The 72,089-nt window shown below is 39.5% G+C and overlaps 1 protein-coding gene across 1 annotated transcript; it reads right to left on the bottom strand.

Annotated features, from left to right (window-relative positions):
* Positions 1-22,793: 22,793 nt before the first annotated feature.
* LOC111227365 (leucine-rich repeat transmembrane neuronal protein 4-like) lies at positions 22,794-64,100 on the bottom strand. The gene is made up of 3 exons (XM_022752820.1): positions 64,097-64,100; positions 62,053-63,587; positions 22,794-23,003 (listed from the first exon to the last, which is right to left on the bottom strand). The coding sequence occupies exons 1-3, from the start codon at positions 64,098-64,100 to the stop codon at positions 22,794-22,796; spliced, it is 1,749 nt and encodes a 582-aa protein (XP_022608541.1).
* Between the last annotated feature and the right edge of the window lie 7,989 nt (positions 64,101-72,089).

Raw genomic sequence — 72,089 nt, 5'->3', positions numbered from 1 at the left:
AACTGTATTACTTTTAGCTATATTAACTGTTTATCCATTACTGTTAGATAATTATACAAACTTCGTATTCTCTCAATATTTAAGCTATACTTTTAGCTAACTATTTAGACCATCCCTCTAGCTTGCCAACAAAATTTGATTCACTCAGGCACAACACACATTTCTCAGGCGTTATAGGTGCTCAAGTGCTGTAAACAGAAAAAACCTGAATCAATATTTGGTGTGCCCACTCTTTGCCTTTACAGCAACATCAGTTCTCCTCAGTACACTTGCTCACAGTTTTTCAATGCTACATGGGTTGTAGCAGGTTGCTCCAAGCACCTCAGAGAACTATACATTACTTGAGCTACTCCACAACCTTCCCATGTGCCTCCTGGCAACTGTAGCGGTGCCACCTGAGGCAAGTGCCCAGGGAGTCACTGATTTAAACAATGAGAAGGGCCTTAATCTAGTCTGTCAATATCTACTATACTGTATGTGTGAAGGTAATGTTAAAGCAAAGATCTTATCTCAACAATGAGGCTACTGGGAGTAATTTGAGCTCACACAATCTACAGATTTGTCCTAGATTAGGTTTAAAAAGCACCCCGCACACACACACACTTTTCACTGCATTTACTTACAAGGAATAAAGAATCTGCATACAATGACCAATACTTTATAAATTTTAAAAAGCCAAAACACAAAGACCCATATGAATCAAATACGATTTGAGAGCAATTTATTTAGAGGCCCTTATCAGTTAAATTATGCTGTTTTTCTGTTTAGAGAATCCAGGTGCAATCACTGAAGGAGGTGGAACTGAATCTGTTTCTTAATTTATTTATGTAAACTTGGCCTCCCTCCAGTTGCAGCAGATGATTTCATTTGTCTGAGCAGAGTGCCTGATATAATAGGATTACAATCTGGCTGTTGGAAAATTGTCTGTGGACCTCTGTGCTTCTGAAGGCTTGAGCAGGTCTATTAGCCCATGATGGCATCTTTATGTTTTTTATTCTACGACTTCATCTGACATTTAAATACACATCATTTCATGTACGTCAACCACTTAGCATGAGTGAGGATTTACTGCTAAGGTCAGGTATGATCCTGATCAGTAAAGTAACTAATCAGAGGTTATTGATTTGGAATATCCACTCAAAAATGAGTTTGGTCATTTGAAGTTGAGGCATTTGGAAGCTAAACTTTGTTCCAGCTCAGTTGCTGGTAAATGCTCTGGTATATATTCACCAACTAGTTTCTAACTTTGACTGTGTGCTGTTTGGGTTCTGAGCAGTTCAGATTGTTTCTATAGTTTTTTTTTTTTTTTTTTTTTTTTTTTTTTTTTTTTTAGAGCTTTTTGGTTAAAAACAGCTGATTGCTCTGTCTGGAAATTAGACTAATGAGGCTGGTGAGACCCAAAGAGAATATTAAAATTATGGGCCAGAAAACCAAAACCGAGAGCTGAAAAACTCTAAAATGCTGCGTAGACCTCAGGAACTCCAGAGGCAGGTTCTCTGTATGTTCATTATAACATGCAACCTCCTTCACATTACACATGGTCACTTGATCCAGTGCTGATTTACAATTTTTGAATAGTGTAGCTTTAAAAAAGTAGAGACAGCTCGCAAAATACTTCATCACATTTTTGAAACTGTATTGCACTAGAGTGTCATTATAACTGCACATGAAAACATGGTGAATGCTAAACTTTATACCCAGAGTTTAAATGGAGACATGATAACTTCACCCACGTTTCCTCTTGGAAGACATTCATCTGGACTCTCCACCCTGTTACAAAACTGTAAGTGGATGAGAAGATCGGCTGTAATTTTTTTCCAGTAACTTACCTACTCATAATATATGATAATGAATTCTTCCTAACCTGTTTTTCATGTGCTCCACCCACAAAAATACCAAAAATGCACTAACCACGCACAGCACACTGTGCGCCCTGCACCTCGCTTCACCATATTAGCACCATCTGTCTCTTTCCCTGTTACTATCCACCATTACCAGTGAAGCCAACATGGAAATGAGATTGAGTAGAAAAAGTCTCATCAGAGGCACAAACTCAAGTCTCCAAGGCATATTCAGATGAAGGGCTCCCTGGAGACATTTGGCAGCTTCAGGAATGTCCTCGAGTGGGATTAAGTCAAACTTCTTTTTTTCAAACCACGGACACATCCACACATGCTGAATATAAGACTAACGCTATCCATCATTTCATATATTACCTTCAGATGCATTTAACTGTCTCGGATACTTTATTGCAGTATTTTGGTGTCAACATGAGAAGAGAAATGTTAACAAATGAAAGGCTTTCTTGTCTGTCAGTCTCATTATGATAGCACTGATTATTATATAACCCTCATTCTGCTGTATTGGCCTATTCGTTTAATATCATCACATCCTGACTGGGGGTGCTCTTGTATTATCTTGTAGTATGAGTGATAGGTAATAATTTCATTCTGAATGCCCTGTTTGTCTGTCTATGTCACTAAAATCTTGTTTGGGTTCTTATTCATGTTGATTTGTTTTTTTTTTAAATTTTAAAGACGTAAGCAATTTTAAATGTAATGTTTCAGCTATTTTTGCCTCCAGTACACACTACATAGCACAATGCCACATAATCCTTGAGTAAATATACAAGTCAAAGAATATCTAGAGGGTTGTGGCATATACCTTTATGTTAAAATTAAGCACTGCTGTCATCTTACAAGCAACACACTGCACAGGGTTGCGCATGAGTGAGTGCATAGAGTACCAAAGGAGACAGGAATCTGCATTTTAGTCCCTAGGCTACCTATTCTGAAACACAAGCTCAGATACTCAAACAGGGTGAGACCCGGAGAGCAACACGGGTGAAAATATCTTGCAGGCGTAAGAAATGATATGATAGATGCGGTGCAAAACAGAAATGTGGTGCAAACACAGGAAAACAGCTTAGAAGCGCTCGTCTCTAAATAGACTAAGGGGATCATTTTCTATTTTCTGTTTCATTGCCGTCTGAACCTACAAGACACCATGAAAGTTTGTGCTGTTTCATCCCGGCAGACACAAATCCTGGATGACATGGCAAATTCATCCAGCGGTGATTAGCACCAGTGACGCAAAGAGACGGCAATTTGTTCTTTGACTTTAGGCCTGACCACCTACACACAAGCTTAGCATGGCTCTTCCCTCTCTTGTCTGATGTTTCTAAGAGCCCACTGAGGACTCCCCAAGCACTACTTCATCTAGGAGGATGTCAAACATAATGTTGACAGTTAATGTGGTCATTTGGTGCATGGCTGGCAGTGATGGCTTTTCAATTAATACAGCCCAAATGGCAAAAACGCTCAATTAGCTTTAATGTATTCTGCTCTGTGATGAATGCTGTGTAAGTGAATGAGGGAAAAGTAATTTATCTGCTGCATTTTACCTATAGTGACTTAAATGTGCGACGTTCAGCAGTGCTGGAAGACCAACTTTTATTGTTTTTATTTATTTATATTTTCATTTTATGTCAACCTAAACCTCGGACAGTATAGAGACAATATAGAGTGTTGTCTGAGAGACTTGTTGTTCTCCCTCTGGGCGGTGTAATGGACAGAGAGCTGGACAGAAAGACACGTTGGCAAAGCCGGGTAGATAGAAAAGTGAAACTCAAGCTGCTGCATTAAAACTTCTTATACCCTCACAGACAAGAGGAACAGATGTAAACATACTGGTTAATATCAAACACCGACAGCCTTCAGAAGCCATGTGAGACTGCGGGCCCCCAGAGTGTTGACTACAATTGGATGGCACATGCTGCTCGTGCTGTGTTGAGCTCTCGGTTGCTGTTATTCTTCCCCATTCTTTCATCATATCAGCCCTCAATGTGTGTGGTGAGAGCAACAGAGGTTTTTAGTTTGAGGGTGTCAATGACCACAGTTGTGGTTTTGCTTCTTACACTGATTGACATGTTTTTCCTTTCTGAATATACGATCCTCAGGCCCGGCCAAAACATAGCAAAAACCAGCATGTGTGGTGTCTATAAGACTCAAGATGGGTAATCCTCAAACTGCCTCTGAGACCAGTCTTCAAGTCTGCCAATCTGAGTCGGATTAGACATTTGCTAACAGGATTGCCTTGGAAACATAATATTAATTTTAGTCCTCAAAAACAGGACAGCCACACTTCATGTACTGCTGCTTCGGGGCAATGTACTGCAGATGTCGAGTTGAGTTTCCCCCGCTGTAAAGTGTCTACCAAATACAGTTCTTCTCAGAAGGAGAGTAACTCAATAAAACCAGAGAGCCTTTCCTTGAGCATTAGTTCCAGATGTTTGGCCTCAGATGTTTGGATTCACACCGACAGTTTGGGTGTGTGTGTGTGTGTGTGCATGCATTGGTGTGCCAGTCCATGAGATTTATCTGCCAGTGCAGTTGAGAGAAAGCCAGCAGCAGCTGTGAGATTATGGTTTGTTCTTATTTTGAGGTGAGCAGATGTGGTGCTATTAAAGCCCTACCAGATGCACAAGCTGCTCTTTTGTATCATTCTTATCATCCATCGTATCAGGTCTAGGACTCTGGCAGCTGGGATGACGGCTTTGTTGAGATGGATCTTAAAAGGGACTTATTACGCTCATTTCCAGCTCTATATTTTTATACTGGGACTCCACTAGAGAAGCTTTGCATGATTCACAGTTCAAAAACAGATCCATATTTATCTGACACTGCCTGTTATGAGCCTCTGACTGAAACAGGCTCTCTGGGCTCTTTAGGCCCCCCTCCTCTACTTTCTTGTGATTGACTAACCCAGTGCTCCTCATAGCAAACTGTGAAACTACAAAGTAACGTAACGTGATTGATTGGAAATAGCGATTTCTCAAATCCATCTGTACATGTTCAAGACCAACTCCAGTCTGGAATATGACAATAAATTTTACGGCCATTACCTGCATATGGTGTGACATAACAATGGATTTATTCTTTCAATCACAATCTGTAGATAAAGATTTTTCAATATATGTCCCTGTTAGTAGTTGTACGTAAGGGAAATGCGCTAATATGCCGACTGAAGTGGGAAACGTCTGCTGTCAGGGAATAACAAAGCTACCTTTGCTCGTAAAATATTCTGCTGTTGCCAAACGATTGCACATTGTTACATTAAATACTTATGATACTGCTCAAGTAGACTGTTTTGGCAGAATGAGCCTAAGTGGATAACCATATAAAGAAATCTGTCACGAGATGATGTCAGCTCATCGCAAAAGTAGAAAAAACATTGGACACCTAGTGTTCAGAGCAGTCTGACACCTGAGCTTTGTCTGACAGGGATTACTGTACCGTATTACCACATTATTTGAAAGTTTGGTCACATTTAATATGGACATCCAAAATTGTCGCATTATATATATACTGTATATATGGCAGAAAATGAGGAAAAGCATAATAGGTGACCTTGAAAAAGTACACCATCCTCAAAAACGTGTTTTAGGCACTCAGGCAACAGAAAAAAGCTAATATCAGTTCAAGTGTATGCTCTATTTTGAATATTTTCACTGTCAAACAACGCTTTCCTTTGGAACTACATTTTTGTCAATCGTTGAACTAACATATTCCTTCACACAAGTGCATCTACGCTTAGCCAAATAACTGATCTGAGCAGCGATACAGTGATCGCAGTAGATACGGTACGGGCTCATCTGAATAGGAAAAATGAGTCTTCTATATTTCTGTGAAAATATGCAAACATGCAAAATAGTGCTAATTAATACAATATCTTCAGGTTGACTTTGCTGAGTTTACAGAAATCATATGTTTGGAGAAGATCTGGGAAAAATGTTGTTTGTAAATGTCTTTAGCTAAAATGCTAAACTACATTTACAAGTCCAATGTGTCTTTAGAGCTTCTTTTTTTTCTACTGAGAACAGCTGCCTGTTATGTATGAGAGCTGTGACACTGAACAAAAACATTAAAGCTGCAGGTTGAAAAACCAAAACAAATTAGCTTGATTGTTAACATGACATGTTGATTAGATCATCTAAGTGAACATTTTAATTTGTTTATTTCTATCAACATTTTTTAACTGTGGACCTGTGCAGATTATTAGATTTCTTTCATCAGTAATATTTAATTAAACGGTTCAAAGTGTAGTTGTGAATCATTACTCTTCTGACTATAGGGACTGGCTGTTCACTATCAGTTGTTATAAGTGCCATTAATTTGTCAATAAGTTTCCAAGCAGAAGCTGTGGAAAAGGCTGATTGGTGCTTCATCTCAGACAGATTTCCTCTTTGCCACTCGGGCACTGAACAGCGCGCAGAGATCTGGGCTCAATGTTCTGGTCATTAGTTCAAGACCATTGACTTGATAATCTCACCTGGGAAGGACAGGTAATGGTTCCTATCGGTGCAATTATGGCTACTCACACAAACAGCTATTCGTACTTGTCATGTACATACCTGCTCAATTTCTCTGACCTCGGGAGCTAAATGGTGATGCTTGACATCTGGCACAGACATGGGGGCATAGTCGCAAAATGCTGTCAGATTTCTTCCCTTATTTTAAGAAAGTTTAAGAAAACCTTCCACACACCTTGAATCATTCAATTTGAAGTCACTTATTTAAATTTTCATATAAACAGTACTTGGAGGTGCATGTTTACCTCCTGTTTTTACTGTTTAGCCTAACTGGGATTGCTACCAGCTGGTATTTGTTTTTAGTGTTAGCATTTTCTCCACCTGCAATTACTGTCTTTTCCATTTTTACTAAATGTGGTATCTAATGAGTTGAGTCATTGTGTGATATTTTTTTGTGATGAACAGCATCAGTTAAAGCCTCATTTTAAAAATCTTGCCTTTTCTCATCAGTGTTCACCAATGACAACCAACAGTGGATATGGTAATTTTAAATCCTTGATCATATAATTAGTGTTTGAAGATGTGATTGAAGTTAATCTGATAAACTATTTACATGACTGCAGATGTCTATTTACTATGATATGGCTAATTGCTATGTTTTATTGTTATACATCCACACCATAAAGCAGATAATAGTTCATTACTGCTGTCAAGTGTTTCCTCAACAAATTTGGTCCTTTCATGCTGTGTATATTTATTTCATACTTAGTGTAGGATTATAATTTGATGGGCAGGCAAAAAATGTATTTAATCACATGGTCACATTTAAAAATATATTATCATTTAATCTAAATGACATTCTATGATTTTTTTTTAAAATAACCTCTGTAAATCTTTGAGGTGCATTGATTTGAGAAAACCCAAAAGAAAACTGAAAGCTACTTTTTACTTTCTTTTTTTTTGTTTTACAGTGTGATGTAAAACAAACATTCGTTGACAGTGTCCTGTAAAACAAAGAAATGTGCTGTAAGCTCAATACACAAACTATTGTGTGTATTGCTCTCATATTTTGTTTAGGATAACATAAAGGAGACACAAATATAGAGTATGCATGAATGTAAATTCCACAGACTCTGTGTTAACTAGGTATAATTTATTCAAATTTGAATGTAATTTTAGGGTCATTCATCAGCTCAATTGTGTATTTGCAGGTATTAACAGAACATGTGCTGTAAGTGAGTGTAAGTCGGTGCACTTGGACACACACATGATAGGATGATTTCCTGTCACCTTGCAAGATACCACCTCTGTCCCCACCACATTTTCATTCCTTTCTTTTTTCTTTTTTTTTCTTCCCAAAAAATACAATTACAGAGATATCCAGGGGAGTGTTGTGACATTTCACAGGTAAGTGTTGGTCTTTTTCTGAACCCACCAAAAGGTCACATCCAGTGATAAAGGAAATCAGCACAGTGTAAGGCATTACTCTTTGCAGAAATATATCAAAACAAAAGGAGGAGGGGGGGAGAAAATCTGTCTTGTCACTTGAGGCTGAAAAAAAAAAAAACTGAAACACTTCCATTTCCACTTGAGACAGTTTAAGTGCTGGGCATGTTAAATCAAACACTCCTGAAGCACTACCTTCCCCACCAGTTAAGTAGATTAAGGTAGATTAAATGCATTAATGTTTTAAAAGTGCTTTAATTTCATATTTTTCCAGGGGGCAAGTAATCCAAAGATTAGACGACAGAAACATTTTGCTGAGTTTAAGGAATAACACGGCTGATTACACTTTTTTTTAGTCTAATTTAACCCGTAATGTTTTAGCACTAACCTCCCCATCCTCCTCGACAAGGTGGCGTATGCTTCTCCAACATGAATGAACCTCTAGTGCTCTGAAATTGACTCCTGCTCACTTCAGTGCCCTACATTTCTCGCCTTTCAAATGGAATGTTTCGGATTTGATTGATTTCCAACTTGATCTATCTTTGCACCTGTACTCAACCACCTCCATCAACTTGGCAGAAATGCAACTAGAGAGCTATTGATTTTTGTACCCCTGAAATCACTTAGAGGAGGATATACACTTTGCTCTCACTGTAACAAAAATAATTTTATCTCTCCAAAATGGTTTCCTATATTCCCAATTTCAGAAACCCATTTAATTCAGGGGAACATTACTGTGGGAGGAAATTGAACATGGACTGGCTGCACCCAAGTCAATGAAACCCTAAGATAAAGAGCCAACATTTACAGTGTGTGGAGGCACTGGACGGCCCACTGTGATCAGTGACACTTTTAATGTATAGCTGGTATTATAGGTTCCAGTGGACATTTACAAAATAACTAAAAATAAAGAAAAAATAACTCGGTTCACGTAGTTTTAATAAATACTATTTTAAGTGGTGTTAATAACAGGAGCCTAAAAGGACAATAAGATATACTGGTCTTTTAGTATCCTTTAAAATTACATCACAGGTTGTATACAGAGCGGTTTTCACAAACCAAATAAATCACCAAAGATTTTAGGGATACAAAAACAACCCAGTGACCACAGCTTTTACAGTTTATTTAAAGAAAAAAAAAAACCCCTGCTCCCACATGACAGTGTCATCCACAGTTCTACTCTTTGTGTCAAAGTCACCTTTCATGTCACTGCTTCATGGAAAGCTGCCCAATGATGAGCTGCCAGGTATTAAGAATTTTTAATCTCACTTAATCTCCCCCGAGTTTCATCCAACCTTCCACTTTCAAGGAGTTAAAACTTTATGATTTGTGATTCACATTTACGATTCTCATCTTTCCTTCCTTCCCATTTCCTTCCCTGTCCCCGAGGTGACATTAAGTGAGCATTTTCCTAATACACAAACTTACTGCAACACAGAAGCAGATCACCCAGTCTAAACACAAACATATTTGTCATTATTCAATTTTTCAATTTTCTCGTGCACTATGAAAGAATAATCAAAATGGATTATCTGTAAATTAGATTGAACATAATCCCATCTTCAAGAAAAATAATCCCATCTTTCTTCATCATTTGGTCTTTTTGTGCCCCATGACCGAGTACGTCACCCTAAGACTTGAAGACAGAACTGTAGTTGCAGTAGCCAAACTCCACACATAAACAGCACAATCCTGATTTAATTTTACAGAGCTGCATTTAGTCTACACTAGACTGATCCTGTTATCCCCTGCACTAAACAGTGCTGGATATTCAGAGGCCATGTACAACACACATAAAATATAAACATACACACAACAGCCCACAAACCTCAAGGGTCCTAAAAGAACTGGAAAGGGTGGTCTGTGGAGCCTGTAAATCAAATCATTTGTTAATTTTCATCCCAAACGATATTACTTCAGGGGTATATAATTAAATAAATGGATTGTAAAAGAAATGAAATTGTTCAACAAAAACAGACTTGCTGGCTTCAGCAGAGAGAGAGAGAGAGAGAGCAGCCTGTTTTTCTTCACAGCAATGCTGATCCACCATTTCTTCCTCTTGTCTCATTCGCTTTTTTTTTTTTTTTTTCTTTATCTGTCTCTCCTTTATCTTTACCTTTTAGCCTCATAACACACACCGGGAGAGAGGCCTGGGGCAGATTTATGTATACTGCCCATGGGTCAACTCAGTCTCGGATGCAATTGAGAAAGTGGATATGACGCTGGCAGGGAAGCGCAGCTTGACGCCGTTCTTTCCCTGACTGAGAAACGTCATAGAAACACAGGTTATGAAACATGGTGGAGAAGGGTTTGCATAGTAACTCAATATCAACCGCAAGTATTCGAAATGTTGTGTGCCGCAACTTTTTTTTTGGTGCGATGTTTGTAAGGCGGATAAGGGAACCATAGAAAGCACAAATAGATTTTTTTTCCCAGATTTCTGCCGAATTAAGTGAAGCATCTCCAATGTCATAGTCAGTAAACAAAAATAACCAAAATAGATTTTTATATTCCTTGTTTTGTTTGTGCTGTATAATGCAGAGGAAAATTGGTGCAATGTTCCTCTGCTCTGAAGTACGAAGAGCTATTTGAATTCCTGCTGTGCATAATTATGATGGATGTGCATAGGTCTGGGTGGCACGGAGGCGGTGAATCTTTGTGGGAGTGTGGGAGTGTGTGTGTGTGTGTGTGTGTGTGTGTGTGTGTGTGGGGCATAGCAGTTGTCCACAGGGCCTGGCAGCTGATGAGCTGTTACTCAGGGCAGACAGACAAATACAGAGATTGTGTGGGTGATCTCTGGAGCTGACAGGTGTGAGAGGTTTTGTGTGGCTTGTTGTGGGAACATTTTTTATGTAGAAAATCCAATGTAACAGCACTCAAAGAGGAGCAACAATTTTGATTTTTCATCTTCTTACAAAGAAGACTAAATTTTTCTTCATTCATGCCTCTTACCAGTGTGGATGTGCACTTAACAGATGTGAATTTATTATGTTTTATTTGTTTGTTTATTTATTTATCTATTTATTTTTAAGATGAAATGGCTGCATTTTCTGAGTGAACATCCTGTATTATTAAAATTTGTTCGTAAAAGCATCCCTTCTCACTTAATATCCTCATGCATAAAGTACTTCAAATAAATAAAATATTTGATTTCCTATTCATATTTTTAAAATGTCTGAAGTTTAGTGCAAAAGCTCAATTGAACAGCCAACTTTTTAGCTAAACGCTGGCAGAGAAACTCAACCAGTTGGAGAGGAGATCAGTGTTTTAACAGACACTTGAGCAAACATCAAAGCATTTCGCAGTTATTGGTATGGACACACAGTGGTAATCCTTGAGATTTAGCGACATCTTGGATGCTGATTTCTCTGGTGTTTATGCATTGCACATCCAGGCTTGGGTTTCTGTAGATGGCGACTACTGCTGCCCATGACTCAGGTCTTCACCAGGAAATGAAAATGTGGAGGGATTCAGGTCGTGAATACAGGTTAAATGACCAGTTCAAATAATATACAGTGGTGAAGAACTGTTTAGATCCTAAACCCAAGTCAAAGGAGTAGTAGCTATACAACAATTTAAAATTGCACCAAGTGAAACTCATTCAAAATCTTACTTTAATAAATGTATAACAGTATTATCAGTATTACCCATTTTGCAACAGATTAGCCACTGTCAGGGTTAAATGATTATATATCATGTTATTATTATTCTTGATGCATAAGCATGTAAGAAGAATTTTAATGTCACAGCTGTTCAAAGTGGAGATAATTTGATTTTAGCTAATTCTGCTGGGCAGTTTAATCATCATCATATTTATTTAAGTGACACTATGTTTTGTATGTAAAATACCAACCTGCAAAGTAACTAGTGCCTATATAGCTTTAGAAAAAAAAATAGATTGAGCAGAAACTACAATTTTTCCCTCTAAAATGTAGTGGAGTAGAAGTATGATGTTTCAAAATTATACTGTTGTTGAGTAAATGTACCTTGATACTTTCCACCACTGATAAAATATCAAGAGTTTAATGTCATGTTTGGCCTTAATCAATGAAATATCAACTGTATATGTTAAAAAAACTTACATTTTGTATCCAAATGTCACTGATAATTACATGTGCTAATATTCACTAACATGGGAAAGCAAGTGCAAAGTCAAGTCCAACTGTAAACTTAAATGTTCCTCTGATTTAATGCCTCGTTAGTGTAAATCAGTCCCAGCTGTGGTGATGCCAAAACCAAAGCTCATGCTGCCTTCGAATGGGGTCCACATGAACGTCTGCTCTCATTGTTGTCATGACCTCAGATCTTTGAATTTTCTGAAAACTCCTTGTTTATGAGTGATGTGTTTCATTAAGTTGATATATTTTAATTTTAGTCATATATTGTTTTTCTTTGTAATCTTACAAATAAACCCTTTGCATTTCCTGCACTACGTTACCCGCCTACTAGCTTGCTAAATTGTTAGCCTCTGTGACTCTTTGAGCGTTAACGTTGCCATTGCCTAAAGCAGCGATGACTTTACCACTTGTCACAAGTTTCACTTGGAGGCAGCGTCAGCCACACTCTGTGGATGCTTGTTAAAAAAAGAAAAAACACTCAGATGTGAAACTGCTTTGCGAAACACCCCAGAGATAATAATAATAATAATGACAACGATAATGTTATTATCAAAAAAATAAACTACTGTTAAATCCTCAGAAAGACATTTTGCTTGTCCAATTTGCCCACATATTGTATCCTCCCCTGTTAGTATGAAACAGTTAAATATGTTGTATGATGATTTAACTGCAAAAACAATATACTAAGACACTTAGTATGTATTGTATACTGTGCACATTTTGTATGTAGTATGGAACTGGGACACAATGACAGAATCCATATTTCTGCATTTCACATACAGCAGCACAGAAACCTGCGAAAGAGGGATGAATCAAACACAGATGTTTGTGTCCTTTTCTTTTTCAAAAAAGAAGACCAACATATGGCTGCACCACAGTTCTTCTTCCCACATATATATGCATATATATATATATATATATATATATATATATATGTATATATATTTAAAGCTCTTTTAAGAAATGACTATTTGTTTTTCATTCTTCTTCTTTTTAATTTATTCAGAGAGGGTCCTTGGCTGAATAGAGATGATCAATTAATTTGCCTAATGTTAATTTAATCAATATTTTCTACAGCCTTTCATTAACATTGCCATTGAACAGTGACAGTACGCAGCAATATCAAAACACTCCACTGTGAATGTGAAAATGTCACATTAGTACAAGTGGATAAGTTATTAGCAAAATGTCACCAAAAAAAAAAAGCCTTTATGTTTGCTATACTGTTATATACTATATCATTGGATGATTATAACTGCTACATAAGTGTGTAAATAGCATTTTACTTTTGTTGTTGCTGGTGGATGTGGAGCTAATTTGTACTAGTCTATAATCTACAACAGTCCATCATATTTTGAAGACTCATCCCATTAGTTATGCGAAATCTGTAACTAATAAATAACAAGTAACCAAAGCTGTCAAATTACATGGTGCAATATTTCCCTCTGACTTCTAGTGGAGTAGAAGTATAATAATATTTTAGGCCATCACTTCACAGCACCATTAAAGATGTAGAGTGATATACTGTCAAGCGGTGAAATAATCAGTCAGTTGTCATCGTTAATGGTGCTCACATGTGTGAAAGTGAACTGATGTAAGTTTTGGTAGACATCTGGAGGGTATCAATTTACATCCTGAGCACAAAAACAGAAAAAGAAAATATCCGAAGCTACAGTAAGTACATCTGACACCAAAGATGTCGGATATGAAGAATAAAAAATCACCTTTCACTTGCAACTTACATGTCCTTTTATCATTCATTTCCCTTTTAACTGACAGGAAACTCTTAAAGTCCTATATGTAAGAGTGCGTGCATGAATTCAAGTTCTTCTGTTCGTCTGTCAGAGATTGTGCATGTTCTCACTTGGCTGCTCTTAATGTGATTTATCATTTTGGGGCACTGATGCACCAGTCATCACACCAGTCTCCTGCTCCCCTGTAATATGGGGGATATTTGTGGCTGCTGTGAGGCAAACAATTCAATAAATCAGTTCATTGCAGAACACATGAAGCTCCTGGGCTTTACACACGAACATCATGCTCCAGCATTTAAAGGCTCCAAAAGACAGATGAGAAAAACAACTATTAAACAGTCTCTTTAAGGATGGCTAATTTCTACTCCGCAGTACATCACGACATTTGTATTCCTGGGTTGGTGCTGAAAAAATATGAAACCAATAGCTGTAATGGCTAGACTTAACAGCAATTAAAACAATCATTTCCAGCCACATTTGCGGGTTTACAATCCTTTTTATATATTCAAATGATTCTAAATTAATTGTGCGACTCTCGTCAACATAATAGATAAACAGGAGATTAGCTGTAGATTAATTTAGCGAGTAAATGTAATAAGAACAGGAGAATGAGGTGCAAAACAGCCTCACATCCTGAAATGAAAAAATGATTTAGATTGGGAATCTGGCTACACATACAGCGCTTAACATATTAATTGCAGGCTGATGACACATTTATAAAAAAAACTACTGCTGTGTATAACACTTTTGTATTACAAAAGCAGTAATGTAAATACGATGCATGTTGGTTGCTTAATACATTCCTAATTGCTTTATTTCCAAATGCTTTTATTCTGACCTTTGTTATGCAGCCTAGATAATGTTAACATGTGGCAGTAAAATTATACTACAACAAAGGCAATATCCAATAGTTGTAAAATCCATTATTCATCTTTGAATGAATGAGTAATGAAACGTGTCATCGACCTGTTATGAATACACAAAGAACTTAAAAATGGATCTGGTTTCAAAGGGACAGAAGCATTACAGAGACCAGCTTAAAATGATACTGATCTCAGGTACATGAGTACGTGCTGTGCATCCAACCCAAATCTCTCTAATGGATTTCCCTTCTGCCAGATGTTTGTATGTAACCTAAAGAGATAATTCCTTTGTGAAATCCCTGCCAGTTACAGTGAACCTTTTTTCTGCTGAAGGTCCTCTAACCCTCATTCGTCAGTACGAACTCTAATAGCAACATATCTTCCTGTTACTTAATCAGGTTTAGTATTCTAATTCATTTATGATTACATATATAAGCCCACTGATTAAATGTGATCAAATGAGATACTTCTGCAGCCTTTCTTGAAGTTCTTGATTAGATCTGCCATGATAGATTCCCAGTCATGCAGAAAAATAGGGGGAAAATGCTGGATTTCCACAATGAACTGCCTTCTGCCAAGGAGATGTAAATCAGCGTAGCAAGCTAAAATTGATGGAGCATCCTCTGGTTTTATTCTTGGCTCCCGAGATCACCCCGAATGCTCCAGCCAGAGTATACGGACTCTAAAAGATGGATTACAGGCAAAAATGAGAGGTGTGAAACAAAGAAATTCAGCATCAAAGCTATCAATCACATTGATCCGATACTGGTTTTTGTGGCTTAGATTGTTACATAAACTGTAATTATGGACACAGCTGAATACGGGGCCTGTATCTGTTTTGATCCCCATTGACAGTGCTTATGTTGAGTTAATTGAGCTCATATCCCAGGATACATGATGAGAGGCTGTAACATTAGCCGTTTCCTGCATGCAGCTCATTGGGATGCAAGGGCAGTGCTGGCAGAGTAAACTGCGCCTTGGCAGAGATGCTGAGCAGTGGTGGTGCTGCTGCTGCAGGGACATGACAGCTACAGTCTTCCCAGCCATAAATCCCCCCACACTCTGCAGGGCACACAGCCACACCTGTGTATTAAGTTGAAAGACAGCTAAATTCAGTCTGCCCCGTCGTGCCATGTCAATGGGTGAACTCGGTCAGGTGTAAGACATTTGTGCTGTTTCATCAACAGCCCATTATTTATTCTGGATGTTTTTTTTTTCCAATGCTTTGGGTGGGGGGGGTCACTCAGTCTCCACAGAGTGTGAACCCAATTACGCCACCTCCTTCACTTGTCCCACTCAAAATCAAAGCAGTTTGCTCAGAGCAACATCCTAAGCTATGTCAGCCACAGATGCAAGCATGTAATACCCTGAATAAGGTTTGTTGAATGTTAAGCTTTTCTCTTTTTTTCCCCCCTCAAAATAACATAATCAATCACTGACTAATTTATGAAATGTACTTAATTGTTCATGTCGCCTGTTGATATCAGCCACTTGCTGCTGCGTGTGAGGACAGGAGGTAAACAGCTTCATTCAGCAGCTTGATCCTCTCATTCGGCTTCCCATCTCAGTGTGATATGCCTTTGATTGTCTACTTGCAATTTACCCAGCAACTGCCAGCTCTCTGTCTTCTCCACATCTCATACAGACCTTTTCTTAGATCTCAATGGATTGCCTAGCAACCTTTTTCCTCAGTACAAATACCAATCTGTGCACTGAGCAGTGCATGGTGACCAGTATAATTATGACACAATGGGGACTAATCAGAAAGAAACAACATAGATTTATAAATACCTAAATAGATAGACAATTAAACACTTTACATTTCCACTTTTCTTGCCATGTTATTCCTAGCCCCATGATACCTGGCATCAATTATGGGATCTTTTCTGGAGATAAATGGTGTAGGAACACACCCTGTCCCACCTTAAACAGGATAATGAAATCACACCTCTGCCTTTTTCTACCGAGGGACAGAAGGACAACATGGAGAAGTAGCTTCGGATAGCAGGAAGAAACTAGATTAGCGTTATCTAATATGTTTCAGGAGTTCAGGGACAAGTTGCACAAACAAGTTAAACTAAACACTTGGCTCTGTTTCTGCTTTCAGATATACAAGGTGGTCTTCCAAGTCCTTTAACAAAACACATCACATCTTTTCACTAAGGAGGAGCTCCTCAGTTTGTTAGCTTCTCAGTCGCTTCACCGTACGTAGCTACAGAATCAATATATTGGCCAAACATGCTACTGTACATTATCTGAAATCATCCTCTTATCTCTGCATAGTAGAAAGCACAGGTATAATCACGTTATCCAGTTTAAGCTGTAAATTGTTGTGTTCCCGCATCATTTACCCCACCACAAACAAAACAGAATACACCTTTAGCATATAACGCTAACTCTTATAGACTCCGGTTTAGTGACAGAGATAACTGTACACATGCTGTCAGAAAATATCTTTCAATCTGTCTTTTTTCCTAATTTCCTAGAACTTTTGTTACACTGGTAAGACAGCCTGTTCTTATTTTTAACTAATATCTGTGAGCTGGTGCAGAGACCACTGCTAAGGAAACAGAGAGAGAGAAATCCTTGAAACAGGCCGACCCAAATACACCGCAGCTAAATGTGACACTAGATTAACTACATTTATGGGATGTGGATGGATGGAGAATTTTCACATTATATAGCACCTACTGCAACATAATCCTGGAGTGAGCGTGTGCCTGGTTAAATGAGTGGCATTCAGCCTTTAATACAGAGCACACAGGCACAATACCGGCTTAACTATGCCTCTGTTTACCATAATTGATTTGTAATTTCAACACTGAATGTGGCATTGAGGGAGATGGATTCTGCCACTATTTAAATAGCAACAATTGACTATGCATGATCTTGGCTTTCAGGTCTCAGCTAGAGACAGTGGTTGAAACAGCTGTGGCTACAGCCTGAGATTTTTAAACTTAATGTGATTGCTTACTGGCTTTTTTTTTTTTTTTTTGGAGAGGAAGTTCACCAGTGCTACCAAGCATCATCCTGTATTAACCCTGTTTCTGGTGCATCAACATGTCTTTCCCCAACTGTGTTTTGTTGAAGGAATCAAGGAAAAGCCTACTGTATGTTGCATGCTGGATTTAGGTATTAAATCTTCATCCAGTAATACCAACATCCCCACTATTATAATTCAAGTGATGAAGATTTATATGTTATGAGGAATTTAGTCTGAATAACCAGATGACAATGGGTAAGGGACTGTAGTAAAATTATCAGGGGGAGAGAGGAGGTCAGACATGCCTTTATGATGGCACTTCCACTTGTGCCATCATAAGGGCTCCCTCTGCCATAAAGGACAGCAATTCTGTCTCAGTATTAGGGTTTAGGTGAAACATAAGGTTCGGCCCTCACACCACACCAATGTTTTTGTGCAGTCCTAACACAATGATACTGCAGAGAAGATTAGTGGGTTATTCAGGGATAGGTGTCCCTTCCCATCAAAGTAATGACCAACTCTAAGATATAATTTATAAAATGGAGGCTGGTGTAGTTGAATACAAAAATGTGATTCACTGAATGTTTCACTTCAAAAGAATCACTGATTAAAGTAACTCAGAATGAGACAAACAGAGTTATGAATCACTGGGAGTATTAAAAAGTGGAAACACCTTTGACCCTGAAATGTATCAGGAAAGTAGTCGATTGCCTTGTGATTTCAGAGACAGTTTAAAAATAAACTAGCAGCACCAGTGTCATAGTGGGCCTGTGAGATGGGAAAGGTAATCTCAAAGTGTGGGCATAGCAGCAGTGTAACTCCACAGGGAAATCAAGAGCTTTCACAGCTGCCCTGCCCGCCAGCAGTTGCAACACAACTCTAAAATGACAGGGCAACGTGCAAGCAGACGAAGACAGACAAAAACTTGAGTCCGACCTTAAATCGAAATACTTCAACTACACCATAAACTCGTGGGTAAGACAAAGCCGCATGTTTCCAGATAAATACACTGCTGCCTGAGGTGCAGCCAAACATGAAAGCAGAAACCTTTTGCCCTGCAAGTTTGAGATGAAGCATACATCTATTGGAGTCTTAAAAGGTAAATATTCCCACTCATTTTGTGTTATGCAAACCTCTCTGCATACATGAGGGAAATATAGGTTAGATTGAGCCATGAGCAAAAACATCTGGCCCGGTTTTATGGGATTTTAGTTAATTTGAGTAAACAAGTATACTGAGTTACTTGTATCACACAGGGCTTTGTAAAGAACTGCAAAAAGTACATAAAAAGAAGAAGCTATCATGACTTTTTACACCTCCTCTACCCTTTACTTCACTGGGCATTTATGATGAGTCTTGTGAATGTAGAGAGCTCCCTTGATGAATCCCACAGAAATAAGATCACTAGATGAAATCAATGGAACAGAATGAGGGATGAGAGGATTTTAAGCCCACGTAATATAAAGTGTTACATTGTCTGGCTTACTTTGACAGCTCAGAGGACAGAGAAAATAGCTTGTGTCTGCTTTCCAAGAAAGTGCCAACAGATTGTCAGAAGGACCAATATGTTGTCCAAATAGATAAAATGTCAAGGGAATAATAAACCAAAAAAATATCTCCTGCCATTACCTTGACACTTTTCATTTCTGAGAATTAAGCCTGTGATAGAACCAGATATAATGTCATTCAGCTACTGTAAGGAGCATGTACCGCCTGTTGTTTCTGCACTGAGCATGCTTGGACATGGTCCTTTAAAAAATGATTTTCTCAAATGACCTCTGACATAAAAGTGTATGCACCGAATTGTGAACAGGGGCTTTTGCTTTTCAGACTATTTGAGTTGCTACTTAATTAAAGGCAGCTGGGATCATTTCAAGGCTTCAGATGACAGCATGTCTTGATTTGAAACATTTATCCACACCCCAAAATCATTTTGTGACCTGTAAAATCACAGATCCCTGCTGGTTTGAAAACTTCTTGTACTTCTCTTGTGTTTCTATGAGTCACACAGTTGATTTAAGACGTGCTTTGGGTGATAATTATTTTCCTAGTTTGTGGATAACATTCAGACAGAACTGCTCCAGAAGTGGTTATTGATTGAAGTATCATAAGTCATCAGTGTAAATGCATGTGAACCGATAAGTCAGAATGCTATTCTGTTGCATCTGCTGCTCCTCCCTGTCCTGATTCTTTCACCCAATGCTTTTCTGAACACTTGAGGTGAGTGCTGTATATGCAATCTATCAGCGTCGTTAAACTGCTTCCTGTGTGTGGCGACAGTGCAGTAAATCCTCCAGCAGCGTGAATCTGTCATGTGTCAGAGCACGTTGTCATAAGCAGATATATCTTCTGCTCTGCCTATTTTTTTTCCTTTTACAGAGGAACACCAGGCAGAGCATTTACAAAATGTCTGTTATTGAGCATTCATTGAAAATCTGACAAACATGTATGCCATTGCACACAATCAATGCGTGATTCATTTGTGATTATCATGGCAGACGACTGATTTTACACAATCAGCTTATGCATGATGGACACAGTTTTGATAATGACTGTGAAATATGACAGAATACTGTACAGCTCTCATCATATTATGCCCCGACTCCCAAGGAAATACAAGCAAGATGACATCTCTATAAAAGGATAAAAAGCAAATATATAATAAATATATCATTTTTAAAAAAAAAGACAATTTAATCTCTTATGTCACATGATCATAAACATTTTGTTGTTTAAATCAATATATTGTAAAAATCCATTCAGCAACATTTAATTGACCGCTTGCTAAGCCCTGCATCCCTTAGTTACTGTTGCTATGCCTGTCAAGCTCTCTGGCTCTATACAGTTTACCGTGGTAACGGGGTAGATTTACTCCTTGAAGTTCTTGTTTGAATCGATGGGTCCTTGATTTCAGACATTAGTACACAAAATAAGCTTCTCATTTCTAGCCAGTGAATATTGATTTTCCCATTTTCCTAAATGACAACTGTTGCTGGCATATTTAATCAACTGTAGCTAGCTAGCTAGCTAAGCTAGCAAAATTATCCCCATGAACTGATTGAAAAACACTGTCTCAGGCTGACTTTTTAATGTGTCCACCTGACTTTTTTACATGATGTTGTGCTAAAAACTGAAGCTGAAGCTACATGTTCCAGGAAAAACCTTCACAATCAGTGCAGACTTAGAAATAAAGAAGCTGTTTTTATTGGAGTGTAGCTTGTTAGTCCTTGTTTTAAAGGTGTATTAAATATTTTTTACACTGTCCTCTCTGGATGGAGCAAGACAGATTTTAGATTTATTCTCCTTTGTATTTTTGAACAATATGTTTCACTTTTAATCTTACAAGAGAAAAGCTTTTTCAGATGAGTGCTTGTTGAACATAGTGCTCTCTCTGGTAGAAAGTTTGATAGGGTTTCTGGAGTGTAAACATCTCCAAATCCAACAGCAGAACAGGGTCAGGATAGAGCTGCTAATGTTACCCTACACTGATGTACATGTATTAGTATTAGTGACCTACTTCCATGCAGTGGGGAAATACATCACAGTGGATTTGCTAGTTATGAAGCGTGGTTTTTGTCCAATGTAACCTCACAAAATGTAGTTAACTAATAAAATGTTCCATGGACTCAGTTACTGCTGTAGATAGTAAGCTAGTTACCCATACATTTGTATCTTACATTAGAGCACACAAACACAAAGTTTAATTGATCGTTTACACTTTTTGCTCTTGTTTTATGGTTTTAAAAAGACTAAATAAAAAGAAATGGCCCTCCTAACTCTTTAAATATCCAGTATCACAGTTAAAGCTGCATGCACATGTTTCAATGTGTGGAGACATCTGAAGCTTGACAGGCCTGCTCTGGCCTATTTATGGTTGCCAAATTATGATTGGACAATTGCTGTTCAGGGGACTGATTTAGCTAGCGGTCAATTCCCGGCTGACAAATATTCAATTTTCTCAATCACCCTTTCACCATTTTCATTCTCACTATTTGCGTGTGAAGAACACGGAGCTGCTGTCAATTAATATCCAGGACCTGTACTGTTTTGGACACAAGTTTGCTTCCCTGGAACAAAAAGCCATGAGCCAAGTATACTGTATTACGTCAGATAACGGACACACACAGTCACAGAAGGAGAGAAAAAAGCAAGTGAAAGTTACCATCAGGGTCTTGATCACCAGGGCAAAAACCAGACACATATCATTATTATACAGTCTTGCCTTCAGCGCTGTGCTCTTGAGTCTCTTCAGCCACCTACGCAGCCGTCTAAATACAGCAGACAGTTGTTTGAGTTGATACCACTGATCTTGATGAATGATACTGTTACTGGTCATTTACCACAGTTTATTTACCATATATTATAATATAACATCTTGTAAAAAGCACACACATGTAGATATATGAGTGTACAATCAGATAATTGGTTGAAGAACACATTTTAAAAACATAAACCATTAACTACAAGGATGATGTAAATGGCTGATGAAACGTAAATATCTGAAGGTTCCAGTGCAAGATCTGTACTTGGTGTTTGTTTTTCATCTTTTCATTTCTCAGCTTGATTAAATTAATTATAATGTGATCCACATCACAAATCATTAAAGAAATCAAAAGTCACCATGTAAAATTATACATACTGCCGGCAAGATGTGTAGGCTGTACATTTTATTTGACAATTACTGTCCGTTATTTTCTGACTCGTGTCTCTCGTCTTGGGTAATTTCATTTGAGTGGCTCGAGATGAGAAATGCTACAGGGACTTGAGTTAGGGAGAGACCTCTGACTGACAGCGTGAGCAGAAAAAGCAGCAGAAAACGTTTTAGCTCGGCTGATCTTCCATTTGTTCTGCTACTCATTTGCTTATCATGCTGTTTTCCCTGCTCTGTTTATAGCATTTTGCATTTGATTACTTTACCTGACACGGCCGAGGGGTGCACAGATTAGGAAAAGTTGAGGAAATATGTTTAATAAGATTAATAAATCATTAAATTATTATCCATAATACTCCTCAAAAGGCAGAGCAGAACGTGGAAAGTCATGCCGCTGTTCAGCCGTCTTCCTAATTGAGGACATTGAGGGTCAGGTAGGTCAGGAGCTCACTAATCAATACTGCTGCACCCCTTTATTTCCACTGAGAAATATTTTCATTTTCATTACCCTGGTTCCAGGGTGCTCTGCAGTAGATTAATTGTCTCCTTTGCTTCTTTAGCAGTCCCAGCTCCCTCCCACACAGCCTTGTGTTTCACTTGAATGGTCCACAGATTCTGTGCAGCAGACATACAGTATTATGGACACAGAGCCTCACAGTGTGCACAGCTCACTGGTGGAGGGAGTGGGTCTGGGGGCAAGGCAGCACAGGCTTGGAGGGAAGGGCCGCCATTTGGTACCCAGCTGGCCTCAGACCTCCCAGTGCCTGAGTTTGGGGCTCCATGCCCACGTTGAGGTGCAGTGACAGGTGGGCATGACAGTAATCCAGGACCGACTGCTCACACCTGTACAACGTCAGAGCACTCAGCTGCCGTGGTATCTAGACAGAAACAGAAAGCATAAAAGGGAAGAAGAGAGAAAAAGAGAACCAGATGTAAGCCTCCTGAGTCTGCCAAAGAAGCCCCCGTTTCAACATTTCATCTGCTCTCAGAATATTTGGAATTGGCTTAATTTACTTCATGCAGTTGTGGCAGAGCACTGTCATTAATGCAGCCTTGGCCGGTGATACAGTGCATGCCCTAAGACCTGAAATCTGTGGTGCTCAAACACCCACTTTCAGTTGGAGTGATTTATATGCAAGATGAAAGCCTTAAGCAAGAGTGCACACATATTTTCTGCCCTCTTTTAAATGGAGTCAAGGCTCCATTTAGAAGAGAGTGCTTATTACATTACAAGCACTTTGCTGATTCGAAGACCCCTCTTAGTTTTACGTGCTAGTGTGGTCTGAATTATGTCAATTAAATGGGATAAACCCGCATCACAGCCCCTGTGATATTGATATTAATATCCTAATGTCCATTCATGCTTTCACACAAAATATAGATGCACTCATGTATCTAGAAAAGCTGGAAGCAACATAACACAGTGTACAGAAACATTCATATACATCAGATCGTAATACAGAACGCATGCAACGCTCGCATGCACGAAAGTCAACCTCTCTAAGCTTTGATACTTACTTCCATGTACAGATACAGTGCTTTTGTATTCATCTATTGTAAAATATGTTGTGTCAGATTATTTTATTGGATTACAAAAGGATTTACTTAAAGCTGATTTGATGCAGAAATGGCCTTTGGATGGGTTTTCTCTTCTTTCTATCTGCTTAGGTCAAGTTTCACATTGCTGTCATCATTCAGACCCTTAAATTTAAAATCACAGCTCTCAAAAGGTTATGTTTTCCTTTCCGGATGCAACCCGGCTGTGTTTGCTCTCAGCTTTAACAGGAAGATTAGTTGAAAACACTCTATATTGTGACTATTGTCTAATTCAACAGCTGAACTTTGCACACACACACTTCAGAGGACCTAATAAAAAATTCATGAAAACAATGCTCCGAATGCAAAATGAGATAAATACGAGGGTGGTGGGTGGTGTCTGGATCTGGGAGTTCTCTGTATAAAGTATCAAGGGGAAAGGCTTCACTGTGGACTTGTTTTCTCCAATTATTGCAATAGAAAAAGTCAAACATGCAAGTCGTGAAGTCAATATAAATTTGGTTGGTTGACTGGTTGAACCAAAAGCCCTCTTTTCCTCTGTGTACAGCAGCAGTTGGCAGAACACTTACAACCTTTGTCTGTCCAACATTTCTTGCCTCCTCTAACTTCTACATTGCCAGTCTATCCCAGCAGAAATCCAAAGGCGCCATAAAATAACCCGAGCTGCAGTTACTGAGAAATAAAAGGCTTTTTTTGCCAACTGCTGCTAAGCTCTGGGGACCTCTGCAGATCTGTATACATAAATAAATGCACCTTTCAAGAGGTATAGTGCTATTATTATATAGGTCCTCTCACTATGAACAGTATGAATAGTTCAGATGGCATAAAAAGACTTAAAATAGAAAACTTCTTTTGACCTCTTAAACGGTTATGAGGAACCATATAGACTTTCGGACTAAAATAGCCTTTTTGGTTTTTGAAGGATTTTTCTTTTTCAAAATAGTCAAAATGGAAAGTGAAATAGTTAAAAATTGCAATGCAAAGCTTTGAGAGTGACTGCTTGTTTGTTGTGTTTGTTGTGCTTCAAAAATGCGCTGTATCCTGTCTGCCATCGCTGTGCAGATTGATTTAACCTTCTCAAAGAACCTGACAGAAGTCAGTCAGCGTCAAACACATCAACGTCAAGGTTTTTTGTCTTTGTTTGCACTTTACTGTTTGGTATTGGCCCATTCTCGACTCAAAGAAGTAAAAGATACTCTATGCATGCGATACACATTAACCTTAACATTCACCAGTGACATGGCGGAGGTTTTAAATTGTGCCAATGTTAAACTCCTTTCTCTGCTCGCCCAGGAGGTGCAGTGTGATGCAACATGTGTGGTAATGCCTTGGCTCGGACAGAGTGCTGTAACTGTTACATCTCCAACCAAGAAGTGGATACACTGAAAACTCATTTCCAAAATAGCATACGTGCCATTTTTTTGGTTCATTTGGCACAGATCTGTATGCTACCGTCAAAAAAATAAAATAAAATAAAATAAATAAAAACACACATATAAAGATACACACAAATATACACATGCTATTGCCCCTAGCGAATTTGGAGGGGAAGTCAGTTAAAAAAAACACGACCACACTGTATCACAACCTTTTTCTGTTTTTTATTTCCTCCTCCTCAAACGCTTTAGTCAGTTGCAGGCTTTTCCTGCATTTTTCTAAACTGTCACCTCCAGTAGCTTACATTAAATGCACTCTCAGCCTGCAGTTCACTAAGTTACACTCACATTTTTTATTCACATCGAGCCGCTTACCATGAAATAAACTATAATTTCTATTTCACGGGGTCTTTAATTTTTGCAAGGCCCTCACTGGTATTTTTTTTTTCACTGACAGCCGAGAGTGGTGTATCTGCAGCTCTTAAATGTTGTAAAGTAGAACTGAAACAGAAACACTTGAGCCCAGATGACTTGCTCCAGATCAGCCCTCTAAAGCCACACTTCACAAATACTATACAATTCATTGTTTCGGGTGTTCCACAGACACCACGGAGTTAAACAGAGACAAAAACATTTGTAACTCTTCAGCACTTGTCATTGAGAATGGATTTCAGTGAAACAGTGAGCGAAATTGGATGTGAAACAGCAGCTGGTGAAAGCTGAGTTTTCACACTTAAGGTATGAATTGGTAAACTGTAAATGGACTGCACTTATATAGCACTTTTCTAGTCTTATCGACCACTCAATGCACTTTAAACTACAAGCCACATTCAAACAGCACTTTTTCTATACATACAGTGCTTTTCTGTCACACACACACACTCACACACTGATGATACATTGGGGCCAATTTGGGGTTCAATATCTTGCCCAAGGACACTTTGACATGTGGACACAGCCTGTGAGTGTGTGAGGCTTCACAGCGGTGCTTTGAGCTAAATGCTAACACTAGCATGGCAACCTGCTCACAATGACAATGCTCAGCAGGTATAATGATCGCCATTTTCACCATATCAGTTTAGCATGTTAGCATGCTTACTTTTGTTAATTGGCACTACATACAAAGTACTGCTGAGGCTTCCACCACTGCTTGAGCCACAGCGAGCATGGCTGAAAAGTGAGGATGCCTACAGGTACGGCCGACCAATATCAATGAATGTGACGGCTTTAAGATGCTATAATTACATCCAAAATTCAGCTGTTCATATTCACAGTCTAGTGTGGTGTAGTTATTATAAAAACAGCTGTCCTGTAAAGGTCACATTTTAAACTCCCACAACATCTTAATGTCTTTCAATTAGCCAACTGATTATTATGTCTACTCCTCCAGTGTTTTTGTGCAAGATGTCAAACATTCATTGCCAGTCCCTCCAGAAAAAAGCATTCACGAATGAATAAACTACAAAATGTCAAAACAAAGTAAATTAACTTGATGAAAAATGAACTTATGTTTTTGCAGTCACCTCACAGGTTAATAAAGCATTGTACAATTTAAAGATGTTCCACTCACACTGATGCGGATACAGTCTTTTCTCTGTTTGTCGTGCACAATAAACAAAAAAAATGGAAAAAAAAATCTGCATTTGTGAAGCAGTAAACCCAAACAGGATCAGTTTCATGTCTTAGCATATAGAAGAAAAGAATAAAAGCCTTTTTGGCCAACCAAGCAGAGAGAGCATTCAGGTTTAATCAGGAATATTGGGGAAATGCTGGCTGTTATGGTTGGAGCTCTTAGAGAGGTGAGTCATTGGCTACCATAGCTTGGACAGCCGCCAACAGAGCTGCTTAAGGCTGAACGCTGCTCACAGTCGGATTTCGCCTGAGGCATGATCACCATCTTTCCTCAACTCTAATGGCTCAGGAAGTCCTTTCCAATCTTGCTGTGCACTACACACCCGGATAAATGTAAAATGAATTCAAATCTCTTGATTACAATAGCTATCTTAGAATAGCCTTGTTTCCTCTTGACAAGTGTAAGTCGTTATTCAGTGAGTCACTGGCCACTGCCCAAAGTAATAAAGCAAGCATCTGGCATCAACCCGATCTTGTCTTCACTTTATATATTAACTGTTTAAACTGTAGCTCAACCTATTTACCCTGAGGTGATTTTAAAGAGAATAGAATACCTTGAGTGTCCTGTACATAGGCTTTTACCTGTGGAAACTACACCACTATTTGAGGAGCTCTATTGTATGATAATATTGTGGGATACATTTATACCTCAGGTTAATACATCCCATTTCAATTTTTATGATATGTTTCACTTTTTCTGCATCTTCCTCTGAGCTAAACTGACACAGTGTTCATCACTGAAAACATATGGAGTATAAAGTGTTAAGAAATGATCCTCTCAGTTGGTCTGGAAGTAGCTTGGGCTTCAAGTGGCTACAGCTGCACTCTTTTTTTTAAATTATTTCTTGAGTTATTTTATTTCATTTCAGTTTAGTTGTTTGTGTGCTAATAACACAAAAAGTGAAGTGGCTATCACTGTGACAAAAAAAAGAGAAAAAAGAAAATAAAAAATATAAATGACTAAGACATAAAACACAGGGAGAAACTGATGCAGAGACAGAGATCACAGTGATCATGCGGTTTTTCATACACTAGTCTGCCCCCAGCAAAACATCAGCACTGAAATCCTCACCTCAGGTTATATGACAAATTATTCACTATCAGTTCTAGTGACCATTTCAGCTCAGGACTGCAGTTCATAGCGTAAACTTTTCTGTGTAGCAAACACCAATTTATTTTGTGATGTTAATATTTCACAAAATTTTCATTTCCTGGCAACAGCTTAACTATTTACAAAAAAATTTCACATTTTGTCAATACACTTTCTTTCTTAACGAAAGTTAGATTAGAAGATTGATACAAAATATGAAGCTAAATACTGAATTATCCATGTGGTGCTGGCAAGCTAGCTTCATATATATCTTATCACAAAGGCTAGAAACTGAGGGAAAACGATATGAATTCATTGTTTGTTACTGTCCGCTTTAGTTCTTGTATGAATTAAACAAAGAAAATATAACATGTGAATGAAAGAGTTTTAGAGGTGGCAGTTTGCAGATTTTGTTACCTTGTTAGACTGAGCCAGGCTAACAGTACAGATAAGAGAATGAAATCAAACTATTCCTTTAAAAGAACAATGTTTAGAAGTGGAGGCCTCACGCTACGTAATGCCCTAATATCAGAAGTATGTGTTCAATGTTACATAAAACTACCTCTCTGGCAAATGCAGCGTTTTATAACAAAAGGCACAGTTCTTCAATAAAGCACTTCACTGACCCACTCTAAAGCACTTTACTGCAGATGTAGAAGAGGACAATGATATAAACTCTTGTGACACAGCACACATCAATTAATTCTAATTCCCAAGCTATTAGCTTTGGATTGCTAATAAAAACATGCACATAGGTGGTCCCCCTTTTGCACTGCTCTGAATGTAGGTCAAGCTGCAGCTAAATGATTCCCAATTAGGTGATAGGCAGCTGCACCATGCCAGCATGCCTCTGACTGGCACGGGAGGCATGAGCTCTCATTGGCATATTAACAACATCCTCCACCCGAGCTGTGCTGCTGCTCTCTGTCAGCTGGATAATTCACTCAGTGGTCAACGCTGCGGCGGGAGAGCACAGACAAGCCTCTATTATCATCGCTGTCTATTAGGCTACACACCCATGGATGCTGAATGGCATGCTAATGGCCACAAGACCCCCTTCCCTGATTGTTGCTTAGCATGGATAAATTGAAAAATGATTTCAGGGTGAGTGACACAGACATGAAGCTGATAACAAGTGGTCAGTAAAGTTAATTAAGCAGCACATACTGTACTGAGGGTGCCTGTACACATTAAGACTGTGTATTGTACATGTTCATTATTATTAATGTTATACATGTGCATGAAAAGCCAGGATGGATTTTTCCTGCACAATAAAAAATAATATTTAATATATCAGACAACAAACATTGTAGACAGCAGACCATTAGCGTCCTCCCAGTGAGGATTAAGAAGTAATCAGGGGAGAAAAAACTGACATTCATCTGAAAGGCATAGGAAAGTTTTACATTGTAATATTGCATGTGCTAGAATTCCAGAAAGATCATCTTTTGCTGACTTTAATATTCACCATGTAATTACATTTCTATTTGAAAAGCGTTTCGCATTTGTCAAAATAACCGTAATCCTTCAGATGTGGGGATTTATCTCATCCTAATGCTGCTCATCCCATTTTCTGCTCATCAATGTTGGCAATGCATGCTGAGATTTACTGTTATTTCCTGGATGGACAATTTATGAGTCACTACATATTCCAATCTGATGTATGTTGATTTAAGTAACCTGAATATAGAAACCAAGAAATATAGATGCATAGATTAATCCATATTGAATGGGAGGCATACAGTAAGAAGATGTGTGTGCTACAGTGTTTGGTTCGGTCTCGCTCACTGACTGTTTTTCTCTCTCTTTGCACTCCCACACACATTCCTGAACGCGCACGCACACACACACACACACACACACACACACACACACACACACACACACACACACACACACACACACACACACACACACACACACACACACACACAGCATTTGCTGCTGCTGCTTGTCAAAACAACCATTAAATGCCTCAATCCTGTAAAAACAAAAATATGTTGCTTCTGAGGTCACAGTTGTTTACTTGGAAGCATGATGGTATCATACAGTAGTTCATTTTTATTTAAAACTCCATAGGTAATTCATGTAACAAACATTGCACTTCTTTTACTCTATAACTTGCACTGCACTGGGGACTAAATATAGCTCTCCTCGATGCAATCACTAATCTCTATAACAAGAAAAATAAATCTACAGCAAAGGTTTTTTTTCTCCTTCAGACGGGGACATAAAGAAACCAGATGCTGAACTAAAGTGGCCACAGTGCACAACATGTAAAATGAAATTTGAACTGGGATTTTTGTATGTATGACTGCTGCAAGCCAGCGTTGGTATTATTTAATTTGAACTCTTGTTTTTTGAGTAGACCAACTGATTTACTGGGTGTATAAATGTAATAGCATCTTATTATGGCCTTGGACTGTCTAAGAAAATATTTTGAACATTTTTCTTCCAAAGCAAGAATCCAGAGCAACCAAGACTTGACCGCAGACATTACCATAATATTCTACTGCTGTCCACGGGTAACACTCAGAAAATGTCACAGCTAGTCAGGCTGAACAAACTCCTGACTGTCGACTCAACAGACAGCAATGAGCTGCCTCTGGTCAGTTAAAATAAACTTAAAGCTGCTATAATAAATATTTTTTATATTAACTATGAACCCACAGATAATTATCAACAGATTCTGCACTTTTACCCTCAGCTCTCTGTAGCTTTTCAGTATCTTTCAGTGAACTGTTTTCGTTTCATTCCATGTAAAGTTACTGTTTTGGTACACTCTCACAGCTCTCATCGCATAATTTGCCATCACAGTAGGCAGCTGTGAAAAAAAAAAAGCTGAGGTCAGACATTTGCCTTAGGAGTTGTTAGAACTGGGAGTATTACACTTACATTTGCCAGGAGGGCAGGGACACAACTCCAAATAATTGCTAATGTTGCTCTGTATTTGCTTGATGTGTAAATTAGCAAGCATTTGCTAACAAGTCAAGGTTGTATCAGTCTTGTGTTCAAAACTTGTTTCTTCTAAACTCAAGTGGCCAAAAAAATCACTTATTATATATCAGTTTATGTATATAAATACTTATTCCGTTAACTTGTTAAGTGCTATTTAGGGTCACAGAGGGATGGACCCTATCCTAGCATGCCTTGGATGTAAGGCAGGTCCAATAGAGTAGAATCATATTTTAGAGAAATAACAAAGATATTTAAAAAGGAAAACAGAGCACAAATCATAGACAGTTTATATATTTTATATTATATTTCTCTGACTCACCAAAAGAAAAGGGGCTTGTCAAGATCAACATAGTCACTTACACTAAAAGAAAGACTTAAAGGAATTCAGTGCACCAAGGCCAAAGCTATTTCATTCTCTAATGGATGTCTGGAGTTTATCAGCCTTGCTTTGTCCAGATGAGATACTGGACTAATGTTGCAAATCACAGATAATTTAGTAAGTTCAAGAAAGATATGAAACACTGGACTGACAGGCGTGTATTTAATGGATATGGGAATAGTACAATCACCTTGGTTCAAATTGAATGCTCATTGACTGTGCGGATGATTGCTTCAGAAAAGGGGCCAATATTTTGTGTGGGAGGAAGATTTTACAGATAGATTCTACACACAGTCTCTGGAGTTGGGGTCTGTCTTCCCTTATTTGAAACATCTTAAATCTGTGTGAATATGCTAAAAAGCACGTACTCCAGGAAATCAGAGATAAGGCAATTTTCTCACAGCTTATATGGGCAGTCCAATTAAGTGATTGTATTTGTTAGCAAGTTGGCAGAGTTCAGCCGTAACTGATAATTATGTGAAAAGGATAAGTGAAAGTTAGGGGCAGCAGTTAATTTGGGGATTACAGTTAAATTTAAGAATAGGGAGAAGTTAAGGGTTGAGGTTTAGGATTAAAAATAGTTGGGATAAACCTAAACTCAGTTTTGGGGGCTGAGTTGATCTGACTCAAGAGACACTGCTATAATCCTCCCGTTGGCTTTTTCACTATTACATTCTGTCTCCCTCCACTCTTTTTTCCAGTCTCTGTTGTAATTGTGAGAGACACAACAACATGAAGCAGTCAAGCTAACAAGCTATCTGCTAATTAAAGAAAACTGACAAATGCCTGAATTGTGCATAAGGCAGGTAATTAGTCATGTGCAAACTGTTCTTCAGTTACATTTCCCCTCCAGTGCTTTATTTAGAGAATGAGGACTGTACAAAAAGTTCTGCATTTCAGGATTGGATTGTTTTAAGAAATTCAAATAACTGTGGACATTTTTACACATTTTACACATTACAAATCAGAGGACTCAATCCATGATTGCAGGACCTTCAAGATTTGGGTCTACCACTTGCCTATACTAGTCCAGTGCCTGTTCAAACTGTGCCTGTCGGTAGGGGCTGATTGCTTATCCTATGTTAATCCAGCTTGTAGCTTTCTTGAGAGCGTCATTCAAACAACTTCACTCTCAACACTGCACTTCATTGGGTCCTGAGCAATACACCCTGCAGTGTGCACAGTCAGTCGGTCTCGTTTGTGACTGCTGGAGTTGGCTGCTCCACTTCATGCCAATGGTGTCTGGGTGACGAAAATGCAGTTGCAGTTGAGTTTGGTCTTCCTCACGCCAAGAACACGCCTGCATTGCGTGTGCATGATGGTTGTGTCACTGAATTGCTTCAGCTTGCAAACGTGTGACTGTTCACACTGACGGCATGTCTCCTGAATCGTTGCTCCTGCCAGCTCTGTCTTTCTACATAGAGTTTGCCTTGGAAAATGGCTGTCAGCAGGCAACTGTTCTGCAGTCACTGCTCCCATCTGCAAACTGGTTTTTCGACCCTTGCCAGCTCTGTTGTTAGTACTGTTGGCCTGCGTGTCTCCTCCACCTCTGCTGACAGGGTTAATGCATGCTAGTTATAGGGTACAGGCACACTCCACCACTAGCTCTAGTTATAGCAACATAATTAAGCAGCCAGAGATCACAAAAGCTATCCTCGCAAGGATGTTTGAGTTTGCCAGAAAGATGAGATAGCATCAAATAACTGGTTTCTGGACCCTTACCCATGTGGGGTAATGATGAAAAGTATAGTAGGCTTACGTTTCTGAACCGCTGGCTGGCTTGCCATTGTAGAGATCAGGGATTTGGATTTGGAAAATCCCCACGCTGCAGACTATCAGCCTGATTGCCAGATTTATAACGATGAGTCTCTTTCCCTTGTCATATTACTTAAGTTCCCTAAATAGGAAAATCACCATGCACTTACGACCATTCCTACCACTGGATGCAATGAAGCCTGCCACAAGGCATTTGATGCATTTTCCCAAAACAGAATCATGACTGTGTCTCCACATCGTCACGTGCGCAGACCATCTAAATTTCCAATTATCCCTATCAATGCTTCATCTGCCAGTAGATTTACTGATCAGCATACTACTGACAACTCCAGCCTCAACAACATCTTGACGTGACCTTTAACTCTTTTGTGGCTCTTGTACTGAAACAATTTCTACCAGTTATGAATTGCCCTCTCCAGGACAAAAGACTACTAATCATTCTATCTCATGGTACTTTGCAGACACCTTGGCCCGTATTCACAATTTTTAGAAGAATTGTCTTGTTACATCCAGTAATGACATTCTAATTAGTGGTGACGTGAAGGCTTGTGATCCTAAAGTCTAGTAAATAATGACACTTTTGGTTTCACCCTGTTTGTGGGTGAACTTACTCACTGTAGTGACTTGATCCTATCCCGTGGGATATAAGTATCTAGTCTGACTGTTTCTGCCATCACTTCTATAATCTCTGATCACTTTATCAAATTTGAAGTGACACTAATCTGTCCTTATATCATTAGTTTAAATGTATTTACTACGTGACACATTGGTCTAGCAACTTTAGCGATTGCCGGAGGTCTTGGCTCCTTTCACTGTTGCAACTGGCTCTGATGAAAATTGTACCCGTGAATTAAACACAGCTCCATCTAGTCTCTTGGACTCAGTTGGTCCTCTCGCCACTAAAACTAGACTGAGGAAACATGTGCTATGAGGAAGGCCTGCAGAAGATTGGAGAACAAATGGCGAGAACAAATGACGCAAATCAAAATCCAGTCACACAAATGTGAATCAAAATACAAGCATACTCCCTCCACTGCTAGAGCAGCCTATTTCTTTAATCAGTAACAATAAACACAATCCTAGATTTCTTTTGGACACTGTAGCCAAACTTCAAGAGCAGCCATCTCTTAGCAGCTCGCCTAATGCAGCTCATGATTTTCTAGCATATTTCTGCAATAAAATACAGGAGATTAGATATAAAATCAGCTCTTCTCCAGCTTCTTCTGCAGAACCAGCTGTGCATTATGTTCAGTCCTGGACAGTTTCTGCTTTACAGTTATATGTCTTGAATCATTCTAATCCCACCACCTGCCTAAACTCTCCAAAGATCTCTGGCCAGTTTTGGGACCTTCAGTGCTAAAAATTGTGAATTTATTAGTAACTACTGGCACTGTCCCCACTAGTTTTAAAACTGCCATGGTTAAACCTTTACTAAAGGAACCACACCTTGGTCCAGGATCTCTAAATAACTATCAGCCAGTCAGGGCCTGTCACTCCACTGAAACAGCTCTCATTAGTAGTAAATCTTCTGATTTCTATGGATTCAGACTCCACCTCTGTGCTCCTCTTACTGGACCTCAGAGCAGCTTTTGATACCACAGATCATTGTATTCTCCTAGAACAACTGGGAAGCAAATTCTGCATCTCTTGCCTGGCACTGGCCTGGTGTACCCCAGGGCTCTGTTTTTGGTATTCTAGTTTTCTCTCTTTATATTTCACTTTTTGGCCAAATTATTCACAGTCATGGAATTAATTTCCACTGTTATGCTGATGATACCCAGCTGTATGTGCCTATAAGGGCTGACGACTCTTCTCAAATTACAAAGTTAGAGTTCTGTTTGTCTGCTGTGAAAAACTGGATGTCTCAAAATGTTCTGCTCCTAAATTCTGATAAAACTGAGAGGCTGGTCATAGGCCCGGCTTGACAGGGACACCATTTTGTTCAATAACAGTTACTCTCGACAACTGTGTGATTCCCATAGTCTGACAGCCAGCAATCTAGGTATCACATTTGATCCAACCCTCTTCTTCGTTCAGCACATTAAAGAAATTACCAGGACCGCCTTTTCTCACCTACATAACATAGCTAAAATTCAGTCTTTTCTCTCCATGACAGATGCTGAAATCTTAATTCATGCTTTTGTTTCTTTGATGTGATAAGGTTTTGTTTTCTGGCCTGCCACATGCTTGTATTAAAAGTCTTCCATTCTGTTAAGAATGCTGCAGCTAGAATTTTAATTAAATCCAGAAAATTTGACAATATTACACCAATTTTACTTTCCATTCGTTGGCTCCCTATCCATGTCAGATCAGACTTTAAAGTGCTTTTAATTATATACAAAGTTCTAAGTTTCTGCTCCTTCATACCTGTCTGATCTCCTCAAACCTTATACTCTATCTCGGGCCCTCCCTTTCCAGAATTTAGGGCTCCTGTCCATCTCGAGAGTGAAAAAGACGTGTGCTGGCTGCAGAGCCTTTTCCTATCAGGCCACCTTCCTCTGGACCAACCTCCCTGTTCACATCAGACTGTCTGACTCCATTGAGGCTGTCAAATCCAAACTTAAAACTAATCTGTACACCTTAAGTTTCAGTTAGCTCCTTATTCTTTCACAACTTCTGGCTTTGTACCTTTTACAGTTGGCGTTACAATTTGGCAAATGGCTTGGCCTCATAAATCAGTTAAACCCAGTGTTTACAGTGTAGTCCATGTTGTCCTGCTGACGAGATTACTGTAAACTTTCTGAAAACCGCTGCATCACTCTGACTGTTTCTTTATTCCCTCAAGCATATGAGCGCCCAGGCTATGCACCTCTCTCCATCTCCTTCTTGCCCCTATTTTGCTTTCTCCTCTCTCCTGTTGCTTTCTGCAGGTCTTTCTGCCTCCAGAGTTGAAGAATCCGGATCTGCAACTGCAAATCTCCTGCCATCCCTGTGATCCTGCTCAACATCTGCTGCCAGAATTATTATTATTATTATTATTAGTAGTAGTAGTAGTATTAATATCATCATCATTATAACTGTGGTTGCTGTTACTATTATCATTCTCATTATCACATTATCATTGCATAGTGGTCCTTCCTCTCGCTCTCTTTCTCTCTTTCAACCAAACCACTCATTGCAGACGTCCAGAGTCTGGTTCTGCTCAAAGTTTCTGCCTCTTAAAAGGAAGTATTCCCTTGCCACTGTCACCAAGTCCTTGCTCATGGTGGGAATTGTTGGGTCTCTCTAATCAATATTATAAACAGTAAGGTCTAGACCTGCGCTATATGAAAAGTGCCTTGTGATATCTTCTGTTGTTTTGGCGCTATATAAATAAAAATTTACTTAACTCAGAGGAGGGACAAGAAAGCAGCAGCAGCAGCAGCAGCAGCAGCATCATATTAAAGTCAGCATGCAGCTGTGAGATATGCTAAAACTCTTGTTAATAATTTTTCAATCCCATTGGGATTTGTCCCAGTATGCCCAATGGCAAGTGCACCACTGCTCTGGTCTGGTCTCCAACAACTCCTGGGGGAAATATCTGTCTCTTTAGCTAGTGTCCCACTTTGTCTATTTGCTGTTTGGTGCTATGCAGTTAGCATACAATAGGGTTATCAGAGAGTTTTGTGCTGAAAACTGCCTATAGCATCTATACAAGATGCAAATAAGTGCAGTGACAGTGAACCAAAACAGTAAAGCTGCAGGCTGTAAAACCAAAACAATGGGCTGAAAGACACTATAAAACTCCACAGTGTTGAGGGGAACAGTAGAATCTGGTGATAATTATCTGCTGGTACGTCACTATGAGCGATACATTTCATGTTACAAGTAGTTATTTCATCCTTTGTTAATACAAAAATATTAACTATTGCAGCTTTAAATTAGATTGAGTTTGCAACACGAGAACCAGTTTGGCTACTGATGTATAACTAAACAGTGTTGCTGAGGAATCAGAAAAGTGACCCCCCCCCCCCAGGTTGAACTGCAGTGATTCAGTGTTAAAAGTGGAAAAAAATACATTTTGCATTTCAGAGGAGTTGAAGACAGAGTTTATACACTGTACTACACCATCTCATATAAATGTCACAGTGTAGGACCCAGGATGTTGACGTGCCATTGCTCCATCCATCGTAGTACAGGCTTTTCACTCCTGTCCAGTTTCCATGGTGATAACTCTGGAGAATGGGCTGTGCGTCCAACTCTTGACGCTGTGGAAGATTACGTGTGTGTGCGCGTCCGTGTATGCAGCATGATATTTTATGTGCTTTGTCATTATGTGAATATCCCCTTTAGTTTACACATATTAAATATTTAAGGAGACTGACCAGAGAGCAAATAGAAACAGGAACACACACACACACACACACACACACACACACACACACATCATTTTCCTGCTCTAGATGTGATTTCTCTCCTCACGATTGGCTGAAGAACCAACATATCTACTAACAAACAATTAATTGCACAAAATATTCATGACAGTGAACTACAGGAAAAAAATATCAGACTTGGTTTATCCGCGTTCTGTTTGTCTGTTTCCTTCAAAAGAGGCCTGGAGGACAGCCATCTGTTTAAGTGCTACAGTCTGAAAAAGCCTCTGAACTTGAACAGACTTGTCCAATATTGATGTGGCTGAAAATGTGAGGGGACAAGAGATGAACTGCAGCCAGCTGTTGGCCTCTTGTGATATTTCCACAGAGGAACGATGTGCACAAGGAGGATCGGGTTGATATTAAGAGCCAAGGCCCGGCAAAGCTTCATCTGTGGTGATGAGATGTGAATATTGCAGAAGGCTAATATACAACTTGAGGGAAATGGCGTGATGCCAGTGCTGTGATACAATAGCTGCTGCGTGGAACCATACATTATCTTGCCATTCTTCTCGCTGTCAAACATGGGGGATGATGTTGATGGAACTGTTGCCCCACTTTTAGTAGTCTCAAACTGTCATTTCCATGGAACTGATCTGCAAGATTAATAGTTTTTGTTGTAATTTGGTTTCACTGGTGTTGCCACTTCCCTGCAGGCCTGGTAAACATAATGACACTTCAGCTGCGCTGTCCTTGTGTGTGGTTGCGCCCCTATAGCGGTGACTAACTTTGCTTCAGCACTGTATTGTGAGCAGGACATAGCACATAGTGTCTAGACTGTCTTCCCCTGCTCAACATGAGAGGTCATGTGCAATGGGCTAGAGAGACATTTTTCAAAATTGTTGAGCTTTGACTTGCTCTATATGTGTATGTATATGTTCAACTTCTGCATTTCTGTTTTTTTTGCTTTTATCTTAAAGCTAGTGGTCCCACTCCCACTGTTTTCAGAATTGCTTATCTCTATCTGTGCTATAGTAAATGTAACAAAATCTGTTCTTGTTACACTACCAGTGGAGTTGGCTAGTAATAGACTGCATGGGCGTAGCTCCTCCACTGTGGCCATCTACGCAGTGCCTGACTCCGCCTAACTCCCGATTAATCAAAAAATGGGCAAAGAGATTGGGTTGTGTGGAGCTGAGACTTTGGTGCATGTCGGTATGTTGGAAGCATACGCTCACCCACCTGTTACTCAAAGTGGCACGCCCCCAATTATGCATAGCTGTAAGCCGTAATACTTGTAAAGTTGCCACAAAGGCGGAAATTAGCTGTAGAGACCAAATCCATTTTCTGTATCAGACGATAAACATGTTTATTTCCGCTGTAAAGTCAGGGATTTTTATATGGGAGTCTATGGGGACTGACTTGCTTTTGCAGGCAGCTTCAAGTAGCCATTCGAAGAAGTGCAGTTTTTGGCACTTTGGTGTTGGCTTCATTTTTCAGCCCTGAAGTTTGCCACTTGGCCTCAGTGCAAAATTTTTTATGGGCCCTTCCAACCTTGTGTTTGCATGATTATGCAAATACACAGACACACACCCACACAGACAACCTGAATTTTAGAGGTCAGTCTTTAACAACACCATTTTTTATCCATGGACATAAAATCCAAGGATATAAAATTAGAAAAACTTGGAAGAACTACAGACTAAATCCTGAAATGTAACAAACACCAAAACACAAGTTGGGAAACACATGCAACAGGAAATGGCACACTAGAAGTGCTTTGGGACACTGGGAGAAGCAATGGGCTCGATATGGATGACCAGCAACATTAGAGATTTACACTTATGCCCATCAGACTTCATGTACATAACCCTTTATTAAGATTCAATGTTTGTTCAGGCAAGAAAGTAACCATTTAGATTTCAAATACATTGTGAGTTTATCCAAGTAATGCATGTTTGGAAATTTTCTCTGATGTTTCCAGAGATGTCTGGACCGCCCCGCTGGTTGGGACCGGAGGTCATCTCAGCAGCTCGCAGTCCGACTCCCGAGTTGACCGGCCGGTCAGTGTCATCCCAGGGGAACAGTCTTATCTCAGCAAGTCCTGTGGTAATTTACTGCTGGCTCTAGCTTTTTGAAATTTAATTCCCTTTGAAAGATAAAATTCAGTCTCAGAGTTGAATTATAATATTTGTTGATGCCTCTTTGTCTGAAGGTAAAGCTGAATACGTAATAAATACATGTTTTGTTGACAGTTTAATACCAGCGCTGCCTCTGTGGACTTGTTTTGGGGTTCTTTTATGTGCAGATATGTTACTACATTTGATTAAAAATATATAGAGAGAGTCCTGGAGCATTTCTGGTATAGAAAATTCCTGTTCCTGTTCCTGTTTTTTCCCCTATTTGTACATGTTTAGGAATTTGTTGCATTTCAGGATTTCGAGTCTGTTTCCCATTATGTTTGTGCTTTCTCTATTGTATGTGCTTTGTCCTCTTGCACAGGTCTTCCACCCTGTTTGCGTTCGGGTGATTACTTGTCAATCAAACAACACCTTTTTCCCTGGATTTCTGTTATGTTTGTACAGTTGATGAAATTGTAGCTTCTGTGGGTGGTACTGTTTTCCTTGTTTGTTCACTGCTTGTGCTAACTACCGAGCATTTATTAGAAACAAACTGCTGGCAACATAAAATGCCTCATTCCCTGTATGCCAGAAGATATCTTATGGGAAAGACCTCGCGGACCGTGGGTGTTTAAAACAGGAATATATCTGCCTTCCTGCAGTAACAACACTTTGAATCACTGTCGTGCTACAATATGTCAGCCAATGATGTGGAGTAGCAAAAACGGTTTATTTGTATGAAAATATGACTGATTTTTACTTAAAAGAATAATGGTGCTGCCGAGCAACTGGGAGTCAAATTAAAATATGCTGTTCTACAAAACGAGCTTTTGTGCCAGGATGTTGCCAACAGGTAGACAGGTACTGTTCCATTCAGAGAACTGAGACTGGGAAAAACAACATTAAACTTACAGCAGAAGGAGCCTTTCCCACAGCCCTGTCTGCTTCACGCCTCTCCTCTCTGTCTCTCTGCGTTTCTCCCTCTGTCTAACTCGCACCTCTGCAGCCACATCAGTTTGATGGTCCACTTTATTAAGATGAATGAATCTCATCCGCGTGACGCCTTCCCTCATTTTGCTGCAGAACATTCCCCATGCGCGCGACGTGCTTTAGGTGCTCAGCTGTCACCTTGGGTAGCCTGACAGGAGCTCCCTGGAGGTCACCTTGGGGATCTAAGTTCACAGTCCCAGTGCAAACGTTTTGTTGCCCTGACAAAACTGCTGCAGCATGACTCAGTTACACTGTCTGTCTGCTGAACATGGTGCAATGTACCCGGCAGAATGTACTGTAATAAATCACATGAAAAAAAACTGTGAGAGAATGAAGGGACCGGCGGAGTGGAGGTCAGCAACATCAATGTTTTCTGAGCAACATACATTTAAATTCACTGATATGGTGAATGAAAGGGAGGCGTAAATGATGTGTTGTGTCTGTATCCTGCAGTGATATAAGACAAGTCTCTGGTTTTTGGGCAAAAGCACAACCCTGCATCTGTTCTTTAAGTGCTGCAGGACTGGAGACAGTAAATGTAATTGATGATAAGATCTAGTAGTTCAGTTTGGTCTCAGTTTTGATTATTTAGTGCCGCTCACAATGGGGAGTAAACAACAAGCAGATTAAGGGTTGACTATTAATATACTACACTTAGCAATCACATTAATTCAGAAATTTAGGGCACTGCTCTGGTATGAAATCCTTGTTTTTAGTCATGCTTGTGGTCGTGACAGAAGGGGTTTGCTGGTCCAACCTTAAGCCTAACCAAGCCTTTAGGTCTAAAACTGAGTTAAAGCTGCTCTGATCTTAGCAGTGGGTCAACATTAACAGTGGATGAATTAAAAGGATTCCCTTACGGTGATGAATCCACAGAGAAATATCATCAAATTCTGCAGTTGCCTTCAGCTCTACAGAACATTTCAGCTCATTCTTGTGGTTTTACGGTCTGAAACCTGAGGCCACGTCCACACAAATACGTTTCAGCCACTGCATTTCAAAACGAAAACTATCTCTCTCAAGACGACTGTTATGGCTCTGTATCACAAATAATCTCTGTCCATAATAACACACCTGAAAACGCCTAGCACATGATGCTTAATGTACACTGGGCATGCATGTGAGAGAGGTGTGGGTGGAGGCCTCTCCAGTTCTCTACCTTCCCATTTGCTCTGTTTCGTTCAGTGATGTGTCACATTACAAACAATAAAGATGGTCTAACTTCTGTTTCACAGTGAACTTTACATATCTTGTCCCTCTAGTGGTCTGTGAGGAGCAAAAATATTTCCATGTTTCAACCACTGATTTTGTTTCCTGGCGTGTAACGAGCATTAAAGCCTCGCAGGGCCACTAGTGTGGCTACAGACTTTCATGAGCCAGAGTCTGAATTCTGTGTGCATACTCTATTAATTACAGGATTACAATGCCTGTTCCAGCCTGTTGTAGCAAAGATCATGGAGTGCTGAAAAGAACATAACAGGAGAGAGGCCGTAATCTAAATGAATACGGCTGAACAATACAACCAGCTGTTTATTGTAGCTATAAATAACAATAAGGTGTTCTTTTAAATAGCAATTAAAACATCACTGCACTATCTTTCGAGCAACAAAGGAACAAACAGGTCTAATAATTCTCAAGGAGTTGAGTATATATCCTGCCTAAAAATAACTTCTGTTTGTTTTTCCTCTGCCAAACTTGGGGCTTTCTTTCTTCCCCTCTCTTTACCCACTGTCAAACACAGCTGACATTAGTATTCTGATAAGCCTCCTTCAAGCAGTGTTCGGTGCCAGCCACTTAATTTGTCATTTATTGCACCATGACAACTGAAGTAATTGAACCTCTTGCCCATGGACGAGATCTGCCAGCCTCGTGGCCATTTTCTCTCATTGTGGGAGAGATGGAGCTACAGGACCTTGGTGCAAATAAGGGCACAGATCTCATTTTATGGGGCAATGAGATGGTTAGTATGTACCCAGGCCACAAGGGCCTCTGAGATGTTTATTGCTACACCTCAAAACCCCAGCAAAGGCCAACTAGACTCCAGATAAAAAAAAGAGGAAATTAGAGAGTATAAATAGCTATGAAAATGAAGGAGCAATGACACAAGAGATGAAAAAAGACTTTGTGATTCTTTTTCATAAAATGTTGCGTCGATATGAATTATTTTAGCAAATCATATAAAAGACAATGAGGATGCAAACTAATTATGTAGCTACAGACTGGGGGTCATTTGTGTGTTTATCTCGAACATCATCCACCAGGAAATGAAAGCAATTGTGTATCAGATTAAGATACAAAAGAAGATGATTAATCTGATGATTTACTGTTCTGCAAGGGAGTGATCACCTTGGTCCATCTATTTGTTTTTGAGTGGTTTGTGTGTTTGATTTCTAAAATCACTTGCTAGTATGAAATGTTATGAATATTCACACAGCAAAAAGAAAGAAACCTATTGATTTCAGGGACCCTCGCCCTTTGTTGCAGCACCGTCACTGAGGCAGACATGCATACCCTTAATTATTCTGTCATCTTCCTTACACACTGTTGACTGTGAAAGTAATATATATTAACTTTAGAGTGCACTTATTTTGCTGTCTACCCTGTTCACTGTTGACTCCATTTATGTTGTCATGCACCTTGAGCAATCAAATTATATGTGGTTAGGGATTAACACTGAAGAAAGCAGATGGAGAAACACTCAAGACACATTAAGAACAGATTGAAATCCAATTGACTAAATTAGTGCAGGAGGCGGTTTGAGACACATTCAAGACAGATGTTTTACTGTGCAAGTTCAAATTCATGTCTTACAGCCACACATGATAATCATGTAGTCATGTTATTCTGCTCTCTGGGATCCAATGCTGAGTAAAACTGAGTCATCTTAAAGGTCCCATATTTAATACTTTTCCAGTTTTTTTATTTGAAGTGTTGATCCATAAGAAGATATATCTGTGGTTTTAAGTACCAAAAACCATCTCAATGTAGTTTTACCTCTCTCAGACTTCTCTCTGGAGCTCTAGTAATGACAGGTCAGTGAGCCAATCAGAAGAGAGGAGGCTTTATAATCAAAAAGGACATGGACCTCTCACTTTATATAATATGGGACCTTTAAATAAATAGGGTCTGAACCATTAGTGTACAGTGTGGTGGAAAAATCACAGTTCCATTAGTTAGCAACTAGCCTCTATTGAGTCAAGTTGTCAACTTTTCTGTGTTGTTTGGTGCTGAATAAATAGTGCACACTGTGTGTATCAGTGTTTTCATTGCGTCTGGAAATGAAGCTGATGAGAGCGGGTACAGTGAACCAAAACATTAAAGGTGCAGGCCATAAAACCAAAACAATGAGCTGAAAACTGCTAAAAGGCTCCATAGAGCAAAGAAGAAGTGCGGACAGTTAGTTATCTATGGCGTCATCACTACAAGCAAAACCTTTTACATACATTCCTATTACACATAGTCCTTTGATCCAGCATTAATATAAAAACATTAATTGGTGCTGCTTTGAAAATTTTACCACTTGAAAGAAACATTTGACCGGACAAACATTTGGAGATGTGGAGCCCCCTTCATCTTTCATCAGCATGGTAGAAAATGGAGAATGGATAAAGCTACACAGTGATGGAAAAAAACTGTAACACTGTGACAGGCTCAATTCACAGCCAGTGGAGTAACTACATACATAACATAGCCATGAAACCATGACAAGTGAAGGAGATGCATTTGCTTCCAGAGAACGTCTCACGTTCTCACGTTTCCTCTCACAGGGAAATATATAAAACTTCATCAGAATCATCATCATCATCAGCGATGAGATGCATCCTTCCTTTAAGCTAACGAGTAATCGGGTATCCATCAAGTGTTCAGAGAGCAGATCTGTAACAAGGTCCAATAATTTCCCCAGTTAGCCGTTACTTTCATAGTCGATACTATGCTGTGTGGAAAACTGTTGCATGTATAAAGTTAGCCAGAGTTTGACTTGTGGGGCTGTGGATCAGAAGTGATGTGTATTTATGTGGGTTTTGGAGGCAGTATTGAAAAAGATGTGGTAGTGTGTTTTTTTTTTTTTTAAATACGCGTCACAAAAGCCAGTCAGCATGAGTTTGAAAATGCCATCAACAATGTAGTGTTGTAGTGATTTAAGTGACTCACGTAAATCAAATTCTGAACATATCTGTAAATAACAGAGAGGAATTGGTTATATAATGGAGTTAGCTTATATTGACAAGATAAATGCTGATGAATGTGAGAAAATTTCTTTTAAAATGGGCAAAAAATTCATAACACCCTCTCTTCTTCATTCATTATATCTATGGTACATGTTATTTTTCTCACAGTGTGCCGTCATAAAGACGTATGAGCTTTGTCAAGGACACTCAGAATTCAAACATTGTCTTCCAGTCTGATATCTTTTTACTCAAAACAATGCTAAACACTTGAAAACTTCACACCTGGCTCAGGCCTGAGTCATCACAGGTTTTACTCATTTGGCATGTCTCTACATCCTTGATATCAATCACTTCAGAAAGGCTAATTAGCCCTGTGGACTTGGCTCTCAGCGAGCTACAGTATAATCACCAAAGGTGAAAATTACAAAAGATGTGAACTGACTCATCTTTTCTCAAGTCACAAGATCAAAGTTTGAGCTTAGGCCCATGTCCACATCAAGCTACTTCTTCAGTCAAGTCAAGTCATGATAGGGTGGGACGCAGACACAAGGACACAAGGTGGGGCTTGTTATCTTAGATACTAATCTGATATTTCTTTGTCTTGCTACTCATGTGGGTCTAGAGAGACACAGCAAAGTCAGTTAGTTTACCACTTGGATACATTCTTTACAAAAACACCAGCTTTTACTACTTTATTTCACTATAAACCCTAAAACTTGTAAAAGATGAGTTTAACCTTTGTAAGGTCACATTAACTAACAAATACGCATAAATAATTATCCCCGGGAGGAAGTAAGTGTAGACAGACGTGTCTCTTAAAAGCGCTGCTTTTGTTCATCTGTTGTTTCTTTGTGTTAGTAGGAGGATGTAAACATGTGGGTTCAGACCAACCAAGACATGAGCTCTCACAACAAGAAATCACCGCCAGCTATGCTGGGAAACGCATAGAGTGTTTTTTTCCTCATATTTTTTTTCTACTTTCTTCTTTTTTTTTTTTGGGATACTGCTCTCTGTATGTGTGTTATTTCACTTTCATGAACAAACTGTGCGACAAAGTGTGGGCACAACAGGAGGTGATGGACACAGTTAGTACACAGCTGCTTTCATCTTAGCCTTGTTAGACAGAAAAGATATTTGGCTTCCATCTCTGTTTCCGTTTATCTTCACAACTCTCGCAACCAACATTTTAATATAAAGTTATAGTACAGAGGGTTGAAAAACATACAGGGGTGAACATTAAAAATGTTCCTATGCATGTTTTATATTCTGATGATGCTCATAAAATAATTCATTTCATCTGTAATATATATACTCATAATGTTTAGATGCAATTTGCCCACATTACATCTATATTTGTTGTCAAAAATGCATTATGATTGCTCTCATCTTCCTGTGCTTGACTCTGACAGCACTACTTCTCCACAATGACAGTTAACATCTGTTTTCATTGTACTGGATTGTAAGTCCTATCCATGTCTAATGGCTGGAGCCAGTCCCAGTGTGCACTGGGCTGAAAGGAGGAAAACACTGTGGACAGGCCTCTAGTCCACTGCAAACACACACACACACACACACACACACACACACACACACACACACATGCACACACACACACACACATGCACGCACACATATTTAGACACACAGACACACACAAGTTTGTGCAGCTATCCTTGCTAGGACATTGCACTGACTTCTATTCATGGACAGCCTAACCCAAACCCTGACCTGAACTTTGACCATAAACAATTCATGCCTAACTCCTTACTCTACTTTAACCTGGACCTCAGAAGTGATGTTTTGCCTCATTAGGACCAGGCTTTGGTCCCCATGAGGACTACTCAACCTGACAAGGTCATGTTTATACCGGAAAAGGGGAAAAGGTCCAAAGAGGTAACAACACACACACACACACACACACACACACACACACACACACAAACACACAGTCACACTCTTAGTCACACCTACAGTATGAGCAATTTGGAGTCATCAATGTACCTGGCTCGGTTTCAGTGTGTGTGTGGGTGTGCTGTGGATCTATGATGAGGTTCATGTACACTGTGTGTAGTGTAGGTAGTGTATGATATCAGCCAGACATTCCCATATGTGTGTAGGCAAGTGTGTCCTGACAAGTTCATCATTGAAAACAAGAAGTACTATTTGCTAATATTCATTATGACAGCTATTTACATAATGAGGAACACCACTTGCACTGTACTGCTGTTAAACAGCTGCGTGTTAAAGGTTTAGAGAGAGAGAGAGAAAACAAAGTACCAACAATGTGGATGTAACGCCACTGTTTGTTCTACTGCAATGTTGTTATGTGGACAGATCAGACGCTGAGTCAAACACAGGTACGGACGCAGTAATACCCTCAAACACCAACCCTTTTAACGCCTAAGCCGATAAGTACAGCACCACACAGGAAATACACACACATTTAAACAACAATATCAAAGGATAAATACATATGGTATGATTACATTTGTTATAACTGTATTTAGAAAATTACAAACACAAAAATTTAATTTTTCTACCATCTGTCAGTGATGATGCAAAGTGATGAAGAGTCATCTAAGTGTATGAAATCTGCTCAGAGAAAACTACAGTGTCCATTATAGGGAATAATAAATGAGTGAACAGACGGAGAGATAGCTGTGTCCATATCCGCTGCTTAGACCAAGTTCAGGACAATGGATTTATTAGACTGAAAAGGCAAAGTTGAACTCTATCAGGTCTTCATGAGACAAATGGCCAAAGTGACAAGGAGCAAGATTCATATGGACACCAAACTGATTACAACATCCTTACATCATTATATGTATAATTTACCAAAGGACTTGATTTGGAATATATTTTAAATATATTAACAGTGCTGTCCCACAAAATATGTCAAAAAAATGTCTTAATTTTAAATAGATTTGTTGCACAAAGCATATTCCTGAGAAGGAGAAGTGCAGCATAACAATAAATAAATAAAAGATGAGCCAACAAGGGCTCATTTTGTACATTTTGCACAGCCAAGGTTTGTTTCGTGGGTTTGTAAGTTTTTTGCCTCCTAGCGCTCACAAATCGCTTCATGTAGCTTTAACTACATTTTCAAATACAAAACACACTCTTATCAAAAGATTTAGTATACCAAGTATACCAAAAGTGTGTGGGTCTCAAAATGAAAAAAATCTTGCACATTTGTTTCTCCTAGTTAGTTCTATTGCAGAGAAGTAAGAAGTTTATATATGCTTAAGTAATGAGGGGCACCTGATTAAGTTAAAAATCGTGTTTAGAAATGTTAGTTCAATACTGACTTAAAGAAAAAACTGTGCTGCAAAGCAAAGCTCCAGTTTCAGTGGCTGATCAGCTGCGAGCGCCTAAAACGCCGTCATTACCGACACAAACAGCCAAATGAGATTCCTTCACAGAGCGGCCGGGCTCACTTTGCATAATAGGGTGAGAAGTTCAATGATCTGAGTGGCGCTCAGTGTCCTGCCGCCGCCGCTCCGCCATGTTGAGAGGACCAGCTGAGGCTTTTTAGGAACTTGATAACCTGCACCACTGATTTCTGTAAATAGAGCCCATGGTTGTTGGCCTCCATATAAGTGATGATTAATGGAAGCAATTTTGAGATGTCAGGAAGTTCAACTTGAGAATTTTCTTTACTCCAGTTTCTCAGTCAAGTTTAGTCAGTTTTTCTTGTTTCTATGTTTGCTCAAAAATTCAGGATCCCACTAAGTCCTGTAAATTATGCAAAATTGGAATAATTGCCACCGAATGCTAATGGCAGTTCCTAAAACAACAAAAAGACTGAACGATAATTGGCAGGAAAATAAAGCTGAGTTTTTATTTTGTTTTGAAAATTCACAAGTGTACAGTGGCCCTGGCTTCACTTATTGCAATCTTAGTGGAGTCTTCATAACTGTATGAGAAACGCTTTTCTGTGAGTGTAACCAGTCGTCATATAAATGAACACTTAACCAAGAGAGAAACTCAGGAGACTGAAAAATCTCTCCATTCAGCATCTTTCAAGTACATTAACAGGAACATGATGGGATGTCAGCTGGCCCTTTTGCCAACACACAAGGTTTGGGGGCTGCTTTAGGGCCCTTGTCATGGGTTTCCACTATCTGTTGCGGTAATTGTCACTGATTTGGAAAACCACCAGCCGCCTGACTCGGAAATTGCTGACAAACAGAACACGATGAAGGATTTATTCATAATTTCCACAATGAAAGAAAAAAAGCGATGGCTTTCCTCACTTTAACTGCCACCATGTCCGCATCACACAACTCTTTGGTAATTAATGCTACAGTGTGACTGTGTGTGATGTGTGTGGGGTGGGGGTGTGGGGTGTGTGTGTGTGTGTGACACTAAGCTGTGGAGAGAAGTCCAAGCATGCATGACTCCAGCAGTATGTGCGAATGTGAATCTGTGTGACTTGTGGTTTGAGGTGATGCAGACTGAACTAAATAACGATTCATATCAGCAGCCTTGTTTTCTGCTCACTTGAGACATCTAAATGCATGAAGCCCCTTTCTTGATTACTTCAAGTGTGTCGTGGCACCGAAATGTCAAGATAGAGCAAAAAGAGACGAAGAGAAGCGCTGTATCCCTGTAATATATGAAATGTGGTTGCACAAAACATTACCACTAAAAATGCATTGTGGGCAATATAATGCTCTGCAGGGAAAATAGCTTCCATCATTGATTCCATAAAGCAAAACATTAGACTCTGAATTAAGCTGCTGCAATACGGAGGACTACATTTGCTATTTAAACGTGGTCAATTTTGTTTGATTAGCTTTGACAGTAAACCACAAAATCAGGTTTGGATCAAAAGGAGAAAACCAAAGACTGAAAGGCTGAAAATCCATTGCATTTGAGGACAGTGTCTGTGCAACACAGTTAGACTATTACAAAGAAGAAGAACAGCTTGACAGGTGGGTGTAAAAAAAAAAAAAGAAGAAAAAACTACCTTTGGAACAACAGAAGCACATGACCTCGCAGTTCTGTCACTGCAGCGAGCTCACACCTCTGTGCTCTATGGAAATGGGGATTGACTGAGATCCAAGAGTCACCAAAAAACAGGGAGGTTTCAGTGATGTCAAACATGCATTGGCTGCAAGATCAATACAAAGTCCTGATCTCCAATTGATGAAATGCCTCTCCTGCTGGCTCCAGGGATAATCTCACCCACTGATTTATCTGTGGTAGGAACGTATCCCTGTGTTTAAGTCTAGGTGGAACCTCAGAAAGAGATCAAATTAAACACTAAAATCACATGCAGCATATGTTGGATCAACTGTTAAAATTAACGAGCAGTGCTTCCCTAAGCTAAACCAGCACCTGTTACTGGATGAGGACTCAAACATTTTACCATAAACACCCACAAGGGTTTGTTCAGGTAAAGCACCTGGTGTTCAGAGTTCAAGCTCACCTAGTTTAAGGATTTGTGTTGGTTTTAGGGGATCCGGACAACTGACAATGGACGTATAAAAGACATACAAAAGAAAATACACTTCAACTAACCCCCACCCCTGGCAGCAACCCAATTTGCATTAGAATTGCCCTTAGTAGATCAAAATCATGAATAAAATAAAGAAATTGTGGGGAGAAAGAAAAAGAAACTGACAAAAATTGTTATGCATATGGGGGAGTCAGATCAGGAAACCTATACAGGTAATTTTGAAACCAGTGAAAAACAATGTGTTTTGTTGTTTAGTTTTGAGAACTTGTTGATGAGGTGGGGTAAAGTAATAGCATTTGTGTTTAAAGAAAAACTCACACTTTTTCTGCAGTACACAGTTTGCTTGAACACCTATAGTTGGGTTCATGTGGACCAGACAAAGGAAAAAAAAATACATTTTACCTCTGATACAGTTTATGTTCACACTGGCTTTTTGTAAACAAAGAGCTTTAAAGATGAAGTGATACAGTCTGACAAGTTAGTCATTGATTGGACAGTTGTGGCGAAGGTCATCTTGCATCGAGCTGCATGGATCAAAGTAGGGAAATCAAATTCCAGCTGCACTTTAATGCTTTCTATGTATATTTATGTTCTCTGGTGTCACACAGAGCTCACAAAGAAATAACTGATTTATTGACTGACTGATTGATAATTGATGAATATTATTAGTACTATTAGACTGCAAATTGACCAGATTATTGTTGGATAGCTGTCACACACTTTTTAATGAACTGAATGAAGCACACAGAGCAGGATAAAAACATGTCAGAACTGTAATGTCAGTATTACTGTTGCACATATGTGTTACCATGGTTACCTATTATATTTTATAAATATTGCTTACAGATTGGTTCCTGAATGGTTTACACTCAGGAGATGGATGCATTAGTACTTTAGTCATTGAGAAGTCACATAGCTTCCATCTTGAAATCCTGTGGCTGGCCCATTTGCTTTCACACCACAAATGAACTGCACCAGAGTCCACCTGGAAACAACTAGACCGAGACTGAGAGTTTGAGTGCCAGCTTTCATACCAGCTCATACGAACTGCACTAAGACGGCAAACATGCCAGAGTTCAGTAGAGCTGAACCAAACGGGTTAGGTGTGACAGCACCCTAAAGCTGCTAACTGGTGGTATGCCATCAACTCTCTAAGCCCACCTCAAGAAATGTGACATTTTCAAGACCTATGCAAGGGATATCATCTTCCAGCATCTCTGTTTGAAGAGTGGCTCACAAAAACTGATATGGGTCTATCCATTGCATCATACTGATGGGGAAAAAAATGGATGACATGCATTAATGATGACTTCACCTCAGAACCAAGTAACCTTTGTACTGGCTCTCACTATTTGTAATATAATATTGCCCATTAAAGCAGCATTAAAGCCAAAATAGAATTTTTATCTCAATTTGTCATTTGCAAGTTAATTTGATTGCAGAGCATAATGGCAGAAAAATGAACTCCTCTCCAAGAAAACTGGTAAATTCTGCTGCTCTCTTGTGTATTTATTTCCTCAGTCCCTTGCTATGATTTTGTGCAAAAGGCACTTAAGAGTCCCACAGATTTCTTCTTTCTGACCAAAACAATGTGCTGTATACTATTTGAAATTCTGCTGGTAGCAGCTTTCTGTCTTCTGTACTCCTTCTGTCTGTCTACCTTTTGCAGGTTACCTGGTTTGTTGGCTTGTTTATTCTTTCACTGACTGAGGAAACACGGTTGGAAGAGGATGTTGGGGATTAAAACATGGCACTAAAACATGGAGTAAGGTACCTGGGGAATGGAGAATTGAGGGGAAAGAAAGCCTGAAATCAGCTGAGGTCTGTTTAAATTCTGCTCAGTCAGAGCACATATAATCCTAACAGGATGATCTGCCCCACATACTGTATTGTATAGATAGCACTGTTTTTCTTTTCCGTGAATGACCAAATTTACTCTAATTTTACCCAGCATGCAGTGAAATTTTAGGTTAATATTTGCCTGATGTCTTCTAACTCAAGTCTAAAAGCATTTTAATTTTGGAGCGCTGAAACACCCCGCTGATCAGAGTGTATTACATGCCTTTTTAGATAGGGCAAGTAAAAATATTCTGCTGGAACAAAGGGCTGACCCATTTGTTTGATTTGAAAAGGATGCATTGGCACCCAGAGTGAAAACGGAGAGATGAATCCCTCTTCTCCCTCCACCTGTGCACAATACATGTCACAACAAATTATACGGCAGCAAATACTCAAACATCTCTACAGCGCTCATTGTCATTTGCACACAGAAATGATGCGTGACACTGGCAACATTTCATTGCTTGAGTCAATATGCTAAGATTGCTGGGAAGGCTGTGGAATTATTCAAAAATTTAACAATATGATTGAGATTAAAAGTGTGATAGATTTGAGGATTGAGGCTGGTTCTTGCCACTTCTGCTCTTTATAGTCAAAGTAAACCCACACTAGCAGCGTGGCTCGAGGCAAGGCAATCTGTCAGTCTCTACTTTGGTCCACAATGAACTCTCTACAACTATTGATTATATGACTTTTGGACGGATTAACATATTTGGTGTAGACGTTTCCCTCAGGATGAATTACTATTATCTAGTACTATTCTGGCTATTTGTATGTTTTCTCTGCCATCAAATGTGGTTTCTTGCTGGGAGCGGGTGGTGGTGATTGTTGCTTGACAAGAGCTTCGCCCATCATTGGGTTTACAGGACAAGAGGTTATAATTTGCCCTCTGAGCAGCACTACGTCTTCAGGGCAGATTGGAGGCTACAATGAATCAATCAATATCGGAAAGTGACGAGACAGGCCGGAGCTAGCTGGTTAGCATGCTAACTACAGTACAAGAAAAGACGTGATAGAGACAAGAGTTAACACTGGCGTTGCCTTTCATTTTAATTTTTTGTCCAATTATGTAGTTTATAATTGAATACCTGAAAACTAACATAATACATATGTTACATGTATACATAATAATAGCACCAGCCTCAGCTAATTAGTTAATTTTACATTTTTTAAAAATAATGTTAGCATGCTAATGTGCTAATCTAGGATGGTGAACATGGTTAACATTATACTTGCTAAACATCAGCATGTTGACATTGTCACTTTGAGCATGTTATCGTGCTGTCATTCACATTTAACTCAGACCACCACTGTGTCAATAAGATGAGATAATCCTGATGTTAGCATTTAGTTCAAAGTGCCACTGTCAAATTACAACCTCACACAGCGACTAGCAGGGCTGTGGCAAATATTGGTTTCAATTTCACAAGTATCTGTAGTTCATGTAAAAGGAAGAAGAACACTGTCGGTTGTCAGTACCAGAAAAGTCTCAGCTTGTGCTTATTTTGGGGAAATCTCCCCCCACACATGCAGTGGTCTGACAGGCATTTCACAATAACCTGAGGAAAAGTTGGCAGAGATGCTGCATCATTCTCAGTTTCTGCTGACTGACTCACCATTTTGTCCCATCAGACAGGCTGAGACGTTGTAGCAACATGATGAAGGGGTTTTAGTTTCTGGGGAAATCACAATACTATTCTTGAGGACTTCAACATAACATCAAAATCCCTCCCACTGGAAAAAGATAAAAGAAACCGCACTGTCTTCATACAGACGACAGTGGAGATACAAATTGCAGTCCACCAACTTACTAGGACATGTGGTAATGTGTCAAGTCAACACTTCATTCTCTTCTAAGTATCACTTTCAAGTTTTTTTGCAGTGAATGAAAGTGACACAGTAGGCAGAACTACAGCATCTGAGGCAAATGAACTTAATTACCCTTATTAAATGGTGGGCTAAATAGGCAGTAACTGCTTCAAGCCGACTTGAAAAATTAACGTGGCTGCTGTGACCATAAAAAAGTATAAAATGTTATGTCTAATATTGTACAGTTATATTATTCATTCTGTCTGCAGTTCCCGACTTTTCATAAAGTGCTAGATAAGCTGTCAAATCCCATTGAAGCAAAATTGCCACTGATTGAGTGAACAGAAGCTTAAACTGAGGGAATCCAGGGCATGCGATTACTGAATGATAGATATGCCATGATAATAGGACACTCGATATGGGATTCAGATTTTTGAGGAGTATTTACAGATTTCTGCAAATACTTTTTTTCAAGGAAAAAATTCGTCCATACTCCCAGAGAAGTGAAATAGTTCCTTTGTTCCTCAGCTCCAACAGACTGAAGACTTAATGGAAAAATCCACCCTTGGATACACTTACACTGTTATGTATCATCAAACTATGATGCTCAGTGCATGCCGGGAGTAATTTAGCAATGGGCTGACATAAATTATTTTTTGGGTATCCAGCTTCCCTCAACTCACCACATCTGCTTCAGCTTCTGTTAGTGTTTTCCTGCATTTCTCTAAATGCCTTTCGATAACTGCCAGAGAATGAGGGTGAGCTTGTTGCATTCGGCTGTATGTGTTGGCAGACAGATTACAGCAACAGTGATAGCATACAGTAAGAGAATGAGAGGCAAAAAAAGTCACACCCCTCACTCAAACCACAGCATATCATGAGGCTGCATTGCATTGTGGTCTATTGAGGTTGCTGTCAGTCGAGAAATTGGTTTCTGTGCCTCTTCTACAATGCAATTCACTTTTATGATGGGCTGTTGAATGCCAGTGTAAAATTGTGAGGCAATCTTTGAGAGTGTCTGACACCAAAACTAGATGTTTACCCCTGAAGTTATAGCCAACTGGAAATGTTGCAGTGGAAGAGACATTACATCTTCAAACAGCAATATCAGGCCAGAAAGGCAAGGCATATCCCCAATAGCAGAACGTTAAAAATGCTTGATAAAGTGGTTTCCATAAGGCATTTGTATTAATTGCTTTGATAAGACTGAAAAATAAATATTTAAATTTTTGGATTTCAGTTTTAGACTGTCCTCGCAAGAAAAACAATAGCATGATCAGTTGTTTCAACAAATGCCCCAATACGACATATGTTTTGTGCTAACGACAAAGCCCCCTAGTGGCTGTTGGAATTATTACTGTTGTCGGGAGCAAATGTTAAGATAGTGTGACACTAGCTGCAATTCCATTAACCTGCTTAATGCGCAATTTGATTAGCAAACTAAAAAAACGAGTAACGGAAACGTGAATTAAAAAAAAAACTCTCAAATGTCACAAAAAAATGTACACTATTGCATGAGGTGGTTTTTAAGACTATTCAACAGCAATATTTTTGCAAAACTAAAATGGAAACACTTTTTCCACATTTAAGTCACATGACATGAGAAGTCACATGACATCCAAAAACATTGTAGATTATCTCCCAAAAATCCCTAATACATGGCCGCTGCCAGATATAAGAGATTTGCCTTTCCATTATTGCGTGCACCAGATGTCGCTTTCAATTAAATACTACAATGGCTATTGCTGTGGATGCAATTGAAATCACCGCCCCAGCACTTTGCTTCACATGCTGGAAATCCCAACATTTTTGTGCTTAAACCTTATCTAAGCATAACTATAGCCCTGATAAACAGACAACAGTTTCATTTTGGCATTTCTACAGTAATTTGTAGCATTTTTGGAAGGTACTGACAAATGATGTTGTATGATCAGAAAATGCTTATAGCCAGTTACAATTGATGCATTTTGTCATTTGATGTGGAGGAGTTGGGTTTGTCAGCCATGCTAGCAACATGACATGACATGGCGTTGTAGGTCAGTCAGTCCAACATTTTGATCCGGACTGAAATATCTAAAACTAGTAACACATTGATTCCCTGAAACCTTCATCTAGTGCCACCAGCAGGTCAAAGTTTTTACCTATCCAGTGAAATATCTCAAAATCTACTGCATGTATTGGCACAAAGTTTGGTTCAAACATTCATTTCCAGATGATGAACGCTAATGACTCTAGTGTTCCCTTGACTTTTACTTTCGTGTCACCATCAGGTTGATATGTGTGATTTTTAGTGAAGTAAGTCAAGCATTATGGCAGGGACTGCCATGAGACTGGGTGCAGTCACACTAAATATCAGTATATTAGCATTTAGTAACGGCGTGGCTGTAGACTTTCCTTTTTCCTTTTTGCTCAACGCTTGCTTTCAGTAACGCATCCAGCTGTTCCCACTGTTTGGGACGTGAGATTTTCACTGTCAGAGAAGATTTCCATCAAAACATTCCTGTAATTAAAACAAAACTGGTTTTTGGCAGATTCTCTATTTCCTGAACAAAATGGCCTTGAACACAACTGAGAAGTTTAATATCACATTAAATATTCATCATGGTTTGCGTGTGGCTGCAGGAGGGAAGGGCCACTGGAGATTGTGTGATGGGAAAGGATGAATTAGTTTGATTTATCTCTGTGGTCTTTTTCATTTATATCCAAATTAGTTTGTGTAAAAATAGGCCTTTGGATAAATTCTGGTTCATAATTTCCAGAATTCTTTGATGGTACATTAAACCATACAGTACAGTCATAACATGTACTGACTCACCTGATTTGTTTATAACAGACAAGTTAATTTGATCTTCTTGGGCTTACGTGAAGGACTAGGTTATCGTTTTATATCAACTGCATATCAGAGTTAATGATGTTGTCAATCATTGCTGACCTCAATTTAAAACAGAGGTTTGGAGGTCAACAAAACCGTGACTTTCATTTCTACTTTCTCAGCAGCAGAATGTTTTCTCAGTGATCTACCTACGACTATCATTAGGCCTGGCTTTAGGCATCTGCAAGAGTCTGTAATGAGTCAGTCAGAGACACAAACAGCATTTCATTGTATATGTTCTTTAAATAAGTACATCTAACCCAGAGTGAAATTCAATATTGTCTGTGTTGAAGCGTGGAGGAAGAAAATCATATTTCCTGCCTGTGCCAAATTAAGCTATTAGTAGGCTGGGACATGTGCTATTAGTACATCATAATGCGAACAATACAATCATGAAAACATCAATTGGATGAAAGAAGAGATGCTAAGATTAATTATTATGAAACAACAGAATTTGACACATTCACTGTAACAAGCCATTTAGATTACAGGCCTTTATTGCACACATCTTGTGTTGCCTCTCCTCGGGTTTGCTAAATGTATTCCACCTCCTCGCCAGAGCAGACATCACACCTCCGAGAGGAACATCTGTCAAAAGTCTGAATCATACATATCGCCGAGTGTGTTTATTTGGGGGAGATCTCACCCCACACACACAGCAGTCTGAGAGGTGCTTAACACCAACGATTGGTCCGAGGTGTGATTATGTGCATTTGTGCTAATGAATCCCACTGCAATGTTTTAACTCAGCATGAAATCACAGCACTGACTGGAATGAATAAAGTCTGTATAAAGTCTGTCACAGTGGTATGTAAAAGTCTGAACACCCATCGGCAAATTCCATGTTCTGTTGACTTCTCAAGTGAAAAAAAGATAAATCCAACAGCTGCAGCAAACAGACATTAAAGATGAGCTTTTTGGAACGGCCTGCACAGTCCCCTGACCTAAACATCATTGAAAATCTGTAGCTAGATCTTAAACATGCCGTGTGTGCAAGACAGCCAGAGAATGTCTCAGAACTTGAAGTGATCCGCTTAAAAAATGGGCAAACACCCGTAAACCAAGAAAAGAAAGCCTTGAGAAATTCTAGATCAGGCCTTGTGCCCTGCCCACCACCTCCGCTTGAACTATGCTGACTGGATTGGAGGGGGGTCTTCAATGTCATGGCATATTCAGTATAAAGTAGTCCTCTACTGAGTACGTTGATGCTGAATGAATACAGCTGATAGCAAATTATCAATTGTTCAACTCAAGAAATGGTTTAACATTTTGTGAAATACACTTTTTTGTTTTCTTGCTGAGTTAGAGTTAGAGTTAAATATGAGGCTACTAGCAGCAACCAGTTAGCTTAGCTTAAAATAAAGATTGGAAACGGATGATGCGTCCTTCCTTATAATACTTGTAAGGCTACCAGGCATCCAGAATAGTTTGGGACATAACACTGTGTAACATCATGACACGTCACTGTTGTATTGATTTAAATGAGATCAAACATGTTAGTGAGCTTTAGAGGCGCAATGCTAACTGTTTCCCCCTGTTTACAGTCTTTGTTCTGAGCTAAGCTAACTAGCTGCTCCCTGTAACTACACATTTACTGTATACATGAAAATGGTACCAACCTCAGAAAGAAAGCAAATAAGTGTATTTCCTTAAATGTCCAACTATTCCTTTAAACAGTTTAAATATGAATTACAACACTGAGCCTGTTGCTGTAAAGAGTAATTTATTTGGCTCGTCTGCCATAAAAATATGAATTTCAAACTGAAAAAAGTAAAATTTCCATAATTATATACATATCCCCAGCATATCAAAGCACCTTGAATCAGTCTGGTGTGCTTGATCATACACAGAAATCTATTACAGGGGGCTTTTTCAGTGCCACCACTTAGGCTACAAAATGTGAAGCATGACACTAAAATAATGATGTTGTGTAACAGCCATTTCAGCCAATTCACTTAAAAGGCTGTTTCTTCCTGCATTTTGCTTTAGTTGGTTTGAAACAAGTTGACCAAAGCCCATTTTTCACAAAATCATCAGGTATGATAAAAGCTAAGTAGTCTACTTCTGTGGACCCATGGATCATTGCCATCCAGTCTCGCAGTTACAGTAATTTTCAATTTCACCAAACAAGAGGACGACCAAGCAAAATGAGAATTAATGGCAAAAGATATAGCTTTTCTAAGGAATAACCAAAAAAACAAAAATGATGAGTCATTTGTCATACAGTGTATGTGTTACTTCTTATTACAGTAGTGTGTTGTGCAGTGCTGTCATTAAAATGTGTTTAAGTTACAGCAGTGTGTGCTGCGCCACAGCACACAGCTAACAAACTAATGCATTCAAAAATGACACATCCTTTTGAGACGCTATCAGGCGCTCATGTGGCTATCCTTTATTTAGCAAATGAATGACAAATACTGAGAGCTGTCAAACTCCCTCCACATGATGGAAACCTGCCTTCTGTGCATTTACGCACAGATGAAGTGCAAGCTGCCATCTCGCCAAGCAGAGGCAGTGTATTTTGATCACTCATCAACTTTGTCTCTTATTGCTGACATTTTAAAGACAGGGCTCATACTCTAGCGCCTAAAAATTAAAACAAATATTTGTTGAATAAAATGTACCCACAGCTGCAGGATTTGTCCTAGGCAAACACTAATTAGATCCATAGAGGCCATTAGTTTTTAATATAACCAGGAGGGGGACACAGGGTGCCACATTTCTGAGTGCAAATGCAGAGAAAAATGAAAACAACGTAATGCATGATTAAAGCTTGTGTTGGTCTAAATTGTTATTTCAAAAACTGGGCTGCTCGCTGGTGTTGACATTACAGTGTTTCTGACCATGTCAGCTTTGAAAATTAGTAAAGTTGAAAATTGTAATTATTAGTCTAATCTTACAGGCATTTTTAACAGTCAGTTAGATGCACCAGCAGCTCCAAACCTTCCTTTCTCCTCCCTTCATCTGCCCTCTCACAGCCCACTTTAATTATCCGTGAGCAGGATCCCCTCACCTTGTTAATGCTTGAAAATTCTACCCAAGCACAAGAATCGCCTTTGGCTGAGACGGTGGGATTTTCACCTTAATATTTTCTGAGCTAACTTCGCAGGGGATGATCTGTGGGTGGACAGCAACCACTGCAGCTGCTCTGTGAGCAAAGAAGTGGATGGCATACAAGACAGAGAGAGGTTTTTATTTTTTATTTATTTAAATAATGTGTCACAGGAAGACCGTGGAACTGCACAGTTCAAAGTGTTCATCAGAATTCACACTCGGCGAGCTCGGTTTGCAGTGTCGAAGTCAACCTGCTGAGCTGTGCTGGGGGAAATCTATAGAAACAAATTAACTCCAAGTCTGTTGGTCTGAGCATGTGCAGAAGATAACAGGCTTCAATTACAAAGCTCTTTCTCCTAATTGAAAATGCAGCTAATAGCTTAAGTGCTTGCTATCTGGGGTAGCTAAAATGTGCTGGGGGCTCACTGGGTTCGGGCATTTACAGTATGCCTCTGACTGTGAGTTTGAACCCTCTCTCTCACTTTCATCTTCCTTGACTCTCTCCACTGTGAGCCATTCAATAAAACAGGAAAACCCTCTCATATGTCAGAAGATGTTGTGCCGCATTTCCTTTATTGTGATGCAAATAGACCTCAACACTATCACTTGCACATCATGGCCTTCTTGAACTACAACCTATACTGAATTCTGGTGCGGGGCTAGTAAAAATGAGACTGTACTGGATGGGAAACAGTTTGAAACCGCTTGAAAGTGCACCCCAACCTTAACATGCATAAAAAGGTGATGGTGGTTTTAAAACTCCCCTGTTGTACTGTGTATTCTTGCTTTGCATTGCAGTGTTTGGCCCAAACGCACACACACAACACACCTACACACACACGGCAAAAAAAATCCCATTACATTTTTAACAACTCAGGCTGCTCCCTTGAGCTGTAGAGGGCAAGGAATAACAAAGCAGAGGGAAGTCTCGGCTCCTTACCTCTGATGGGCTATTAGTTATTCTAGCTAGCAGAAGCCCCATTAGGTCTGCCATTTAATGCTCCCACGCCACATTCTCACATGAAAGCTACAAGATTGATAAGCCGGCCATCTCACCTCAAGCTTCCCTTGTGTTTGAGAAATGCTCTGCCACAGATAATCTGACAAAGAGCTGATTTAGCAACCTGTGTACCTCGTGGTATGTGACATTACTGAAAACAATGGAACATATTTGTGCTATGCTCCCCAGTGACTTCGGAAAAGGACACAAGAAGAATGTAAGTGGTGCTACAGTACAATCCTACGACTTAAAACATATTCCAAAATGATTTATAGCTTCCACGTGGAATATAGGAAATGAACTGCGTGGCAGTGTGAGATAAAACTTCGTCTCTGAGCTGCGCTGACGGATATAACGGAGAAGAAAGATGTCTCCTGCAGCCCACAGCATGTCTGCTTAGCCTGACAAAAGGTGCAGCTAAGATTCCAGTGACACTACATCCTTCCCAACACAACATGTCCTGTTAATCACACTTAACCATACCTCCAAATGAAAAAAAAAAGCTGCCGGACAAAGGAAGACAGATGCATGGCATTAGGGGAAAAAAAGAGTACACAGGCAAAAAGTGCCTAATTAAGCATGAGCAAATTGATTAGTCTTTCTGTCTCAATCCCTCTGTGCCGCACAGTGGTTCAGAGTCAGTCATGTGGGGGAGTCCAGCGTTAGGATGAGAATTTCAATTTGAACTCTTTGGACAAAAAGTTTCACTTGTATAGCCGAATAGTTTCTTTATGTTTCTGAGATTAAACAAAAGTAGTATAATGCAGTTTGCTTCTGCAGTAGTACACAAAAGCCAGACAGAAATCAGGCCCAAATGCATAATTTATCCTCTATTTGGCTTCGGGCTTTTTGAGTGTTCTCCAGCCTGCGGTGACTGTTTGAACTTTGTAAATTAAACTAAAGAGTAAAATCTTAAGTACATGACTGCTAGAGGCAGAAAAACAGAATGGGCTATATGAGCAGCAGGTGTGATTGTAAATATTCATATATTAAATACAGGGAAAAATCAATCAAAACTCAAATGGCTTGTGTATTTGCTACTACAGCTGTTGTAGCAAACACACAGGATAGGAGAGGACCACCTGCACAGTGACTTGATCTAATAAATTTTTATTACTTCGTTCAGGACTGCGAGCCATTTGTGAATAAATAAATAACAGGCTGGCTGATAATACATAGATTCATCAATGGGCTCTTTTGTGTCAGGAATGAAAGATGAACCTACTCTGTGTATAATGCATCTTGCTGTATGTAAGTTATGCAGGGAGAGGAGCTGCCACTGCAGTTTCAACTAATGGGAATCATATTTTAGCAATAAAACTGCATGATTCAGAACAACAGCTGGGTAATCATATGGAACTGAACAAACCCAGCATATTGCAAAACAAGTCACCATGCACCGACCTTTACTTCCTTATCCCGAAAAAAAAAAAAAAACAGACAAGAGCAGAGCAGAGGAGAAAAAACAGTAGTTTTCTCCGCAGATTGTTAGAAAATTTACCTCTCATGCCTCGCAGTGGAAATGGATTTTTGGAGGGCAACGGTCATACCTCGCATTCCCTGGAGCCTGAGATGGTGTATGTGTAAGGTCCTGTCCCATTAACCAGCACATCCATAGTCTCTGAGTGTGAAGGCTTGTAGTCCACATAGTACTCTTGCAGCGGTGAGTTAAGGGAGCGCTCAGTCTCCCGTGCCTTTTTCTGGCGCTTTTTAACCGCCGAGCGCTGCTGAAGCTGCTTGATACTGCTGGGATAGCGCTTCCATGAGACATAGATAACCAGTAGAATTATAGCCACAGATAAGAGGAGGGCCACGCTACCAGCTATGATCTTGTGGAAGGACACATACTCTGGCAAGGGGATGGTGGGGGAGGCCTCGGAAGGAGTCGGGGACGCTGTCATGTTCCAGATCAGCTTCTTATCCACCACAGACTGTGTCGGGAGAGGCAGCAGCTTGGGCTGAAATGCTGGAGTGAAGGGCGATGTTGTTGAGGGGATGGGAGCCGGCGTTGCTGTACAAATGTTATACGTCTCCACCACATCTGTCACTTTCTCTCCCTGCGCCTCCTTAGGGCCAGCACAAATCATAGTGGACTCCTTGTTACCCTTGAAGGCCTTGAGCCAGGCCACCAGGGGACATATGTTGGGGTTACAGTACCACAAATTACCAGCCAGACTGATGGTGGTGAGCGAGATCCAAGCCTCCACCGTCTGCTGAGACACATTGCTGAGTTTGTTGGAGTCCAGATTAAGTGTCTGGAGATTTGGGAGGCATTGAAATGTACTCGGGTCCAGCACTTGGAGTTCATTTCCTGAAACATCCAGCTTTTGCAAGGAAGTCCACATCCATGGCAGGCCCTGGGTTAGCAGTTTGATACGGTTCCACTGTAAATAGAGCGCCCTCAGGTTAGTCAGGCGGGGGAAATGAGCAAAATTTATCTTTGAGAACTGGTTGTGCTCCAAATGAAGCTCGATGAGCTTAAGGAGTCCTGCAAAAGCATTACGTGTGAGGCTCCGTAGCCTGTTGTAGCCAATATCAAGAAACTCCAGGTTGCGACAATCAAGGAAAACTCGCATCGGGACAGTTTTTAAGGAATTTGACCTCAAGTGCAAACTCAACAGTTTCCGTAGACCCACGAACTGGTTAGGCTGGAGAACCTGCAGTTTATTGTAGGAAAGGTCGAGATTGCGTAAATTCGGAACGTCGTGGAAAGTGTTGTTTTTTAGCTGTGTGATCTTATTCGAGCTGAGAATCAGTTCTTTCAGCCTCCGTATCCCATGGAAAGCTTGGCCATCCACAGCGTTGATGTAATTATGGTCGAGATAGAGCCAAACTAGTTGACTCAGCCCTGCAAACTGGTGGGCTCTGAGGTTCACCAGGCTGTTGTAACGCAGGGACAGGCCCTGTGTGCCTACAGACACATTGTTTGGCACGTCACGGAAGGCATTGGATTCACAGTATATTATTTTCCCATCACATCTACAGCTCTGGGGGCAGGGACGCTCACGGATGGGGCTTGGAGCAGCAAGCAACCAGGCGGGCACCACCACTGTGAATACAAGCCATCTGAAAAGCACTGGAAGTCCTGCAGACACACAGAAAAGTGACAGATCTCAGAGCATTAAACATGGAGCAAACAGAACCAATAAGCACAGACCGGAATGAGGCACAGCTGAATAAAATAGAAATTAATTAAGGAAAAAAACATTATCACCCATACTGTGTTCTCAGGCATTTGATAACAGAGTGGGTTATTTGCAGCCGTCTTCATTTGCATCCCTGGCAAATCTACACACACACACACACACACACACACACACACACACCCACACTTACATCCATTATCCCAGTCAAAGTCATGTTCTTGAGACATGGAAAAGGTGATTGAGAACCACATGCATCAGGAATTATCTGTCAAATAGTTGTTGAGAGGAAAGGCTCCTTCAGATCCCACAGCCTGCAGTCATCATTCATACACCGAAGGGGGGCAAAGACACCAGGAACATTAGCTTTAAGTGAATTGTAATTGGCAAACGATTAAAGACTTTGCGCAGAAAGGAAGGCTTTAAGTACCTCGCAGAACAGTCTACATACCCATATTTGCGCGGTGTCGGCTCCTCCTCATGTTTCAGGGCTCTCTGTTGCAGCCGTTCCACGTCCACATGTTAGACGCACTCGGCGTTTTGTCCAGATAGTTGGACAAGCACCCAGGACGCCTGTCTGCACGGAAAACACACGCACTTTGCGCCGCAGCCAGATCCGCTTTGCGCACAGCCGCCGCACACCTGTCGGAGATGAGAGTGGCTCCAGAAGGTGTGCATCAGCCTCTGCCAGTAGTTTCCCACGTTACCGCACAACATGAGCTTGATAATGCATATTTCTGACCGCCACCTCACAAAGCCCTTGGATGGACGCACTCAAGCTTGTGTCCTCACAAGAACGACATTGTTTAGCGCGTTTTAGGAGGCTGTAAAATAAGCTACAGTGTAACAGCCGAGTCGCCAATTGTTGAGTCTAGGTGAAGTAGTGGCAGAAAAGAGACAGGAAACCCACCAAGTGAAGAAATTTGAGAGGAATAAACTGAGGTCCGAACCCGACAAGTTGGATGTATCTCAATTCAGATGTGGACAGTGGGAGGAAAAAGGCGCAGTCTGCTGTGGATTAAACCCGATGACCGTGGCATCAAGAATAAATCAGTTGTATAGCAACAGGAATGATGTTGGGGTAGGATCTGACTGAGCTCACTGGCGCTCGTTTCAGGACTTGAGATGCCCTCTCCTGGTCACTGAGTGACTCTCCGCAGCCTTCACTAAAGTAGACTTCATTGTCCTCAGGTACAGAGGCTGCATATCAATTAAAGCAGGGGAATGGGAAGACTGTTTGCTCTGCATTTAAATATTTGTGAAGATACACAGTCCAACGCTCCTGAGCAGCCTATTAGGACATTTTCAGATTAATCTCACTGCAGAACTAAATACCACGAAATTAGAATTTACCAGGGAGCTGAGAAATGTCTGTGACTTTTATTACCTATATTTTCATTACAGCCACACATGACTAAGCCTCAACAGTAGAAGTACTCATACAGAATGGCCCTATTTAATGTTATATATTTAATATACTGTTGGAACATTATTACTGACATATTAACATCTATGGAGCATTTGCAATGCTGCAGCAGGTGGTCAAGCTGATTTTATAAAGGTTCATCATATTTTTAAAAGCTTAATCTACAAATAACTATTAACTATGTCAAATACATGTAGATGACTAAAATATTGTCGTCTTACAATATTAGGTAGTTAAATTAGGTATTGCAGCATAAAATTGAAATATTTAAGTAAAGTAAGCATACATAAAAATTAACTTTAACTTTGTTATATTACTAAAGTAAATGCACTTAGTTATTTCCTTCGCTGATAATCAAGTCAATTTCCTATTGTAGCCTATTATTATGTTTTACTGTTGCTGTGCCACTTGCCTATAGTTTATTGCATTAATTGATTGCCAATTAGCCAATTACCATCGCCTATCTGCAAAGTGTAATTGTAACCACTACTGCCCCCCACTAACTTCAGCAGCTCCCCCTTGCTTTTACTTTGCATCTGTGCCTATATCTGAGGAACTGTTGGCAAAATCTCAGATGTTAATATGATTCTTAATTAGTGCTTCATAGGCAGGTGGGCCTGTCATGAAAAGGTCAGCTTGTTAAGCCTATTGGTTTGTGTTACCATAAAGCACAGTAACAAGCAAGAAAAACATGTACATTGTCTACTATGGCGTCTATGGGATCCAGATGTTGGCCATGTTGCGTTCTTATATTTGCTGACTTTGAAAATTAACCTGAAATAATGTAATGTCAAAATGGCATTTAGAAACCTTTGACAGGTGGTGTGAATTCAGCATAGAGAGGAAAACAACAGATGGGTTTAAAGGCGTGCATGTTTTTATCCCATTTATCTGGTTTTAAATGTCATATTTAATTCATGCCAAAAAAAGTTAAGAAAGCGCAGGGTTTTTTTCTTCTCTACTCATGGTTACATATTGACTCTGCTATGCGTCATGCGTAAACAAAGGGTGCTCTCAGGACCTCATAATGGGACTTTGAGTCAGGGTCAAAACCATCACTTCTAATGGGTCCCTCTGCCTCTGTACTTAATGAGTAGCGTAATTACTGGTAATGGATGTTAATGAACATTTGAGCTCAAATTGCAAATAGTTTGTGACAAAGAAAACGGTGGAAACAAAAATAAAACTGATGCATCTAGCACTTCAGTGGCATTCACTGATTTAATTCCCATTGTTAGATCAATCCGCTAACTGGAGTTGAAGGACAGGGCAGGAAGCTAGCTGCTCTCTCTCTCCCACTCTCTGTCTCTGTCTCTCTCTCTCTCACACACACATACACACCAAGGTGACTGAAAGAATGTCAAACTACTACCCAGTACACTGTACAAGCTTTCAGTGTAGCATATCTTTCAGTGTGCGTTACACGCATCTGCCATTAAAAGATTCTGTGATAATTCCAAACTAAGCATTGTTGAACATGAACTGAATTTTATTAATTCATTAATCTTTTGTTAGACTCAAGTGTGACTCCATATGGTACACAAGAGTAAAATAAAAGAGATAATACAAAATACATTGATTAATCTAAAACTACATCTTCACAGAACACAGAGGCATGTTGAGTGCTACAGATTTTCTGCAGTTTGTTCGTGCAACAGCTTCTCTAAGGCTTTAGATATACAGTAAGTACCCCTATATTGTTGTGTAAAATGAGACTTGTGTGTGTAAAAAGTGTATTATTTTGTCTGCAGCATTGAAGGGTAAATTAGAAAGAGCAGTGGCCCGAGAATGGAGCCGTGCCAGGTTTATGCCTTTGAATAGTAGCATGGAGTACATGTATTCATGCACAATAATCAAACTACTTCAAAACATTCCATTTGAACTCATACAAAGATAATCCATCAAGCAATCTGTGTTAGCAGCTTTCGAGAGATCAAGAATCATGTTTTCATTTAAGAGTGAATAATTTCAGATGATCCTGGGATGTCAAATGAACTAAAAGAAGTGTGAACTCTATAGTGCATAAATGAGTATATGGTAATGGTAATGTCCTCCATTAAGTTCCCACTATACACAATTATGTTCATATATTCATGGTTGAAAACTGGTTATAATTTCAAAATATACTGTACAATTCTAGTGCTGGCTGTCATGAGTTTTCTCCCCTTGGTCTTTTTTCTCCTTATCCACAAACAAATTACTGGTCATTTTGGTTTGCATCTTGTTAAATCTCTGATGATATATGGAAATAAATAAATAAACAGATTTGTCTATGAACAAAACGTGTTATCTCCTGTTGTAATCCCTTTGTTAAAAATCACTGCACGTAGCTACTGTGCAATCATCCCATGCTGAGTTCTTGTAAATTCCCTATGGTCTGTTTATATTGTCGAACAAATCTGACATGACCCACTTTCACATTTCATTCAGCTTTTTTTGGGTATTTGGTATAACTGGCATATGCGAGCAATGCAGAACTGCCATGGATCAATAATTGAGTTTCACAGTATATTTATAGTCAACTTTCAACACTGGAAAGAATATCACTACCTCAACTTCTTTTGACTCTACCAACGTGAATGTTTTCTGGCTTTTTTTTCAGACTAACAACTGAGATGTGACAGCTTGTTGAAACATTTGTCAAATAAAAGGACTTGTGTTTTAGATTTTGTGATGTGCTGACTCTTTAATGATTGTCGGTAGTGCTTGATAATGCTCCCTCAGGTGTCATCGAGTAAAAATTAACCCCGTAAGAGAACAGAATGGCATGAAAAGCAGAGAAAACCAGGCCATAAACAACAAAGGTATAGTACCACCATATGCACTCACCTCACTTTGCAAATAACTCAGGCACCAAATTGCTTCCTATGAAACTTTAATGACTGTCTGTGACTGACTGAGCCCTGAATAATAGAGCAAGGGAAGGACCTGCTTTTTTGCAGCATAATGAATCCCACAGAAACAGGGTGTAGAAATGCATAAATAGTAAAATAATTAGGACAAAGAGAGACTTAAAAGAGTGGTGAAGCAGGTTGTATTAACTCTGACCCTGATTTCTAAATGTGTAACTTTTATTACCCTGCGAATTACTCATACAAAATTTCAAAGCAGCAGGTAAATACAGAGGGCTGGTCCCATAGACTGTATATAAAAAGGCTTGTTCCAAAACATCTGGCACTTTAGCCCCTATCGCTACTACGACTCCAAAAAGAAAAAAAGAAAGTGTTGCATACACTTTTCTTTGTCTTTTGTTATAGAAAGGTTCATATATTGACTTTGATTATATGAAGTTGAAGTTATTTCCTTAAAATTTACCCACAAAATTCATATTTAAATAAAACTTCTTCTCTTAGAAACTACAGCTGGACTAAAGTCAAAGCACTGAGCAGAGTCTTGAAATAATGATTGAAATGATGATTCTTATTCTGTTTTATTTTAGGCGACTATTTTCTTTGGATGTGTTACAAACATCTTGTCTCTTAAGACTGATTCATATTCAGAAACACCAGCAGCCGAGGTGTTACAACATTCAAGATGTTAATGAGAGAGAGGTGGTTGAAATCACCATTAAACCACCATTAAAACACCATTCTTCCAAAGGTTGAACCAGTTCTCCTCAGAGTCCTTTCTCCAGCAACATTCAACAGAAAATGACGAAGAGACCAAGTCTTTATATTGTTAGTCTACCTTCTCAAATACCACTTTCATGCATAAAGAAAAACACTTCTGCCGGGAAGTCTAGGATCCGTTGGTAATGCATTATAGAAATGATGATAATGGGATGGGTTCTATATTTAAATCCAGAGTCAAACAACCATAATACCTGATAGGTTCCTGCAAAATGAGCAGTTTCCTGCATCGCAGATGTAAATGTTCTTTGTTTGCAACTCTGTTTGTTTTATTTTTCATTTGTACATTTCCTCATACATAATGTATCATGATAGCATGGCACTGTACACAGTCTGCTTCTACTCCAACAGGAAGAAACACAACAGGTAATATAACATTTATTTAGGATCAATTAAAAACATTGCAAAAATGACTTACAGCATTTCCTGTAACTTTTGGGTTTAAATGAGAAATGTGAGAAAGTAAATTCAGCCAATGAAGAGACATGATTCCGTCCTGGCGGTCATATCTTCTGTGTTACGTGGGCAGGAGAGGCTTACAGGTATGTCCCAAAACACACACTTAAGTACATCTTCATGTAAAGCAGGGCATGAATTTACTGCCTGTGCAAATCTGAAAAATAACACACTGCACGGTTAAACCAAACTTTATTCAACCTTTCACTGATACTGCATCAGAAAATCATCAAAGCTTCAATGAATGTATTTCTCACATTATTTCAAAGTAATCAAGTTCACATCATGTTAGATTTATAGCTTCAGTGGTGCATTTATTTGCCAGGCCATTCTACATTGACCTCTTTTTATTAAAATATTCAATTGCTATGGTTCCTGGTACAAAATTCCTTTTAGTTAACAAAGAAAAAACTTTATCTGGATAAAGCGGTGGGGTTATCAATTCTAACTAAGTTGGTGGTTCAAAAACAAACTCCACCCTGCTTTGAATCGTTACAGATTTGAATTTACATTAATAATCTTCCAAACGGCAGATCCATCAGTGTAACACAAATATCCTTATGTGTAAATATCATATAATAAAAAACTTCCTTCTTGAATTTGTGATTAGCAACCACATGTTTGTTCTTTTTTTTTATTATTATAATTTATGTGCACTGACACATCTAATAAACAACCATGTAATGACTTTTTTTTTAAGCTTCCTGGCTGTTTATTCTTCTGTTATACTCTTTCATTTTACTGTTGATTATGTTCAGAGTGCCGGCTGCTTGTTCCCATGCTGTTTGTTCTTTATGTGCAAAATAAAATTTTAATGAAGCACCTAAGATTGAGTGAGTGAAAGTCATGTATTTGCATGAGCGACGTAATGCTCTGAAAAGCCCCCACACACAGACACACACACTGGCAGTCTTACAATGTGTACCTTGTCTTATAGTAGCACAATATTAAAACAACATTAAAACACATTTACACATAACACGGAGAAGGTTTTTGTGGATTACTCTGTTGCCACCCACGTCTCTCAAGACAAAGGCCACCGACTTCTATCGAGAGATTACCTTCCATCTTAGATATTTCAAATATCTTGAAAGGCATTTTTGAAAAGATAAGCATGGATGATAATCTGCTGTTTGCTTACCGCAGTGGTTTTAGTTGGGTGACATGCCTGCACCTTCTGATCTGACAGACACTTTGTGGAGAATAGCGGCTCAGTGAGGAGAGTAAAAGGTCAGTGGAAGATGAATAAATCTATCAGTCCATCTCTACTCCATCTGTGTGGAAATATTGATAGCAGTACAGTGTGTAGTGCATACTGTATTTGCAGCATGGCAGGCCTTAAACCAGCCACTTTACATGCATACATTCAAAATCCAGCTGTCCGTAAGCTCCAGCTGTAACTTAACTAAAGGTCGTATTTTGATTTCTCTTAATGGAACAGGTTATTTGTGCCGCCTATCAAGTCGTGATGTATTATCCACTTTCACAGCTCGATATTCCTTGTGTCATTGGCAGAAGATAGTAGCTGTCACCTGTCGGAGATTGATCACATTGTCAATTGTCACTTTCAAGAAGCGGCTGGTGTGCATACATAGTCGTTTTCTATATTTTCATATACAAGATAAGATCCAGCTGATAAACTGATTGAGGAGGTGACACATGATCACTGGCAGTCAGTGCAGCACCGCCTCCTTCACCAAGCGCTACAGGCTTCTTTCTCTGTGCAGAAACCACCACACAGTGCTCTTCTGCCTAAACGTTGCAGAGTGGCCTCTCCTGACAGCATCATTGTCAAGCAGCACGTTTTTCCCATCCTTTAGATGCACATTTCTTGAATAACGTGATCTCCCAAGACACGTGTGAGGCAGCACATCCTCTAAGGAGCAGATTTAGTTTGACACTCAATTGCAAAATGTGCTACTATAAATCTGAGAGGTATTATCTTAACAGAATGGCTCATTTTCACACCTCTCAGATTCACCCCTGCTGTGGTGCTCATGGAGCAGATTTTCATGAATACATTTCTCCTTAATGCAATCCGCAGGCATCAGAGGAAATCTTGTTTGACCTACGATATTACCACATTCGTAGCTAAATATTGACATGAATTCATTAGCTCATCTCGTCGTGACCACAGGTAATCTGGAGGCTGATTTCTCTCTTATCTTCAGTGAAGTCTTGATCAATGTCAGCAGCTCGTAAAGCAGGGCATTTCTCTCTGCGTGCACAAGAGGTTGCTGTTACCACACATTACAATTCAGACTCTCCAGTGCAGATATGCTGATTTCCACGCTGTTGTGTTCAAAGTGATGAATGTCTGTTCAAAGCAGAATGAAGGATGAAAAATGAGTATGAAATGGCCACAGAATTACAGGTATCCCTATCTCCTCCTGCTTTAAGCATGCCCCCCCCCCCCCCCCCCCCCCCCCCCCCCCGTCTGTTGACTGCCAACTTCATAAGCGCCCTTCATTTGAATACCAATAATCCTATTGTTTGCCACCTCTTCAGCAGCATCTCCAGACACTGAGAGGTGTTAACTGTTTATCTACATTAACTCCCCCTGCTGCTCGAGAGCGTGGACGGATGCTGTATGTCAACATCACCTTCAAGCTGTTCCATAATTATCCTTTAAACAAACTACTGAGACAGGGACCGAAAATCCTGATTAACCATCTTCCTGTTGTTTCTGAACAAATGACTGAAAGTGTTAATGAATTAATTCATTAATGAGCGGATTTGGATCATGCCACCCTCTTGTTTAGATAAGGGAAATATTCATCATGGTCAACAGTGTGTATTATTACACAGTGTTTGATGCCATCTTTTGCTGTAGCCCCTGGGGTCATGCTTGGATTTGGATTATAAGCAAATAAACTGAAATCTTACAAAATAAAATAACAAAATGCAATTGTTAGTAACTGTGTTACTGTGCA

The sequence above is a fragment of the Seriola dumerili genome, unplaced genomic scaffold (genome assembly GCF_002260705.1).
Source record: "Seriola dumerili isolate Sdu_G_001 unplaced genomic scaffold, Sdu_1.0 BDQW01000017.1, whole genome shotgun sequence".
Classification (NCBI taxonomy): domain Eukaryota; kingdom Metazoa; phylum Chordata; class Actinopteri; order Carangiformes; family Carangidae; genus Seriola; species Seriola dumerili.
The sequence above is the reverse complement of the archived record's forward strand: the minus strand, read 5'-3'. Positions and strand labels throughout refer to the sequence as shown.

Coding starts and splice junctions, on each gene's coding strand:
- LOC111227365 (XM_022752820.1), bottom strand. Junction 23,004..62,052: donor CAGGCTCCAGGGAATGCGAG/GTATGACCGTTG, acceptor GTTTCTGTCTAG/ATACCACGGCAGCTGAGTGC.